The sequence below is a fragment of the Arachis hypogaea genome, chromosome 7 (assembly GCF_003086295.3).
Source record: "Arachis hypogaea cultivar Tifrunner chromosome 7, arahy.Tifrunner.gnm2.J5K5, whole genome shotgun sequence".
NCBI lineage: Eukaryota > Viridiplantae > Streptophyta > Magnoliopsida > Fabales > Fabaceae > Arachis > Arachis hypogaea.
The window spans coordinates 76,023,277-76,095,365 of record NC_092042.1 but is presented as its reverse complement, the minus strand read 5'-3'; the positions used below and the strand labels follow the sequence as shown (position 1 = coordinate 76,095,365).

The following is a 72,089-nucleotide window of genomic DNA, read 5'->3' as shown; positions in this document are numbered from 1 at the left end:
TTAATATTTTTTTATAAAAAATAACTACAATATCCTTGTTATAAAAAATGATAAAATACTCTTATATATATAAATTTTGAAAATCATAAATTCTAACCCTTCTCTTTTCTCTAAGTCGTCGTGGGGTTAAGATTTAGGCTTTTGTGTATATATATATATATATATATGAGTATTTTAATCATTTTTTATAATAAGAATATTGTAGTATTTTTTAAAAAAATATTAATTTACATGGATTTAAAATTTAGTTCATCGATTTTTTGGTAAAATCTTTGTCCGATTTAATTATGACAGAAATAATACAATTTAATCGATTACATATATTAAATTTTAATTGTTAAAAAACATCTTTAAAAAAATGTTTTAAACGTCTTTATGTAAATGACTTCTTTTTTATAATTATCTTGGTTCCTTTTTATCTTTCATTATAATAAAAAAAGCTTTATTAAATGTAACTCGTTTACCGTTTGAAGTGAATAAAATTCACCATCCAATATTTAACTTAATGAAATTCACATTAGTGAGTTTTTTCCCCCTAAAAAAAGGTAGTATTTATAAAATATAATCATGCTATATATACATACACTAAATCAATTAATTATCAATATAAAATATATATTAAAATATATACAAATTAAAAATGAGTATATATATATATATATATATATATATATATATATATATATATATATATATATATATATATATAAAATGATTGATTTAATATCTTATTTTTTGGGTACATAATATTAAGCAGTAAAATTAAACAATTAGCCTTTAGAACATGCACTTTTAATTTGAGTTTCTTAGTACCCACATGTTTAGTGAAAGTAATAGACAAAAATCAATGCAGACAACTTATACAAAAGTGGTATATGAAAATTGGTCTTAGAATGGTTTTGTTTCTACACATGGTTATTTAACATTTTTTAAGCAATGCAACCAACCTAACAACCCAATTAGAAAGAAAAAGACATCAATTATTATTGTTCACTTGACTAATTCAATGTATTGTTAACACTAGATCTTTGTTATTATATGAATAGCAGCTAGTGGTGATTGCAGGACTTGTCTGGAACCGCCCAACATCTTGTGCGTATGTTCCAACTCTTTTTCTATTGCCACTTCAATGATAGAAGTTAAATGGGGGTTGTATTACAAGGTTAAATTTTGAATCTTTAATTCATTAAATTAGACCATTATAAAAGTTTTTAAGGTTTTTTTCCCCCTATTTTCTTATAAATGACAAGTATTGTATTATAAACATTAGATTAAATATATTGAATTAATAAATTTTTTCCAATTAGAGTGACTCATGTTATGAATAATGATTAGGGTTTAACTAACATGTAGCTTTAGGATATATAATAAAATTTTTATTAGTAGAATATTTTAATTTTTTTAATAACTACAAAATAAATATATTAAAAATTTAAATATTTTGTATTTTTTTATTTGTATTTTTTTTAGATATTCAAATTTAGATTTAGTATTGTGTTTGATAGCCAACTAATGAAACTAAAATTTCAATTTTAAAATATAAAATTTCAATTCTTAATTCCTAAAAAAATGTTAACATTTTAATAATATTTATTTTTAAGAATATTTTCATCTAACTTTTTAAATTTTTATTTTACTCTTTTCACCATCATCACTTCTTCAACTTACCTCTATTCTACTCTTAATCTTTCACCTCACTGTTGCACCTACTCTCCCTAAATCAAATAAAATACTAAGATATAATTTAATTCTATATACTTTTTACAAAATATAATACAGACAATTTAATTTTTAAGTTTTAATTTTTATCTCTTAATAATTTCTGCCTCTCAGTTATCCTTTTTTTTTTAAATATTATAAAATACAAAAGAACTAAATCCTAATAATTATTAAGATTTAGCTAATCCGTGTCTTTTTTATGTAAATTTTCGTAATTAATAACATACATTAATATGTATTCTGAAGGCACAGAGCTAAATCTCAAATATATTATTATTTCATGAAAAGTGGAGAAGGTAAATAGGGTGTTGCTTCAAAGTAACGAATGTTGTGGTAGTTTCACAATCAGAATTGGATTGGCTTGGCTTGATGTTCTTGATAAGCATAGAGCCTACAGCAATAGTGGGATAAGAAATGTTAATTTCTGATTTTTCTTTATTAGATTCTTAGCTTTTAAATTTACAAACTGTCAGATAGATCAATTTTTGTTTCTAACCTGTAAAAGTATGAAATAATAAGGACTAACATATGCTCTTTGTAAATTTAGAAAATAATCTAGATCATTTATAAATTTTGGAACTAATTAAGGGACAAAAAAAAAAAAGTCTGAAGACCAATTTGAAAATTTTCTACAAAAGTTATTCTCAATTTATAAATTGAAGTACCGAAAAATTTAACTACATAAGCATAATTGATGATTGATTTTGGAATACGTGTAGCACATACTACATATGATTTAGGAAAAATATTTTAAATTAACACTTTTTTCGAAAATTTTCGTAATGTAAGTAAATTTTTGAAAAACGATTTAAGTTGAGTTTGGATAAATAATTTAATTAAATTTTTTTGAAAAAATAACTTAAATAATAAATATATATTAAAAGTAGTTTATAAATAAGTTATTTTATATTTAAATTTTTAGTTTTAAAAGTGCTTATTTTATAAAAATGTGATAGAAAGTAGTAGTATTATAAGAGAAGTTATTTTTTTAACTTTTTATAAGATCTTAAATAATTTTTTAGAAAGCTGCCGTTTGATTTTTAAAAATTGCTCAAGACATTAATACTACTATTTTTCATAAATCAAAAATTTAAAAAAATTATTTTTAAAACTTTTCAAATGGACCCTTAATTATACTAGACATCTTATTAATTTTTTAAAAAATATAGAGAACTAGTTTTTAATTAGTTAATATTAGTCTATTTTAATATTTATATTTATAATTTAGAATTTAGAATTTATAATTTAGGATATAAAATTTAAAATAAATAAAATAATTAAAAAAATTGACTGATATTAGTTAAAAAAAAGATAGTTACTTAGCATTATTTATTGTTTTATTATTCAATTTTACTATCTAATGAATTATGATTGTATTTGTTTGAGAATAATTAATTAGGTTTAGTTATAGTAACATACATAGCAGTAATTTTCATTTTCTTTTTCTTTTTTTTTACCTTAACAGATGGGCCACGAGGGTGTACGTGAACAGTAATGATGCTTGTTATCATGGACGAAAGGTAACAGACTAACAGAGGACAAGTATAAAATAGTTGTAAAAATTAATCTTGATATTTTTGGTCAGGATTTGTGCTTGAAATTTTTTTTCCTCATCTTGGATTTGTGCTTGATTATAGTATATCTACTGTGCATTCTCTTACAGGAAGTGGGTCTTCCAAGTCAGATTGCTAAGTTTTCCAAGGTAGAATTTTTTTCTCTTTTTTTTTTGGTAAGAGAAATTTTTTATATTCTAAGAAGTGCTTACCTTTTTTTTTTGTGTGTTTTGCCCATTTATTAGGCCCAAAATAAAATCTAGTTTGTTAATCTTATAAATTACAATTAAAAAAGAAAAATAAAGAGTAATAAGTAATAACAAGTAAATCTGAAAAAACTTGCGAGTAGATTTTAAGGGAAAAAACTATCCAGTTTATGAGAAAATTTTATTCATAAACTTATAAGTCTTCGAAATAAAAAAATATCAAATAGGTTTTTGAAAAAATTGAATACTGGATTTATGGGTTTTAAAAAATTACAATTAAAATACTTGATAACTCTTTTTTTCCTTAGATAGCTATAAGTGCTTCACAAAATTTTTAAAAATCTAATTGTTTTACTTGAGTACTTATAAACCAAATTGAGCCAAGGATATATGATTTTGTTTATTGTTGAAACAGACAATTAGAGCAATATCAGGAGAACCTAGTGACAGAAGCAGTGGATTCTTGAACATGATTGGAATTGGTTCTATCTCATGCAATAATCAGAGGGATCAAGGTCTAAATGTTGAAGTAATCAAAATCAAATGTCTCGAGGCAGCAGATGCTTGTAATATTAGTCTCACAAGTGCTGATGGTGAGTGGATTTGGTTGCTCATTTGGTTCCGGGCTTCCTACATTATGTTATATATGTGGGAGGTACATTTTTTCATAATTTATGCACTTATAAGTTTTAAATTGGTCTCTGAATTTGGGTCCGTGCATTAAAATAGTTTTTGAGATCTCAATTGCACCAACTATTTCTCTAAGATTGGCGACAGTGCACCACGTTAGTCCCTAACCACGTGATGGTTCAGTTGATAGAAAAGGACTTAGAGACTAATATAATACACTTTTGCCAATCTTAGACACGTAAGTTGTGCAATTGAGATATCGAAAAATATTTTTGTGCACGTGGCTTTGGAATTTAACTCCTTCATTTTCATTCTAAAATAATTGATGCTGTGATTAAGATGCTTCTCACGATGTTGTTTGGTTTTATTTGATCATCATTATCTTTAAACGAGTTTCTGATAAATAGTACACCCCATTATCATAAATGCGGTCTCAACTATAAAGAAATGTGGCTTAGGGTAGCGTTTGTTATGCAGTAATGGAACAGAGACTGAGAGACTGAAACACAGTATTATGTTTGTTGGCTCAGAGACTGGTACTAAAATTTCTGTTTCTGTTCCCAAAATTTCAGTATTTCAGTGCCTCCAAAATGTAGGGACACAAGGGACTGATATTTTTAGAAACAGAGACTGAAATTTTAATAATATTTTATACTTAAAATACTCTCATTTTAATTAATTAATTCTAATTTTATCCTTTGTGCAAATTAAATTAGAGTTTTATTCTTGTTTTAATTTTTGTCTCTCACTTGGCACCAAACAGAATACTAAAACTTATTTCAGTCTCTGTCTCTTAGTCTTTGTCTCTCAGTCTCAGTCTTTCAGTATCTGTCTCTTCACCAAACGCTACTTAAATTCCCCCTTAATTTGTGATTAGTTTATGAATAAAGATATTGATTGATGTACAAAATATTTTAAATTGCGGTGGCTTTCATAGGCACCAATAGCGGGATGGGGCCTCCAATCAAAATGTCGCTTCCAAGTTTCAGGTAAGCAAGCTTGAAATACATAGATTTGAGTTTGTCAGAAGTCAGAAGCAATGATAATCACTTTTTGTTCTAAAATTGCAGTGGTGGTACAGAGTATAATCCTAATCTCCTTAAGTACTCTTGCCGGATTGAATGCAGGTTTTCTCTCAAACCTCAAAAGTTCATTAATATTTATTCACTTGAATTCTTTGGATCTTCTCCTTTGACCCCATATTTCTAAGTGAATGCTCTATCAATCTTCTTCCTATTTGTCTAAATCACTTGAGATAAGATTCCATCATATTTTTCACATTCGGTCATACTGAAATTATGTTCATATCCATTGTCACAACATAGTTAGTCACTTAATCTCAATGATACTAGGAACAATTTAAACAAAATTACACTACCTGTAACTTTTTATAAGATGTAAAATTTATAGATCCAACCATTGAATCACCATAACATGTAATGAAGATTATTTAGAATTATTAATTCATGAAAATAAACTCATAAATTACGTGTGTTCATTTGACATAGGGTGCAAGCAGTGCAGCCATTGAAGGTTTCAGGGGCAATCCCTTCAACTTCAACAAATGATGAGAGAGAACAACATAATAGTGACGTAGCTGAAAATCATGAGAGTTTCAGCACTTATGTGATGTTATCAAAACCCATTTTAGCACTTAAGTTTAATCAAATGAAGATGCATGTAGAAGCTCCTGTTGTGCTCTCCCAATTCTCAAGTTCCATAGAAACTACTGCCAGTTCTCTTCCATAATGACTTTCTTTTCTTTTCTTTTCTTTATTCCCTCAAGTTCAGGTTTTGTATTAAGTGGAGAGAAGCCTAATAGAATCACCAATCACCAAGTCCTCTATCACTGTTGAGCACTGTTTTAACCATATACAATCACCCCGATCTAGGTGTTAGATTCAGAAAGAATACTTCAATTTGTATTCCAATTTTGTATGCAACTCGAAAAGATGTATTTAGGTAAATAAAGTTGAATTTGTCGAGAAGTGTAACTCTTTGGTTATAAAGAGTTAAAGATAATCAAGAATCAGGGTAATTAATTATGACAATTATAGAGAACTAGTCTTGGTTTACGTGTGCTATATAAGTAGAGAAGTCTTGGTTTACGTGTGCTATATAAGTAGAGAAGTAAAATTCTATTTAGATTTTTTAGTGACTTATTGTTTTTCTGAACTCAATTCAATGTTGCTATTTTTTAGTTTTCTATTTCCCTTTCTTCTTTTTACTTTTCTGCTATGAAAGCTACTGCTATAAGAATCCTTTCATGGTATCACGAGCTTCAAGTGTTTGATCCATGTCCCAATGAAAATTATGCTAATTCCAATTCCAACACTCCTCCCTTCTCTCCTGTTATCAACAATTTTTTTCTAAATTTTTTCAATCAGAAACCTTTTTATCCAATCAGTGCAAACTTGGTGATAATAATCACAAGACTTGGCAACAATAAGCTCTCTTTGTAATTTGAAGACAATATCTTGAAGATCATCTCCATCCAACACGAATTCCTCCTCAATTTGATTCTATGGCAAATCAGCAAGTTGGGATTGAATCTCAACAATTCAAATAATGGAGGCAGGACGACTATTACCTCAGCTCATGGATGCTCGCCTTTATGGATTCTGGTTTCAAGAGTAAAATGGTTGGGTGCATCTTTACTCATGAAATTGGGGGAATGATTGAAGAATATTTCGAGAAATCCATCAAGTATAGGTCAAATAACTCAAAGCACAACTCAAATTGGTCAAGAAACGTGGTATGTCTGCTCAAGATTATATCTCAAAAATTAAAAATCTTTCTGGTTCTTTGGCAGCCTTAGGTTACCCTCTTTCTATAGAAGAATATGTAGAAGTTATTCTTGAGGGTTTAAATGAAGACTATCAAAATTTTTTAATCACAAGCAATACAAAACCTAAAATGTATAATCTGTGTGAAGTGAAAACTCTGGTATTGACTCATGATGACATGATGAATAAGTTCAAAAAGCTAGATAATGTTCTTATACAAGCTAATTTTACTCAAAGTTCTTTTTCTTCTATGTCAAATACTATGAGAGGTAGTCAGATGAGAGGAAGGGGGAGAGGTGGAGGTCGACCTTTTAGAGGTGGCAAGTCTTTTTATCAACAACCAAGACCTCAATGCCAAGTTTGTGGGAGATTTGGACATATTGCTTAGTATTGTTTTCATAGATTTGACCAACAAATTCTTCCACCATCACAAAATCAAGACGAATGAACAACTATAACTCTCTTTCATCGACTGCTTCCACTTCATCACAAGTGAATTCTATTGCATCCACTCTTCCTCCACCTACAAATACCTTTCACAACCCTGCTGCATTTCTTACTGCACCATCTACTGTTTCTAATCCAGCTTGATATCCAGATACAGGTGCATCTCATTATGTAACCTCGTCTCCATCTAACTTGATTGCATCATCTGAATAAACAGGGCCAAAACAAGTGCAGATTGGTAATGGAACAGGTATTTCTATATCTAATGTTGGACACTCTTTTTTATATTTTTTATCTTCTAAAAGATGGTTCTCTCTATAAAAGTTAATTCACTGTCCTAATATAACCAAGAATCTGATCTCGGTATCTAAATTTGCTGAGGATAACTTTGTTTATTTTGAATTTCATGCTTTTTATTGTCTTGTTAAATTCCAGTTCACCCATAAGATTCTATTGCAAGGTTTTAGGTAATGAGGCTTATATCAATTTTCTAACATTGTTGTCCCTTATCATTCACAAACAGATTCATGTCCTAAAGTTTTCTCTATCTCTCTTTCTTCTTTTGATTTGTACATCTAAGATTAGGACACACTGCCACTAAAACTGTACATCTTATTCTATCACAATGTAACATTTCTTTTGATAATAGTGTTAATAATAAGAAGTCTAGTTTTTGTGAAAATTGTGTTCAGGCCAAAATGTATTTTATTCCATATAGTGATTCTTTAACTGTTTACAATTCACAATTGCAATTAGTTTATAGAGATGTTTGGGGACCTCTCCCATTATTTCTCATCTTGGTTACAAGTATTATGTCACATTTATTGATGCATTCTCAAGATATATATGTACTTTCTTACTTTCTCACAAATTTCAAGTTTTTACAACTTTCATTCAATATAAAAATTTTATAGAGAACCTAACTGATTGCAAATTAAAAGCTTTACAGTCAGATAATGGCGGCGAGTACACTTCCAAATCTTTCTCTATATATCTTGCACAAGAAGATATTCAACATCGTTTTTAATATCCATACATCACCTAATAAAATGAAAGAGTTGAGAGAAAACATGAGCACTTGATAGAAATGAGCTTAGCCATATTATCCACTGCTCAAATGCCAAAGATTTTTTGGGATGAAGCTGTTATTACAGCTACTTATTTGATAAATAAGTTACCAACTCTTAATTTGTCACAAAAATCATTTTTTGAGGTCTTATTTAAACAGAAATCTGATTATCAATCTCTCAAAATCTTTGACAGTGTATGTTTTCCTCTTCTTATACCTTATAATCAGAATAAATTAGACTATAGATCACATAAGTGTGTGTTTCTTGGATATGCCCCTAATTACAAAGGTTATAAATGTCTATCATCCAATGGATGAATATATATCACTAGAAATGTTAAATTTGATGAATCTCAATTTTCTTATTCTGATTTATTTCTCTCTAAATCTATTACTAACTAGCTTGACTTAACTAAATCTATTTCGACAATTCTAGTTTCTAACATCAAACTCACATAAGATTCTGAGTTGATGCCGCCATTATCTGATCCTTACAATTTCAGAAGCACATGGCACCACTGCCTGCACCCCTTGCCAAGCATCTGTAACATTAATATTAAGCTTATACTCTTTTTTTGAAACAAAATGCTCAACACATTAAGGTAGAGAATCAATAAAAATGTACTAGACAGATAAAATAAATTAATTTCTAATCATCTTTGCTAATGTCATCAACAACTCAAAAAATCAAATATAACTCCCCTCTTTATAACTCCTAATCAATCTATTGACTACTTCCACAACACCTCTTTCTCTCATTCTCTAAATCTGGATCATGCACTACATCATCCCTCATCAAATCCAAACTATCGTGAATCTCATTAACTGCACTTAATGAAATATTTTTTTCTTCTGTGCTGTTTAGACAATTGTACCTGTCTAATGATGCGACAATTCATGTGCTACTAATAGAGAAAAAAATTAAGAATGATATTTTTCTGATCTCTAGGATATTTCCAATTCGAAAGGCCAATAATTATTTCCTCATGGACCTAAACTCAATTAAAGGGTTTGAATGAGTTATTGCATGTATAAGGTAGAATTTAAATTTTCGACACTTATTTAAATAGACGAATCAGCTAATCACTAAACCTACTAAATTAATTATTAAAAATGATATTTTATTTAGTATATTGTATTGAAGTTATATGTTTGTTTAAGTGTTTGATCAAACATCATATTTAAAAAGGATAAATATGTGAAAACAATAAAAAAAATTAGTCAATAATTATGAATTTTGAATGTGTAACTTGATTTTTTTCTAATGTGAAAATTTGTCGAAATTACAATTATGATGACAATTTTTAAAATGCCATGAGAAATTTAGGGTTATTAGGATATTAAGTTCCTTAAATTAAATTTATTGTAAAATTAAAATTTATAAATAAAGTTATTTTATATTGATATTAAATATTTTGCGTCACTAAAACTAACATTAGTTAAAATGATAATTTTTGAATTAATAATTTTTAAGAATACTTCTTGTAATTTTAATTATATAAGTATTGTAAAAATTTAACGAATATAAATATTATCACCATAACTGCAGTTATCTTATATTTACTCATATATCATCATCATAAGTACCCTAAAAACTAAAATCCTCTTATTATTTACTTCATATGTTTCTGTACGGTACGATTTTTTTTTTATCGATTATTTGTTTAAATTTCCTAGACATATGGCTCTTAAAAATATGAGCCAAACTTGTTTGGACAGACGGACAATTTATTTATCTGAGTTAAACGGACATGTTCTTATATCTAAAATTAGTGTTTGTGATAAAATAGTCTAGGTGGACGTTCATTTTTTTACGAGGCTCAGGTTTTCAAGGAGAATATTATTTAATAAAGTTTGAAAATCTACTACCATATATACTTATAAATAGAGGCTTTTGTTTCTAAGAAAACACGAGTAATAAAGTAATAATATTTCTCTCTCTCTCTCTCTCCTTACATTATAATATAAGTTCTTTCTCTTCGTATAGTCTTAAGTTACAATAATAATATTAGTAAACATATTAATCATTCTTATTATATTGAGATAGTAATTGTAGTGGATATTAATACTATAGTCTTCTTTATTTATTTATTTAGTCTACAATATGTTATCAGCACGAGACTCTTATAAAATTTTTAGGAAGACTCAGGTAACAAATTTTCATTATGTCGAAGCTCTCTCATCTTGAATTCAATGCTCTTGATATATCTGGAAACAATTATTTATCATGGATATTAGATGCTGAAATTCATCTTGATTCAATGGATCTTGGAGATACCATTAAGGTTGAAAATAATGCATCCTAGAAGAATAAAGCCAAATCCATGATTTTTCTTCGTCGTCATCTTGACAAAGGATTGAAAAATGAAAATCTCACATTAAAAGATCATGCAGATCTTTGGAAAGACCTTGAAGAAAGGTATAATCATAAAAAAACGGTGATACTTCCTCAAGTCCGATATGATTGGACGCACTTGCGTTTGCAGGATTTTAAATCCATAAATGAATATAATTCGGCAATGTTTCGAATCACCTCACGAATGAAATTATGTGGGGAAAAGATAACTGATCATGATATGTTGGAGAAAATTTTCTCAACCTTCTATGCCTCGAATGTGCTCCTGCAGCAGCAGTATTGAGAAAAAGGATTTAAAAAATATTCTGAGTTAATTTCTTGCCTTCTTGTTGATGAACGCAACAATGAGTTGCTCTTGAAAAATCATGAAGCGCGCCCAGCTGGCGCCGCCCCATTTCCTGAAGTAAATGCGGCAAATTACCCCGGAAGAGGTAAATGGCAAGGTTTTAATAACAAGAAAAATTATGGAAGGAAAAGGAATTATATTCAAAAGAGAGGATCTCACCAGAAGTGGGATAAAGAAAGAAATATCAGGCAAAATAAATCAACAGAGGATAAGTATTTCCGTTGTGGTGGAAAGGGTCATTGGTCACGTACTTGTCGTACCCTAAGGCACCTAGTCGATCTTTACCAGGCATCTTTGAAAAAGGACGACAAGGGAAAAGAATCGAATTTCGTTTCAAATGATGCTGAAAATTCCACCACTCATTATGATGTATCTGATTTCTTTGAGGATCTTGAAGGAAATATTGGTCATTTGATCAATGATGAAATAGTTTAATGTGTGAGATTGTTAAGTATCCATGTAAATAAATAATGTAAAGAACTTATTATTAAGTCTTATTTTCTATGTATTTAAGTTTCAAATATAATGTATATAAATAATGAAATATTAATGTTTATGAATTTTGAAATCATTAAATATGTCATGTTTTAAAATAAAATTTTAGTATATGACATTATTTTTATGTGCAGTATTTCTTAGAAAAATAATTCCGATCAAGTATTCAATTCAACTGTGCATACTACTCATTTTGTTATTATTTGTCTTTGAAGAAAATGGCAAGAATATGTAATGAAGATGTATGCCTTGCGGATAGTGCAAGTTCACGCATTATTCTCAAAAGTGATATATATTTTACCCATCTGGTGCCAAAAGAAGAATGTGTTAATACTATTATTGGCTCAGGCAATGTGATAGAAGGCTCCGGAAGAGCTATAATTTTGTTTTTCGGAGGAACAAAATTCATAATAAATAATACACTGTTGTCTACCAAGTCTCGAAGAAACTTGTTGAGCTTTAAAGATATTCGCCGAAATGGATATCATATTGAGACTATGAATGAGAGAAGTCATGAGTACTTATGTATCATAACTCATGATTCAAATAAAAAGGTTATATTAGAAAAGTTGCCCTCACTTTCATCTGGGTTATATTATACCAAGATTAGTGCAATTGAATCACATGCCACTGTAAACCAGAAGTTTACTAGCTCAAATGAATTCATAACTTGGCACGACCGAATGGGTCATCCGGGAACAACCATGATGAGGAGAATTATTGAAAACTCCCATGGATATTCACTAAAGAACCAGAAGATTCTTAAAACTATTGAATTTTGTTGTGCTGCATGTTCTTAGGGAAAGTTAATTTTAAGGCCATCACCAGTAAAGGTTGATTTTGATTCCCCTGAATTCCTGAAAAGGATTCAAGGTGATATATGAGGACCTATTCATCCACCATGTGGATCTTTTAGATATTTTATGGTCCTGATAGACGCATCTTCGAGATGGTCACATGTGTGCTTATTGTCCTCTCGCAACCTGGCGTTTGCGAGATTATTGGCTCAAATTATTCGATTAAAAGCACAATTTCTAGAAAATCTAATCAAAGCAATTCGTCTTGATAATGCTGGTGAATTTACTTCCCAAGCTTTTGATGCTTATTGTATGGCTAATGGAATAAGTGTTGAACATCCAGTAGCTTATGTTCACACACAAAATGGGTTAGCAGAATCACTTATTAAACGCCTCCAATTAATTGCTAGACCCTTACTTATGAGAACAAATCTCCCAACCTCGGTTTGGGGCATGCTATTTTACATGCCGCAGCACTTACTCGTTTGAGGCCAACGAGTTACCATCAGCTCTCTCCTATGCAATTAGCTTTTGGCTAGCAGCCAAATGTTTCTCATTTAAGAATATTTGGGTGTGTGATATATGTTCCCATTGCACCACCTAATCGCACTAAAATGAGACCCCAAAGAAAACTGGGATATATGTTGGATATGATTCTCCCTCTATAGTGAGGTACCTTGAGATACAAACCGGAGATGTATTTAAAACCCGGTTTGCGGATTGTCATTTTGATGAATCAAAATTTCCAACATTAGGGGGAGAGAATAAGCTTCCTGAAAAGGAACTTAATTGGAATGCATCATCCTTGATGCATTTAGATCCTTGATCAAGGCAATGTGAACTAGAAGTTCAAAAGATTATACATTTGTAAAGAATAGCAAATGAATTGCCTGATGCATTTTTCGATACAAAGAGGATAACCAAGTCGTATATACCAGTGAAAAATGTCCCAATTCGAATTGATGTCCCAGTTGGACAAATTGCCACTGAAGCAAATACACGCCAGAAGCGCGGCAGGCATGTCGGTTCCAAAGACAAAAATCCTCGAAAAAGAAAAGAGGTAAATACGATTCCTGTTGAAAAAGACATAGTAGAGACACCTGCAGTTGTCCAAAATTCTGATATAGTTTTAACGCCAGAAGACGTTCAGGTACCTGAAAATTGTGAAAATGACGAGATCTCGATAAATTATGTCTTTACAAGAAAGAAATGGGACCGAAATAAGACAATTGTCAATGAAATATTTGCATCTAATGTAGCATTAAATATCATGCATGAAAGTAAGGATCTTGAGCCAAGATCAATCGAAGAATGTCGACAAAGAAATGATTGGCCAAAATGGGAAGTGGCCATGAAGGTTGAATTAGACTCACTTGCAAAACGTGAAGTTTTTGGACCTGTAGTCTGTACACCTGAAGATGTAAAACCTGTTGGATACCAATGGGTATTTGTGAGAAAACGAAATGAGAAAAATGAAGTTGTGCACTACAAAGCCCGACTTGTGGCACAAGGTTTTTCACAAAAGCCCGGTATAGATTATGAAGAAACGTATTCACCTGTAGTGGATGTGATAACATTGTGTTATTTGGTCAGTTTATCTGTATATCATAAACTGCATATGCATTTAATGGATGTGGTAATAGCCTATTTATACGGCTCATTAGATCGGGATATCTATATGAAAGTCCCTGAAGGACTAAAGATATCTAAACCATCCAATGAATATTCACAAGGGTTATACTCAATCAAATTGCAAAGATCTTTGTACGGTCTAAAGCAATTTGGACGAATGTGGTATAATCGTCTTACTGAGTATCTGGCCAAAAATGGATTCAAGAATGATGATATCTGTCCATGTGTTTTCATAAAGAAAACTGTATTTGGATTCATTATAATTGCTGTGTACGTTGATGATTTAAATATCATTGGGACTCCTGAAGAGATTCCAACAATTATAAAAACTCTAAAAAAAGAGTTTGAGATGAAAGGTCTTGGAAAGACTAAATTTTGTCTCGACCTGCAGATCGAGCATACAAAAAATGGGATCTTTATTCATCAAGCGACATACACAGAAAAGATCTTGAAAGATTTTATATGGATAAGTCGCATCCATTAAGTACCCCAATGATCGTAAGATATTTGGATGTGAAAAATGATCAATTCCGTCCTAAAGAAGAAAATGAAGATATCTTTGGTCCAGAAGTACCATATCTTAGTGCCATTGGAGTGCTAATGTATCTTGCTAATAATACACGACCCGATATATCATTTACCGTGAACTTACTAGAAAGATATAGTTCCTCTCCAACCAGAAGACATTGGAGCGGAACCAAAAACATCTTTCGATATCTTCATGGAACGGTTGATATGGGATTGCTTTATCCCTATGAATCCAAATCACAACTAGTTGGCTATGCAGATGCTGGCTACTTGTCTGCTCCACATAAAGGAAGATCTCAAACAGGATATCTGTTCACATATGGTGGAATAGCTGTATCATGGAGGTCCACGAAACAGACGATAGCAGCAACCTCTTCTAATCATGCTGAAATACTAGCAATACATGAAGCGAGTCGCGAGTGTTTTTAGCTCAGAAATCTGATCCAATATATTCTGTCATCATGTGGACTGATTAATCATAAGATAGCTCCATCTGTCCTGTTTGAAAATAATACAGCATGTATTGCTCAACTTAAAGGCAGATACATCAAAGGTGATAGAACAAAGCATACATCTCCCAAATTCTTCTTCACTCATGATCTTCAAAATCAAGGAACAATTGATGTCCAACAGATCCGCTCAAGTGACAATCTGGCAGATTTATTCACAAAGTCACTCTCAAAATCCTCTTTTAAAAGATTGGTACATGAGATTGTGATGCGCCGATTTCGAGACATCAACTGATGTCGACAAGAGGGGGAGACTGTACTCTTTTTTTCTTTGGTCAGGTTTTTTCCCATTGAGTTTTTCTTAACAAGGTTTTTTTAATGAGGCAGTTCCCGTCACAATGGATATTGTACTATTTTTCCTTCACTAAAGTTTTTTCCACTGGATTTTTCTTTAGTAAGGTTTTAATGAGGCATAATCCTAAATGGTCATCCAAAGGGGAGTGTTGTGATAAGATAGTCTAGGTGGATGCCTATTGTTTCACAAAGCTTAGGTTTTCAAAGAAAATATTATTTAATGAAGTTTGAAAATCTACTACCATATATACTTATAAATAGAAGCTTTTACCTTTGAGAAAACACAAGTAATAAAGTAATAATATTTCTCTTTCTCTCTCCTTACATTATAATATAAATTTCTCATAAGTTTCTCATGTAGTCTTAAGTTACAATAATAATATTAGTAAATATATTAATCATTCTTATTATATTAAGATATTAATACTATAGTCTTCTTTATTTATTTATTTATTCTACAACAATTAGATCCGTAAAAAGAAAAAATTAAATGAGATAAATCCGATTAGTTCACAAAATATCAAATTAAATGGGCCAGTCCATGGCTAAATAGCTAAATAGATAGTCTGTTTAAATTTTTTTTCCCTTTGCAATTCAATACAAATTTAACACATGATTCTGATTTTTTCTCCAAATCAACCTAAAGATTTGACCCACCACTAAAAGAAAATATTTAAGATTTTTTTTTTGGATGTATATATAAGTGATTTATTTTTGTCGTAAAACTTTTCTTTTCTATCGAGAAAACTGTTTTTGTTTTTGCCTAAAACATGTTTTTTTAAATAAATTCTTTTGTTTTTCAAAAAATAATAAATAAATAAATCAACCTATATAATTCATCAAACTAATAGTAAATGATTATTTTTTATTATTTGATTAAAAAGAAAAAAAAGAAATAAAAAAATTGATAAAATTCACTAATTTTTTTTCTTTTTATTTTTAATATTATTCTTTTATTTTTTAATATATTTTATAATATAAAAATAAGATTATCTTTTTATAATATTTTTTTATTTTTTTTCATCCAAACACATCTAAAAAATAAAAAATTTATTCAATTTCTTTCTTTTTTATTTTTTTCCTTCCAACTAAATTAAAAATTACGAATTCGAATTTCACTCCTAATTCAAAAAAAAAAACGAACTTATGTAAGTTAAATATTTAGGTAGACCAATCTTAAATAGGTCTAATTAGTCTATTTGATAGGCCTAATGCCGTTCAATTTTTTTCTTTATTTTATTTTTATTTTAATAACTATTTATATAAAAAATATTATTTGTATATTAAAATTAATTATTAAAATATTGTTTGTATATATATATATATGTTATTTAATTTAATTTTAATATATATCTATATATTATATTTTAATATATAATTTATATTAGTACCTGTAGTTATTACATTGTGGGGCCGCAGTTGTTCAATGATTCATTCTTTCCTGCTTCTAGAATACAGGAGAAAGATTTTGATTACAAAAATCAAATATCGTGGTGAAAGTTGAATACTTGAATAGGTCCAAAAAAAAAAAAAAGAAATGACATGTTGAATCATTGATGTCTTGACTCCTGATGACTGCCCTCTTCTTTGTAGACTGTTGAGTAAACATGTTAAAAACTTAAAATAGAAAGGATCTAGGTGCTATTATTACTACATTTTTATTTTAACCGGGAGTTTTAATTGTTTATTTATATTACCTATTTTTTAATATGTGAAATAATGATAAATATGAGATTAATCAAGATGATAAATTATTTAATTTAATAAAAATAGTTTTGGATTAATATTTTAGAAATAAAATTTATTTTTAAAGAAAAGAGAACAAAATAACAAAGCACATTATAAAAAAATGGTTGGTAATAACCACTCCTTTATTTTTATTTTTAGACAATGAGTAGGTGTTTTAAAATCTTAACTTTATGCATTTTATATCGAAAAATTTCACCACGTTGTTAAACCACTTTTGGGTGTGGCTTTAATTTGGAGTGTAATTTCTATGATGGCAACGAATATCTTTGAAACTGAAAAATTGAAAAATAAATTGAAGAGTCTAATTTACACTTTTTAAAAATTTTTAATATTAAAATATAAATTTAATGGTCAAATTTGTATATTTAAAAAAATTTAAATAAAAAAATAAATTTAACCTTTAAATTTGTATGTTCAAAATAAAATAAATAATAAAGGTCACAAAGCTGACCTTTAAATATGTGCTCTTCACATGAAAAAAAATCCATTAAGTCTCTATATTATTTGAAATAGTTAAGTATTTTTTTATTTCTAAGACCTTAGGTCAAAATCAAAATTATTTTAGACTTTTTTTTTATTAATATCATTCTCAACGTTACAAAATGTTATAAAATTATTATTTTTTTAATTCTTGAACCAAAATATCTTTTATCATCATCATTCTCCTCTTCACCTTTTTCACCCACATCATATCCACTGCCACCTATGTTTTCACATCTATTGGTGGGTCGCCACTACTGCTGGCGATGTCCTTTTTTTGTTGCGGAAGCTTTTTTTTCCTCTTCTTTTTTCTCGCTGGCAATATAGGTGACAGTGGGTGTGGTGGAAGTTGTGTGGGTGAGGAAGGCGGAAAGAGGAGGATACTGACGATGAAAGGTATTTTGGTCTAAGAATTAAAAAATGATGATTTTACAACGTTTTGTAATGTTGAGGATGACATTAATAAAAAAATAGTCGAAAACAATTTTTGTTTTGTTTTACCCAAACGATATCCCCCAACCTGACAGGTTAAGGACTAATCCGTCGCGGATCTGAGCTCCATTTAAGGGTCTGCCGCTGAGTCGAAAACAATTTTAATTTTGACTCAAGGCATTATGAACGAAAAAAAAAAGTACTTAACCCTATTAGAAATCAGCATTCTAAGCCCATCGCAAAAAATAAAAAGCAATTTTTTTAAACTTGAGCATTATCAATCTTTTTTCTAGCTTTTAGGGGTGACAACACTATTCAAATTTGTGGGTATCCACTCTATCTGCCCTTATTCGTTCGAAGCGGATTTTTAATGGGCGGGTTCTTAGACAAAGTGGAGAAGGGTCGGATTTAAGTTAAACCCATTCCTACTCTCTTTGGTATATATAATATAGAAAATATTTCAAGTACACCGAGAAGCACCAGTGTACCAATTATTTTAACCGTTGATTTTAATTAATATATATTATATATATTTTTTATAACTCAGATCAATAATTAAAACAACTGGTGTATCAGTACTCTAGGTGCACTTGAAATGTTTCCATTAATATATATACTTTTAATATATATATATATATATAAAATAATTAGTAAAATAATTAATAATATTATATTATATTTAAAATTTTACATTAATTTATATTATATATATAATGATAGTTGTATTAATTTTAAAATTTAATTTTATTTGTTAAATTTTAATAATTATAAGAACGAATAAGAGTGAAATAAATATTCACAAAAATAAATACTCTCAAAAATATATTAAAATTTAATTTTTTACTAGCCATAAATATAAAAGCAGAACAAATTTAATACAAATTTTTGTAAGATGGAATGGAGTCAAATAAAACAAAAGCCCTTCTCTATCCATCCCATTACTATCTCTACTTGCTCCCATTTTCTAGCTCTACTTATAATAATAACTACCTTTTGGTAACATTGTGATAGATGGACAAATAATATATATTTATACAATTTTCTTTCTAGAATAACCGATGAATTCAGTAATGATACTGATTTAACTCATTTAAGACTAGGCACTCACCTAGTGCTCCATGCCACTAGTATTATTTAAGCCTTTTATCGCACTAATGTGAAATCTAAATTCAAATAAAATAATATTATACATCTAAAATTTTTTATTAATTAAATTTATTTAAATTAGTCTAATATAATAAAAATTAATTATGATTAATATTATTCTAATTTTTATTATTTAATTTGATTCGACTTGATTTATAAAAAAATTTAAATACGTAGCATTACTCATCTAAATATAATTGAAAAGTTATAGAACACAATATTTTCATAAAAAACAGAAAATCTTTCCAAATGCAAATCTATCATTGAATAAATATCATTAATTTAAAAATTTATGAATGATCGGATTGAATGCAACTTTCTAAAACTTTATAGATGTGAGTAGTACATAACATACGTATTCACAGGTAATATTCCCAGGTACTCATTTCGATGGGTTTCTTTTGCCTTCCTTATAATGATACAAAGAAATCTAAACACCAAGTTGAAAAAAGAAAAAGAATATTAAATAAAAAGACAAAATAAGTTAACATCTATGGTGCAATGGTTCCGTAGCATGCAGTAAAGCTTGACTGTTTGTCATCCAGGAAAAATAAATTTTCCGATTAGGTTCCTATCATTGTACAAAAATTTTTCTTCAAATGGAATTTTTTATTTAAATTAAATAAATATATTATTTATCAAAATTCGTAAAACACACAATATTTATTGATGTACGCAGTTTTGATATTGTGATCCGAATTTAACAAAAGACATATTCCAATGATTGAATATCAGAAATATGATAGAACAAGATTTAAATGTATTTTGGGTGCATCTGGAATATGGCATAAAAAAAATTAAATACTTAATATCCGAGATACGTGCACATAAAAAATGGAATCACTCAGTATTAAAATACGTGTGTAGTAAAAAAATGAGATCATAGTACTTGTCATACTTACGAAAAGTATCCGGATCTATCTCAAATGAAATGTATGAATCCCTGATCTTAGCCAGGTTATTCTCAAACCAAAACCATACATCCTATCCTCTGATTGTGGTGGCGGCTTGCTGCAGAGCAAATCCTCAACTTACTATCATGTGGGATAACTACAAAAAAAATAATGAGTACCATCGGATTTAGCGTCGGACATTAACTGCGAGTTTTCTGTCGGATTTGGCTATAAATTCGTAACCCTAACATATTATCGTCGGAATTGATATTCCGATGGTAATATTTGGAGGAAAAAAAAGAAAGAAATTATGGCTATCGTCGGATTTACTGGCAGGTAAAATCGACAGTAACCTTGTTTAGTGAAACGTTGTGTTTTCGGCACACGAAAAACATTACTGTCAAATTTTTTTGACGGTAAATTTGACGGTAAACGTGCACTAAATGAAAGCGCAAACCGTTGTCTCCCCAATTTCGAATTTTTCCTTCTCTCTCTTCATCACCACCCTCTCTCTCATCACTGCCTCCACCTCCATTCTCTGCCCCTTCCCGTCGCTGCCGCCACTGCTCCACTGATCTCGACGAGCCAGAACCTCCGCCACCGGCCGCGCTCAACGCTCCACATATATTTGGGAAAGCAGAACCTCCACCGCGAGCCACGCCTCCACCACCGCGGCGTCCGTTGCTCCATCGAGGCGCACTTCGGCCAGTCACCTCTATTGCCACAACCTCCACCTCCACCGTTGCTCCACTCTTCTTGCTCTGTGGTTGATTTTAGGATTTTGTCAATTTTACTATTAATCTTTTCTGTTTTAAATTCATTATGATTTAATTACATTTTAATTTTTCTTTAGTAATTCGATTTAGTTAAACTATTTGCTGTTAGGTCGATTTAGAGTAAAATAATTAAATTTTTTTATTAGGATTTCTCTTGGTTCATAGGTCATTAAGCATGCCATTGTGATTCTTGAATTTGTAATTTGAATTTGTTTAGGGTTCATTGACTGATCTTTTGCTGAACACTGTAATATACTGCTGAATTTTGTGAGATCCACAATAGATCAATTAACTCATTATTTCGAACCATCATTTTGTAATTTTGAATATTAGTTTTACCATTTAATTAAATTTTTAACACCATTTTTTATTCAATACCATATAATTTAATCACACATGGATTGCATTTTTTACCCAAATTCCACTAGTATTTTAATGGTTTATTCTCATTTTTCTTACATATGCTTTATACCACTTTATACTGCTCCATATGTCAAAGATATACCTTATTTAATTTACAGAAATAGTTTATTGTTCATTTGTTGTTTTGAATCTCTGTTAATTGGTATGCTATTTGCAAACATGATAACCGATAAAGGTGTTTTGGATCAGGCTGTTAGTCGTGGTCGGGATAGATGGAGGGTTTCTTTCATACCCCAAGGACTTCTGGATCCTCTTCCTCTATTCCGACCACCCCGGTGACGTCACATGTTACGGGTTTAGCGGACCAGCCGTTCATCATGATCCCTAACCCCAACTACGTGCCTCTGTCTATGGTGCCGCCGCTGCCTCCTACCGCTTAGCAGCCTGCTGCCACGGCGATGACACCTCCAGCGACGGAAGCCGCGGCCCTGGAGTCCTCTCATAGAAGTGAGGCAGCTGATGTCCCTCCACCACCTCCAATCGTACGGTTGACCATTTGGCCTGATGGCAGCATTGGGTAAGTATCACTTTGAGTCTTATATATTTTTTATTATTGTTATTACTGAAAATGCTTGAAAATTGATTCTAGTTTAGTGGATTTAGGTTTATTTGGTTGCCTATTTAGTGTTTTCTGTTTACTAGTTATGGTATTGCTGAAAGTTCTTGAAAATTAATTCCTGTTTAGTGGATTTAGGTTTATTTGGTTGCCTGGTTATGGTTTCCTGTTTACTGATTATGGTTATTGCTGAAAGTTCCTGAAAATTGATTTCTGTTTAGTGGATTTAGGTTTATTCGGTTGCCTGATTATAGTTTCTTGTTTACTGATTATGGTTATTGCTGAAAGTTTATATAAATTGATTCCTCTTTAGTGGATTTAGCTTTATTTAGTTGCCTGGTTATGGAATTCCTATTTACTGATAATGATTATTGCTAAAAGTTTATGAAAATTGATTCATATTTAGTGGATTTAGGTTTATTTGATTGCCTAGTTATTGAATTGCCATATTGTTACATTTGTGGGTTGTTGTTAGGTTTGCGCCAAATAACAATGCGTGTACTCAGGAGATGACCAATGTCATCAAACTTATGTACAACCATCCCTGACCTAGCTACAAGAAAATCCCCGCTGAGATCAGGGAGCGATGGTTTCAGAAATGGGCGGTAATATATTTTTTTTTAGTTTCAAACATTGTTAGTTAGTTTATATCTTCTATCTTGCTTAACTAATTTTAATGTTTATTTGTTACATCTTCACTTTAGATGGGACACTGAGCACGATCTAATCATCAGGAAGATATTCGACCATAGAATGGTTCGGCGGCTCTAGCAAATGTTGAATGATGTTCGTCAAGGGCCGGATCACCTGACGACCTGGCACCGACCAGATATAAAGAAGGTTGTGTTAGTTCATTGGGAGACTGAAAAGGGGTTCAGGCATCGATGTCTCACCAACAAAGCTAACAGGGTATCAGCCAGGTCGTCCAAGTATATTGGCAGCTTAGCGACCTTCATGAAAACTAAGGATAGGCTAGTACGTAGTGACTTTAATTTTGTTGATAACCTAGTTATATTCTTAGGCATATCATTACTAGGCATCCTAATCATATTGTTTCAATGCAACATGTGTAGTCGAAGTCGTTGGATCGCGAAGCGACATTGGTGGAGATGTTGAAGTACACCTACACGCTAAAGGAGAACAAAGACAGATTTGCTGATTATCGGTCTTAGGACCATTATATGAGTAAACATACATCTAATTATCTTCTTCTATAAAATTACTAGAGATTAATTGTATATCTATTGTACTAGTCACAATAACTTGTGTTGATTACCCAGGAGTCCTACACATAGAGACTAGAGGCTGCAACTCAACAGTCTCAGCAAAGTGGGGAGGACACCGCCAATGGCTCTGCAACTTCAGTCGTCGATCTCGATGTGGTTTGGCGCGAGATTGCCTCAGTGTCGTATAAGAAACGCGTATACGGGCTGGGGTCGTTCTTCGCCACCAGCATCTGCACCTCCACGTTGAGGTCGTCGTCAGGCTCTATCACCAGTTAAGCCATCAAGCTCGAGAAAGGTATGGATTAGAGGCTGCAGGTGCAGGAGCTCCAACGTAGCCTTCACCAGCAGGCTCAAGAGTAGCTGAATGATTATCGGGAGAGTTATAAGAAGATCCTAACCCGTGTGATGTCTATGGATGAGCTCATACTAGAGTGAAGGGAGTCACTGGAGCAATTTTAGCGTATGGAGGCTCAGATAGAGGTGTACTAGGACCAGATGTCCGCCGCTGATCGACCCTGCTGGTGGCAACGCCACTGCTGGTGGCAGCGGTCCTGCTGGTAACACATGGACATCACTGCCTTCTGCGCCACCAACTCAGGAGCACGGGACTGACGACAACAACGATGACGAGGACTACCTGGATCTGTAGTTATTTCTGTTTCATTTTATTGTTTCATTATATTTATTTGATGTACTTAACTTTTAATTTTTTTTGAACATTGTATTATTTATTTTAAATAATAGGTTTTCAATATTTATGAATTGAACATTAATTGTGTGAAAAATAAATTTAAATTAAAATTGACCATTTATTTTAAATTTTAAAAAATTGACATTACAGTGAAATTTACCATAGGAATAATCTGACGGTAATAGTGCGCGAAACAACATTTTTTGGTGCCAACAATACCGTCGAAAAAATTTACCGGTAACCAATTGATTTTTTGAGGTGGTAATTCGTCGCAGAATCCGACGGTAATTACCATCGGATGAAAAAATTCTGACAGTAAATATTTATTGGCGAGATTTATACTTCTAATTATTTCTGATAGTAATTAATTTACCATAGAATTTTTTCATTTTCTTGACAGTAAATCTGATGATACTCAACATTTTTCTTGTTGTGGGTATCCATGGTACTGCTAGAAGTCTCTGGTACAATTCTCAATTGGCTCACCATCAATGTGCAAACTAAGATGGTAAGTAACATCTTAGAGCGTAATGGTAACTCACCCCACGGAAGGTGAAAACTGTGGATCTTAAGACTCCACCACTCCACAAATGTAGAGAGGAAGACATTGTCAAATATAAAATTTCTTAGCTCTACTGTAACACTTTATCACCTAGGCCTTACCTCATGCTGTAAAACAAAGGATAACAAAGCGTCACGACAGTTCTAAAGCTCGTACAATAATATGTATGAAAAAAAGTAATAATATTAGAAGCCTGATGAAGAAATAAAGCTCAAAGACGTAGAAAACAGAGATAAAGAAGCGCGAAGCGTTACACACGATAACTAAAGAATAAAGATGAGAAAAGGTTTATAGATACAAGATAAACAAGAGTATATATATACTAGACACAGCCTGTGGAGTTTAGGCCAGCTAACTCAAACATATTACAACAGAGTTTTTGAAATAAAATAGAACCATCCTGTCTCTCAAAGTAAGCCTCTAAGGCAACAAGTATCAAATGCAAAAGTAAGAGAATGGTACATCAAAATAGAAAAAAGATAAGGATAAAAGCGATCCTCCATTCTATCACCATCCTATAAACTCACCGAGGTGCGTTGCGACTTGCATTTGGAAAACAACAACAACATATGATATGAGAATTGGAGGTTTTTAATATAGTAACAGTCCCCAATAAATAAGATATAAGGTTTCAAGATGCCAAAGACAATCCTAGAACTTCCCACATGCATAAGATTCAAACTTAAAGTAACCTAAACCATAAAAAGGTTATCTATCTTGAGGGATTTCTAATTAACATAAACACCGCTGTCCCACAGCCTTCGCCACCCTAACCTCCATGCGATCCCATCGCCACCGCCTACCAAACCTCCTCAATCCAAACAGAAAACACAGATAAATGCAAGCTAGTAAAACACAGGTAATATACATTTACAGCAAGTAATTTAGGAAGCAATTAAGCATGTTATATATTTAGGCATTGAATGCAAGTAAACAAAGCAAGCAAACACAAAGAAGATGCACATGATGAATGCTTGTCCTATTGGTTGTGATATCATTTGTCGGTTCAACTGCCAACCCAACACATCGCCTTAGGATGTCGCCTTTCAGTCATGAATAATTGGTACCTCAGGGGATATAGTACCCGACCCACTCTTGCGACTCAAAAGGATGTGAGTGGGATACTCACCCTCAGACCTCACATCTCAACGTAAGCGGGATTAACCACCGTCCTTACGCTGATGTTGTAACCTCGACAAGCGGGATTAACTACTGTCCTTGCCAAGCGCATAGCGACTCATCAATCTCAGAATATCAGTAGTATACAATCAATCTCAGTAATCACTGCTCATATAGCACAACTCCATTAATACTTATCTCATCAACCATAACAATTTGTTTGTCTCAATACATTAACATCTCAACACTCCACCAATCCACTCAAGTCATTCCATCCATAGTTCATCCTAAGCCTAGGTCACCGTCTTTAACTCATAAAAAAAAATACCTATTTAAATTCACTTATTGTGTTCTCCCTTATTTTAAAGCCTAAATACAAGCTAGGGAATCTTAAACATGCGTTACAGAAATTTACAAGTTTGTTGGGAAGGTAAAATAATTAAAAACTGAGTTTTTATTGAAAAATAGGGCTTGTGCGTACGCATGGTGTTGTGCATACGCACACAACATAAAATTTTCATCTTGTGCGTACGCATGGTAGTGTGCATAAGCATACAATAGAAGGTCTTTTCCGGCCTGTGCGTACGCACAACTTGTAATTTTTCCAGGGTGTACGTTGTGCGTACACACGATTTATGACACCCTCTTTGTTCTGTGCATGCGCACAGACTGTGTGCGTGGGCACACACCAGAGTTCTAGAAATTCTACATCACAGAATTCAGATTTTTTATCCTAACTTCCAACGTCCATAACTTTCTCTATAAAATTCTAATTTCACTCATCCTTGTACTGTTTTAAAGATCTCTTGATTATCTTTAATTTCAACTAAAGTTCACTTGAATCTAAACTTCGATGGCCAAGTTATAGCTCGTCGAAATTGGTTTAAAACATGGTTTTATCAAATTTTACAAATCTCCAAATTTTCCAAACTCACAAGTCTCATTTCATTCTAGCCATACCCAATTCCAATTCTATGCATTCATACACATTACCATTTACACTTCAATCATTGCCCAACCATACAACAACCAACCAATTTGTTTCAAATCACCAACTCTTACCACAATTTCCACTCAAATCACCATCCTCATCATTGTTAACCCAAACACAATTTACATCACATTTGCACCATTCTACACCATCATAATCATTAATCATCAATTTATCACTATCAATTCTCATCATTTCTCCTCAACATCAATAACCATCATCAATCATCAACATCATCATAAATCATCAATTTTCAACAACATCATAAATCATCAATCATCAATAACCATCATCATCATCAATTCAATCATATCTTAAGGTCCACTAGCCTATGTTTCACCAAACATTACATATTGACTAAAGAAAACCGAAACCATACTTTGGCCGATTTTCAACACGCAAAAAATACCAAAACTTGATTCCAAACAAGCTTCAACCTCCAAATCCAATCCAAATGCCAACATCAATTTTAATAATCACCAAATTCAAGCTATACACATTTAATTTACCATAAATTAATCCTAGGATTCACCAAATTACTAATCCATAAGGATTTTTGAAGTGACTTACCTTATTCGACAGTATTAGGAACAAAAACTAACAATAGCCCAATCTTAGATACCACATAATCAACAAAAAATACAAAATCTATTCAATACTCAAACCTAAATTTTGAAATCTGTTGGGACTAAAGAAAAGAATATGAATTTTGTGTTCTTATCAGCAATACTTACCTAGAAATGACGGGCTCGGCAATAGTTTTGCGTAGCCGCAAATGATACACGAATCGAAACACTAAAGCTCAAGTTATGGACAATTGAAAAGAAGAGTAAATAGTGTTCTCTTCTCCCCTTTCACTCTCAATCTCAGCTGCAACTCTCACTCTTTGTTATGAATGTGACTGAAATGACCACTTACAAGCTCATATATATGTTGGACTTGGGCCCGATCTAATCGCTTAGCGTTTCGGTTCTTTTGGCCCAACTTTGGGCCAAAACCTTTAGAATTAGCGTCCGATTTTTCAATTTTAAATGTTTTCCTAAGTTTTTCTACAGCTTTCATCATCGGTACTGTCGACTAATTTATCGATATGCAATTTTACGCATTTTTTCGTAGTTACATTTTTCTACTCGAAAAAATTCACTGAATCTAAATCTCACCTTTAAATTTTTAAATTAAGATTTTTAAATTTTTGAAAATATTTTGGGCAATCAAATTATTATTTTATTTTAATTAAACAGTTAACAATCTCCGATTCTTACATCTACTGCATGTTCAAATTCAATCTCCCTAATATATGGCAATAGAATGTCAAACAGAAGATGAACAAGGTCTCAGTTAAAAATAGCAACTAAGGCCTTTAAAAAAGTAGTAACATTTAGTCTTATAAATTAATCTTATCTAACTCGTAGATATTTCTAATATTTATTGTGATTAAATATTCTAAACTTAGTGCATAAATAATTTTATTAATAAAATATTTTATTTTATGAATAACATATTCATATAACTACATTAATATTAATTAGTAATATCTAAGTATTAAATAAAAAATAACTTTATGCAAATTTTAAAAAATTAATTTTTCATATTCAATTATTCTAACATAACTAACGGTCTTCTAGATACTCTAAATCCAACAATACTAATTAATTAAAGAAAAAAAAAATCAAACCTAACATGTCAATATTTAATAAGTACTCTAACTACTTATATCTAATTATCCTGATATGAACAAAATTATATAAATATTTTAATAAAATTTCTAACTAATTAACTCAAAATACCTAACATGTTAACTAACTTAATAAAGTTTAAATATGTAAACTAATTAATTACTCAAAAAAAAACTAATTTCAAAATCTAATGTTCTGACTACGTGAAACATCGCATTTAGTCGGTTGATATCTCCATCGCATACATATTGTTGGAGATCATTTATATTTCAAGTATTAGAACTAAAGACGTTAAAAAGTTAATAAAATTTTAAAAATTTCACAAATAATTAAGTGAGTATCACGACTACAACCATTATATATAACGTTTCAGTAGAATAATGTGACCTTGTTTTTTCCTATGCACATTTTAAGTACTGATCCTATTTCTTCTGCGCACGTATCTCAAGTACGGAATACTCTTTTTTGTTTTTGTGTCATATCTCAAGTACACTTGAGATATATGCAAATCTTGTTAGGTCATATCTCGGGTGTTCAATTGTCAAAATATGTTTTTAATTAAATTTGGGTAGTCATAATATCCAAGATGTGACTAACTACACTGATAAATTGGTATTTTATAGTTTATTTTATGTTAATTTCAGTAGATTTTACTCATTATTCTCACACTTATTCATATAAATTACATGTTTTACATTTTTTTTTGATTTTGTGCTATGATTGAAAACATGCTTTTTTGGTCTTAATTCAGCTAATTTTGATTCTCTCTTATTACCATTCGATGCCGTGATATGTGTGTTCAGTGTCTTCAGAGATTACAAGACAGGAATGACGTAGAGGATGGAAAAGAAGCATGTTAAAGAGGGAGGAAGACAAGGAATTAAAGATTTTATGGACGAGCAACGACGCGCACGCGCGAAGCATGCGTACGCGTGGTTAGGAGAAAAAGCAGAGACGTGCACGCGTATAACACGCATTGATGCGCATGCATGAACGACGCGTACGCGTGGAAAGCCGTCACGTGCTACATATCAGTATTCGCCGGGGCAATTTCTGGGCTGTTTTTAACCCAGTTTCAAGCCCGAAAATGAAGATTAGAGGCTGCAGAGTGGGGGAATCAGACATACACTTTTCATTATACACACAATTTTAGGTTTTAGATGTAGTTTCTAAAGAGAAAGGCTCTCTCCTATCTCTAAGTTTTAGGGTTCTTAGTCTTATTTCTTCTTAATTTCAGATTTCTACTTTACTTTAATTTATGTTTCTTCTACTATTATTTGTTCTAACACTTTTGTTATCTATTTCTCATTGTGATTTTCTTGTTTTGCTAATTTAGTTTATGAGCTCTTCATGTTCCATTTAATTTCTTATTAATGCAATTTGAGGTATTTTATGTTTATTGCTTCTTCCTTCATTTGTCCTCATTTATATTTGCAATTGGTTGTTTAGATTCAATATTCTCCTATTACTTTTCTATGCTTTTATTCTATACCTTCCAAGTGTTTGATAAAATGCTTGGAAGGATGTTAGAGTAGATTTTTCTCCTCTTGGCTTAGGTTGAGTAATTAGTGACTCTTAAGTTATCTGATGCTTTTGTTGGTTGATAATTAGAAGTTGCTAGTTGATTTGAATTCCACTAAAACTAGTCTTTCCTTAGGAGTTGAATAGGACTTGAGGAATCAAATCGATTTATCCACTTGACTTTCCTTCATAGGTAGAGGTTGACTAAATAAGAGCAATGGACATTTGTCATCACAATTGATGAGGATAATGAGGATATGATTTCTAGTTCTCATACCTTGCAAAGAGCTTTATTAGTTATCAGTTTAATTCTTGCAATTTACATTTCTTGTTTCTTATTTAAAAACCCCAAAATATACGTGTCCATAACCAATAATAAGAACAATTTCCTATAATTTCTTTGAGAGACGACCCGAGGTTTGAATACTTCGGTTTATTTTTATAGGGGTTTGTTACTTGTGACAACCAAATATTTGTACGACAGGATTCTTTGTTGGTTTAGAAACTATACTTACAACGAGAATTCATTTGTGAAATTCTTTACTCACACAAAAATCCGATCATCATGCACATATCAAATATTGTGTGTTTTATAGATTTTCGTAAATAATATATTTATTTATTGAGTAAAATTTTGTTTTTATTTCTAATATTTGGGATAAATTTTAATGTTGTCTCTAACGTTTAAATCGTCCTGTTTAAATCCCTAACGTTTTAAAATTGATTCAATGTTGTCATACCGTTAGGGATCGGATCTGTTAACAGAATTGACGGTGGGATAAAATTGAGATAATTTTAAAACGTTAGGGACTTAAATAGGATGAAAACATTGTAAGACCCAAAATTTTTGAAAAGTATTTTTATGAGTAAGTCTCAAATCATATAGTTATTTATAGCCTTAATTTCAGAAATTATTTTATTAAAGATAATTAAGGCAATTTTTGATTTATTGGATTTGAGACGAGTTATGATTATTATCCAATTTTATAATTATTGGATTATTTTTCTATATTTGAATTATAAAGTTGATAGTTATGAAATAATAAGGATTTTGTATGATTTGGATTAGATAAGTAATATTTTAAATATTAATACTGTTATTTTAGAAAAATAGAGAAATTAATTATATTATTTCTAATTTTTAGTTCTGGGTTTTCTATTGAAAATGATTTGTAAAATTAATGAGCAAATAGCATTTTTCTATATACAATTAGTGTTGGATTTAATTTGAGTTTTCAATTACTTTATTACCCCTACATTTATTTGAAATTACAAAATTACCATTGAACCCAATTTTACCCTAACTCTAAAAACCTACCCGGTTCCCCTGACCCGGTTTCCCCAAACTGCTGCAGCCCCTCCTTTCTAACAGCAGCGGCAATACACAGTTTCCTTTGATTTCCATGAAAGAAAGAAAACCAAGGGGGCATAGGGGAAGAGAGGGAAGAGTGAATCCGGAGGGGGGGACTTGGCACCGCCGCCGTTGCCTTCGCAGAGGAAGACTCGAACCGAGAGAGATTTGAGATCTGAGGAGACATGGAGACCGTGACCAGCGCCGCCGCCGCCACGGCCAACTGCCGTGCTTCTCGTAGTCGCCGTCGAAGGGAAGAGAGAGAGAGAGTGTGTGCCATCGCGAATCAGAGCTGAGCCAAGAAAAGAGACAGTGCGGAGCATCGTTGTCGTGCACCGTCGTCGAGCTCGTAACCGCATCGCCGTCGCCAACAAGCCCTGCCGCCGCTCAGTTGCATCGCAGCCTTTCGAACAGAGAGCGAGAGAAAGAGATCTCACGGTGGAGGGAAGCGGGGAGGCGCCGCCGTGCATCGCGAAGCTACTGTCGCAGTCGCGCACTCCGTCACCACTGCTGCTGGGAGCTGCGCCGCCGTAACCGAGCTTCTGTCGCCGGAAAACTTCACCGTGGTCACCATAAAACTCTGCCGGTAAGGGTTTTGAATTCGGTTTTCGTTCGTTAAGATTCCGGAAGCCTTACCGTTTCTGTATGTGGGTTTCAGTCTTCATTGCCGGAGTCCGATTGCCGCTGCTGCTTGAGGTGGCTGCCGAGCTGCCGCCGAATCGGTTCAGAGACCACCGCTATTTCGGTTCAGCCGCTCTTTCTTCGGTTCGGTAAGCGTTTCAATTTGAAAGCCCTTTCGTCACTATTCTTTTATATCACGCTGAGGTTTGTGGCATTAATTGCTGTACGATTGAGTTTCAGTTGTTGTATGTTGCGATTAGAGTTGTTGAGACTGTTGCAAAAGTGGCTTGGAACCGAGGTTTTGGTTGTCGGGATTTCGACTGTTGATTTCGGGTCGAGGTGGAAAGAACTTATGAGGCGTTTGGGTTATGGAATTTGCGTTTTGAGGTAGGGGCACTTTCCAAAAACTATGTTTCATGTATTGGAATTATTACATATGGATACTGAATGTGAGATATTGTGTATTTAGTGATTGTATTTGCCTTATGTATTATTTGATTGACTCAAACGATTATGGATGTTGGTTTGACTGAATTGTTGTGCGGCTTTGTGAAATGTAACGTTTTGAAGTTGGTTCTTTAAAGATTTGAAATCTGAGTTTAATCTGTTGAGGATTGATTTGAATTGAGTTAATTATTGTGATGATGTGAAACGTCGAATGCACTTTTAAATTCAGCCTGGTTTACTTTAATCGACTTGGTTTTGGACAAATGATTTGTTATTGAGGCGTTTCTTTAAAACTTTGGAAATGAGTTAAATCGGTTGATATTGAGTTGATTTTGAAATGGTTTCCTTGAGATATTCCGCTGAGGCGACTGTTGGATTTAGCTTGCTTTTGAATTGATTTCTGGTTTTGAGCTGTTGAAAAGGAAGGAGAAACGGTTTAGTTGGGACCCGAACCGGGTGGCAAAAGTCCAAGTTTTAGGGGAGATACTGCCGAAATTTTTATAAACTCCGAGTCTTTATTGAAATATTGTCTGAAATAATGATGAGTTAAAGACTTCTACTATTCTATTTGAATTATCAAGAAAATGATGATTCATGCCTTTGAAATGAGTTATTAAAAAGGAAACTGTGATTTAGTCTTGTTTCTCAAGAAAGGTATTACATTTCGTTTGTGAACAAGTTATTTAAATGAAACTTATGCTTTAAGGCCGTTGGAATGTGAAAAAGGTTTATGCCTTCGAATTTGACTTGGGGTTTTCAATTAAAGAAGTTTCAATGGTTTTGAAAGGACCCGAGTGTCTATTGACAAGTCTCATTTTAAAGTGTTTTCGGAAAGGTTTTAAGTACTCCTCGAGTTTTGAATTTTTGCAAGACTAAAACAGTTTCTGAGCAGTTGAAACGCTTTAGAATCCCTCATGGGGTTGAAGCTGGTTTTTGTTTAAGTAAAGGGAAAAGCCTTTGAAAGAAGTGAATGATCACGTGACTCGGTTTGGCTTATATTCTATTTTATTACTCAAATCAGGAAGCCAAGGTTTTAATGAATTTAAATGAACTTGGCGAAATGAGTTATGTTATTCTCCCTTAAAGACTTGGGACTCTGCCGAGGACCCTTTGTTATAAAATTCCATTGTTGTATGGGTGATTTTGAATACTTTGAAATAAATCCTTAACTTGCCGTGGTTTTGGAAGTTTTGGAAAGAGAATGCCGAGAGTGGCTTTGTTTTAAAATGGGGAACTCACTTTGAGTAAATTTAACTTATGAGCCTGAGATGATTTGAGAAACGAGATTTCTAAAGCTAAGGCTGAAAAGAGTTGAAACTTGATTTCAAAGTGAAACGATTTGAGAAAAAGTGATTTATGGCTTAAATGCCGGTTTTATGAATTTGATGATGTTGGATGGTGGAAGTGTTGTTTTGTTATGGGCCAGAATGGCTGTGTATGATTATGAATATTGGCTGGTTCTGGATTGAACCGTGGGCCGGAATGGCTGTGTATGCTATGAATATTGGCTGGTTCTGGATTGAACCGTGAGCCGGAATGGCTATGTATGCTATGAATATTGGCTGGTTCTGGACTGAACCGTGAGCCAGATGGCTGAGATGGATGTTGATCTATGGATAAGAATGAATGCATGTATATGCTGAATTATTGATAATTGTGATTTGTACTTCCACTATCAGAGGCACGAGATCCCTGGGAGAAAGCAGTGGCTAGCCACCACGTGCTCCAGGTGGAGGCTCGGGACTCTTCTGACCCTATGTCGTAAGTGTGGCCGGGCACTGTGAAAATCCCGGATGAGCTTACCCCCGTAAATATTCACCAGTGAAGGTGATGGATATGGATCATGATTGTGATCAAGTTTATGATGAGTATAACTCGAGTTGGGGATGCGCGACAGAGGGACAGTCCAATGGTTATCTACCAGGACTTGTCGGGTTGGCTTTATAACCGACAGATGATATCATCAGCCACTAGGGACAGGCATGCATCATATGCATCTATGTGACATTGTTTGGGTGTGCATATTGTACTTGGTTTGCCTATGTGATTAACTGCTAATTGTTCTACTTGCAATAACTGTTTGTTAGTGTTTGCATCTTCCTACTTGTGTTTGCGTTCGGAACTCTGTTGGATTGTGGTGGATTGGTTGTGGTTGGATTGTTTGGGCCTAGGGCCGTGGTTGAATGAGATGGACCGATGGTTGATTTCGGTTTTGTGGTTCTGGTTTAGAATAAGATATAAAAGGCTATTTTGGTTCAGTATAGATAAATCTTTTTGAAAGGCTTTGATGTTTTGAAAATTTAACGGTACCTCTTTCAGAAAAGATTTTCGACTTTATTTTTATTGAAAACCGTTATTTTTGAAAAGAGGCATAAGACGGTTATTAATCACTGGTGCGGTTATCTTCACGTATCCTATTACAGTAATTCCAAAAACCCTCTACTGAGAATCCTTTCGAGGATGATGTTCTCACCCCCTACATTTTTCCCTTTTCAGGATTTGGGCGCAGAAGTCACGAAGAGTTTATTTAGTTGTGGTTGAAATGCTCTGTATGCTTTAGATTATTATTTATTGTACCCTCGCCTTTATCTTGATATATTTTGTAAGAGGGATAGGGATTGTATTGGTTAATGTTTGTAATATTATTTATATATATGTATGTATATACATGGATGTACTCTTTATGAGTTTTTTATAAGTTGTATGATATCTATGGATGTATGTTATCGAATGAAGTATCTTGAGAACGATATTGTGGTAAAAAGTTTTAAACAGGCTCATATTTTAGTAATAAATAGTATAAGTGTCGTCGTAATGTCTGATCTATCAGAGTTGCGCAGCCGGAAGCGTGAGCTTTGGTAGTTAGGGTGTTACATTATGGTATCAGAGCGGTCTTTCCTGTAGAGCCTGAGGAATGGACCGACTATGCTTCAGTTGCATACTCTGAGCATTTGTCATGTATTAGGTCTTGTCGAATGACGAGAATTAGAGCTTTATGCACATGACGGTCTATTGATTAACGCTGTTAGTCTCGCATTGCATGATTCTTGGTATTAAGTTTGGCCGGCTTAATACTAGTGAAATATGTATATGAAAGCACTAATGGGTTATCATAGATGATATACGAATTTTGAGTAAAGCGAAATCGCGGGTTTTGGGAATGTTGGAAACTATTTCTCGAGGTTATTCAGTTGTGTGTCTTGAATCTTGTTCGAGTCGACCTGTTCTTTCATATTCTAACTTGAAGTTCTTGTTTGCTAGTTCTTTTGAAAAGTAGCTTGATTTTTTCAACTTCATTCTTCTATTCATATGCATTATTGTTTGATCTTAAGTGCATATGCTTGGTTGAAATCCTTGTTGTATCTACCTTTCTCTATTTGAGTCCTTCTTGATTCATGTATTCCTTGCTATAGCTTTGAACTTGTCCTATTGCGTTGTGCATTTTAACTCTAGATTCTGAGTCCAATTTTGGGAAACTTGTCGATTTAGTTCTTCTCTTAATTGACAGCAATCACAGCCAATTTTGAGATTTTTATAAAAATTGCTGTTGAGTAGATATACACTTATCTATATGTGGAACTTTGAAGATTTCTTATACAGTTTAATAACTATTTATTTCTAATACCTCGCCTGTACTTTTACTGGTTTGTGGAACTGCATTTACTTTAAATTATAATTTGACTTTCTAGTAATTTTACTATAGTTCCAATGCACATCTTCATTTGATTATGTATTTGGATCTTTTTCAAAATTTTGAAGAGAAAGGATTTATCACTTTTGTCTCGGTTGAGTTTCGTTTGATGAACTACACTTGATTTATTTTTGTTTGATTTAGCATACCACATTGTTTATGCCATTGCTACTTCTTTTGAAAATGTTGGACTCATAGCTTTCTTTCTATGAACGGACTAAATTCTCTATTAAGCCTTCCATCCCTATGAATGTCATACTTGACTTTATTTTTAACTAATTTCTTACATTTTGTGAACATTACCATTGATCTTGGTTTTTCTTCTCTGGTGAATCTCATTCTTATATAAGTCAGTTTGATTTGTTTCAAATTAGTGCATCATTTATATATCCTCTCATTATCTTTACAAGAGTTTTTAGTCAAAGATTTATCCTTGAGAAATTACTAATGATTGAGTTATCTTTTCCTACGACTTTTCTTTTGGGTCAATTGGAAGCTTGTTGGATGTTTCACGACTAGTGGATCTTGTTTGAACTACTTTGATTTAAAACCCTTTCTTGCATGGCTTGACTCCTTTTTAGTACATCTTGAACTTCTTGCATGTTCTTCTGAGATGGTGATTTCAAGAACACTTTTGGAGTCTTGTTTTGAACTTTTAAAGAAGTTTTGAATTCTCTTTGAAGAAGTTCTAAATGGAATTTATTTTCTATTGCTTGATTGAGATTGAAACCATTGTTCGATTTTGACAAAGTTGATTTAAATTTGGCATGCGCTATTTTAAATGAAGTTTCGAATGGCTTCGTTGTTTAATGGAAATCTGTCCATTTGTAATGCACCGCTTATTGCCTTTACCAAATTGTAAGCAAATTTTATCTCGGAAATTCTTTTTTAAAAGGAGTTTAATTTTCTCTTTCGTCCTTGCTATGAATGTTGTACACTCTTGTTGGAGTATGGACTCTGGGAATTTTTGAACAAGCATTTGATTTCTCTTCCGTGTTTTATGATTGCCTTTGGTTAAGTTGTGCACCTGATTATCTTTCTAAAATATTTAAGGAGATATTTTAGCATTTAACCAAATTTGTGTCCACTTTGTTTTTTTTTTTAAATTCTACATGATCTGCTTCAACATAAAATTGTATTATAGCAAAGCCACGTTATTACTTTTGTTATCCTCTTGGAGAATGTTTGTTACTTAACTTTTCTTCTAAATTGCGAGGTGATTTTTTTTGCAAGTTTTCGATTCTTTTTTGAACATTGCATTCAGAATTATTTTAATCATGCTCTTGAGTTCTGTGAGTTTTATCTTGGGTTTGAGATATTCTTTTCTATAACCCCATACTTCTTTGACTCAGCTTGAATTTGTCCAAACTAATGCATTGATTTTCTCCCTATTGATCTTGTTGGATTCCTCTTATCGAAGTGTTATCTTTGAAGTTGTCAATCAATTTACTTCTAGCAAACTTCATTGCTCGAGCACCCTTGTTTATCTGGAATTGGATACATTCTCTCAAATCTATGAGTATTATCCTTGACATTTGTTTCTCCTTGCTAGGACCTTGTATCCTTCTGAGTAGACTCGAGAACTGTTTTGATATCACGTATGACTTGTAGACGTAGTAGCGTGATGCGTTAGTTCTTTAAGACGTGATATATGTATATGGAAGGTGAAACGGTAGGTGTACCATGTTATAAGTTGTGGGTGTTTTGTTCCTTGCGAACGGACTTGCGGTCGTTAGGCTTATGATCGATTATGGGGATTGAAAAGTGCCTGATGAGGTTGGAAAGTTGAAGCCTTGAGGCTGATATGAGATTAGCGTGCGGATGTTGAACACGTTGTTTTCACCCCATCATGTATTATACCCTTCGAAGCCTTGCTTTACTATCACATGATTGACCCATATCATCTTTTGTATTGAGCCTACCTTGTAATGTTCGCTTTGCAACCATACTCCTACCTTTGTATCTTTATGCATACGACCATCCAAGATATGTTTATATTTTGAGATATTTTTGCTTCTTCCTTAAATGTGTTCAAGAGTGAACTGTTATGAATTTTCTTTCGTTTTGTATCAATTTTCGAGGGCAAAAATTTTTATAACGTGGGAAGAATGTAAGACCCAAAATTTTTGAAAAGTATTTTTATGAGTAAGTCTCAAATCATATAGTTATTTATAGCCTTAATTTCAGAAATTATTTTATTAAAGATAATTAAGGCAATTTTTGATTTATTGGATTTGAGACGAGTTATGATTATTATCCAATTTTATAATTATTGGATTATTTTTCTATATTTGAATTATAAAGTTGATAGTTATGAAATAATAAGGATTTTGTATGATTTGGATTAGATAAGTAATATTTTAAATATTAATACTGTTATTTTGGAAAAATAGAGAAATTAATTATATTATTTCTAATTTTTAGTTCTGGGTTTTCTATTGAAAATGATTTGTAAAATTAACGAGCAAATAGCATTTTTCTATATACAATTAGTGTTGGATTTAATTTGGGTTTTCAATTACTTTATTACCCCTACATTTATTTGAAATTACAAAATTACCATTGAACCCAATTTTACCCTAACCCTAAAAACCTACCCGGTTCCCTTGACCCGGTTTCCCCAAACTGCTGCAGCCCCTCCTTTCTAACAGCAGCGGCAATACACAGTTTCCTTTTATTTCCATGAAAGAAAGAAAACCAAGGGGGCATAGGGGAAGAGAGGGAAGAGTGAATCCGGAGGGGGACTTGGCTCCGCCGCCGTTGCCTTCGCAGAGGAAGACCCGAACCGAGAGAGATTTGAGATCTGAGGGGAGATGGAGACCGTGACCAGCGCCGCGGCCGCCACGGCCAACTGCCGTGCTTCTCATAGTCGCCGTCGAAGGGAAGAGAGAGAGAGTGTGTGTGCCATCGCGAATCAGAGCTGGGCCAAGAAGAGAGACAGTGCGCGAAGGAGCCTGTCGCCGCCCAACCCGCGTCCAGCTCACCGCGGTCGTCGCAGCAACGTTGTCGTGCGCCGTCGTCGAGCTCGTAACTGCATCGCCGTCGCCAACAAGTCCTGCCGCCGCTCAGTTGCATCGCAGCCTTTCGAACAGAGAGCGAGAGAAAGAGATCTCACGGTGGAGGGAAGCGGGGAGGCGCCGCCGTGCATCGCGAAGCTACTGTCGCAGTCGCGCGCTCCGTCACCGCTGCTGCTGGGAGCTGCGCCGCCGTAACCGAGCTTCTGTCGCCGGAAAACTTCGCCGTAGTCACCATAAAACTTTGTCAGTAAGGGTTTTGAATTCGATTTTCGTTCGTTAAGATTCCGGAAGCCTTACCGTTTCTGTATGTGGGTTTCAGTCTTCATTGCCGGAGTTCGATTGCCGCTGCCGCTTGAGGTGGCTGCCGGGCTGCCACCGAACCAGTTCAGAGACCACCGCTATTTCGGTTCAGCCGCTCTTTCTTCGGTTTGGTAAGCGTTTCAATTTGAAAGCCCTTTCGTCACTATTCTGTTATATCACGCTGAGGTTTGTGGCATTAATTGCTGTACGATTGAGTTTCAGTTGTTGTATGTTGCGATTAGAGTTGTTGAGACTATTGCGAAAGTGGCTTGGAACCGAGGTTTTGGTTGTCGGGATTTTGACTGTTGATTTCGGGTCGAGGCGGAAAGAACTTATGAGGCGTTTGGGTTATGGAATTTGCGTTTTGAGGTAGGGGCACTTTCCAAAAACTATGTTTCATGTATTGGAATTATTACATATGGATACTGAATGTGAGATATTGTGTATTTAGTGATTGTATTTGCCTTATGTATTATTTGATTGACTCAAACGATTATGGATGTTGGTTTGACTGAATTGTTGTGCGGCTTTGTGAAATATAACGTTTTGAAGTTGGTTCTTTAAAGATTTGAAATCTGAGTTTAATCTGTTGAGGATTGATTTGAATTGAGTTAATTATTGTGATGATGTGAAACATCGAATGCACTTTTGAATTCAGCCTGGTTTACTTTAATCGACTTGGTTTTGGACAAATGATTTGTTATTGAGGCGTTTCTTTAAAACTTTGGAAATGAGTTAAATCGGTTGATATTGAGTTGATTTTGAAATGGTTTCCTTGAGATATGCCACTGAGGCGACTGTTGGATTTAGCTTGCTTTTGAATTGATTTCTGGTTTTGAGCTGTTGAAAAGGAAGGAGAAATGGTTTAGTTGGGACCCGAACCGGGTGGCAAAAGTCCAAGTTTTAGGGGAGATACTGCCGAAATTTTTATAAACTCCGAGTCTTTATTGAAATATTGTCTGAAATAATGATGAGTTAAAGACTTCTACTATTCTATTTGAATTATCAAGAAAATGATGATTCATGCCTTTGAAATGAGTTATTAAAAAGGAAACTGTGATTTAGTCTTGTTTCTCAAGAAATGTATTACATTTCGTTTGTGAACAAGTTATTTAAATGAAACTTATGCTTTAAGGCCGTTGGAATGTGAAAAAGATTTATGCCTTCGAATTTGACTTGGGGTTTTCAATTAAAGAAGTTTCAATGGTTTTGAAAGGACCCGAGTGTCTATTGACAAGTCTCATTTTAAAGTGTTTTCGGAAAGGTTTTAAGTACTCCTCGAGTTTTGAATTTTTGCAAGACTAAAACAGTTTCTGAGCAGTTGAAACGCATTAGAATCCCTCATGGGGTTGAAGCTGGTTTTTGTTTAAGTAAAGGGAAAAGCCTTTGAAAGAAGTGAATGATCACGTGACTCGGTTTGGCTTATATTCTATTTTATTACTCAAATCAGGAAGCCAAGGTTTTAATGAATTTAAATGAACTTGGCGAAATGAGTTATGTTATTCTCCCCTAAAGACTTGGGACTCTGCCGAGGACCCTTTGTTATAAAATCCCATTATTGTATGGGTGATTTTGAATACTTTGAAATAAATCCTTAACTTGCCGTGGTTTTGGAAGTTTTGGAAAGAGAATGCCGAGAGTGGCTTTGTTTTAAAAGGGGGAACTCACTTTGAGTAAATTTAACTTATGAGCCTGAGATGATTTGAGAAACGAGATTTCTAAAGCTAAGGCTGAAAAGAGTTGAAACTTGATTTCAAAGTGAAATGATTTGAGAAAAAGTGATTTATGGCTTAAATGCCGGTTTTATGAATTTGATGATGTTGGATGGTGGAAGTGTTGTTTTGTTATGGGCCAGAATGGCTGTGTATGATTATGAATATTGGCTGGTTCTGGATTGAACCGTGGGCCGGAATGGCTGTGTATGCTATGAATATTGGCTAGTTCTGGATTGAACCGTGGGCCGGAACGGCTGTGTTATGCTATGAATATTGGCTGGTTCTGGATTGAACCGTGAGCCAGAATGGCTGTGTATGCTATGAATATTGGCTGGTTCTAGACTGAACCGTGAGCCAGATGGCTGAGATGGATGTTGATCCATGGATAAGAATGAATGCATGTATATGCTGAATTATTGATAATTGTGATTTGCACTTCCACTATCAGAGGCACGAGATCCCTGGGAGAAAGCATTGGCTAGCCACCACGTACTCCAGGTGGAGGCTCGGGACTCTGCTGACCCTATGTCGTAAGTGTGGCCGGGCACTGTGAAAGTCCCGGATAAGCTCGCCCCCGTAAATATTCACCAATGAAGGTGATGGATATGGATCATGATTGTGATCAAGTTTATGATGAGTATAACTCGAGTTGGGGATGCGCGACAGAGGGACAGTCCAATGGTTAGCTACCAAGATTTGTTGGGTTGGCTCTATAACCGACAGATGATATCATCAGCCACTAGGGACAGGCATGCATCATATGCATCTATGTGACATTGTTTGGGTGTGCATATTATACTTGGTTTGCCTATGTGATTAACTGCTAATTGTTCTACTTACAATAACTGTTTGTTTGTGTTTGCATCTTCCTACTTGTGTTTGCGTTTGGAACTCTGTTGGATTGTGGTGGATTGGTTGTGGTTGGATTGTTTGGGCCTAGGGCCGTGGTTGAATGAGATGGACCGATGGTTGATTTCGGTTTTGTGGTTCTGGTTTGGAATAAGATATAAAAGGCTATTTTGGTTTAGTATAGATAAATCTTTTTGAAAGGCTTTGATGTTTTGAAAATTTAACGGTACCTCTTTCAGAAAAGATTTCCGACTTTATTTTTATTGAAAACCGTTGTTTTTGAAAAGAGGCATAAGACGGTTATTAATCACTGGTGCGGTTATCTTCACGTATCCTATTACAGTAATTCCCAAAAACCCTCTACTGAGAATCCTTTCGAGGATGATGTTCTCACCCCCTACATTTTTCCCCTTTCAGAATTTGGGCGCAGAAGTCACGAAGAGTTTATTTAGTTGTGGTTGAAATGCTCTGTATGCTTTAGATTATTATTTATTGTACCCTCGCCTTTATCTTGATATATTTTGTAAGAGGGATAGGGATTGTATTGGTTAATGTTTGTAATATTATTTATATATACGTATGTATATACATGGATGTACTCTTTATGAGTTTTTTATAAGTTGTATGATATCTATGGATGTATGTTATCGAATGAAGTATCTTGAGAACGATATTGTGGTAAAAAGTTTTAAACAGGCTCATATTTTAGTAATAAATAGTATAAGTGTCGTCGTAATGTCCGATCTATCAGAGTTGCACAGCCGGAAGCGTGAGCTTTGGTAGTTAGGGTGTTACAAACGTTGCATACAAAAACGATATATAGAAATAAATTTTAATTTTATCCTTTAATAATATCAATCTTTTACGATACATAGTTATTCAATTATTTTTTAATCACATCTAAATAAATTACACTTAATTATATTTCTTTCATTCTAAATAAATATTTTTTTTCTATAATTTTACTCTTAAAAATTTTTACCCATCATAAAATATTTATAAAATAACTAGAATCACATTACTTTTTTATTACTTTTTTATTATATATGTATAATAAATGTCACCATCTTTTACAGTAGTTTAACACACAATAATGATTCCTATCTATCTATCTATAAATTCCGCAAATCTAGCATCAAGTGCTTTCAGAATAAGGGAGATACGTATTATAATAATATTAGAGCCATGGAAGTGACCTTGAAGAAAAACAACCCATCTGGGACATCAATTCTGGTGCCAAGTGTTCAAGAATTGGCCAAACAAAAATTGTCTAGTGTTCCACCCAGATACATTCAGCCACAACAAGATCATGATCTGGTAATCTCTGAAGTTGATCATGCACTTGAGATTCCAGTTGTTGATTTGCAGAGATTGCTTTCTACTGAGTATGGAGATTCTGAATTAGCCAAACTTCACCATGCTTCCAAACATTGGGGATTCTTTCAGGTCTCTTTTCTCACGCCCTATCACTTCTTTAACTTCACTTCCTTCCAAAAATGCATGGTAGCACTTAATAATGTGCAGTTTAATGATTTTTTTTTTGTGTAACTTTTTTTAAAAAAAAAAATTGAATTAAAAGTTTATATGTTGTAGACATCTAAAAAATTAAAATTTCAATCCAAATAATTTATTATATCTATAAAAAATTATTTGTATATTAAAATCAGTCATTATATATTTATAAATTTATATATAAATATATATTATTTAGTTTATTTTTAATATGTATTTTATATTACTGACTAATTCTTATAACTAATTTAATTTTGATATACACAATTGATGTTCAAAATATACGAAAATAAGAGTTCATCAATTACATACATGCTTATTGATGTACAGTTTTATTTAGAGAAATTTAGTATAGATAATCTTCATTGTATATTAGTGTGATTCAATGTTAGATAATAAAATATATATTACATACTACAAAAAATTATAAACAATTAATTACTTAAATTAATATTGGTGTCCTTTAATCCCAAGTCTTTTCAAATAATCATTAAAAAAAAACTTATGCGCGTTTCTTTTTAATCCTGATTATATATACAAAATTTAACAACAATTTCTTCTCTTATGCTCTTATTTCTCTCAATACATACGTTTCAAATATAAGCCTCAATTCTTTAGGTGATTTTTCTTCTGGTTGATTTTAATTTTTAAGAAGGTTCCTATGTTTGTTTTACTGAATTTTCAGTGTTTTTGGTTTGTTAAATAGTTTTATCTTTTAACTAATAGTTAATTCAAGTCTTAATAATGGAAAACATATATTTCATTTTCATTATGAAAGAAATAAATAAAGAAATTGGGATATTTTGATTAAGAGAAAAAATTGGATACTAATTTTTTTTTTGTTTAATTATTCTGTCAATCTCTATAATTTTTTTTATCAATTTTTTAATTATATTCTTATATTTTTTTTTAATTAGGTCTCTATATTTTTTTTAATTTTATGATTAAGTTCTTTTCATGTCAAAAAATTAAAACTAATAGAATATTTTTCTCAAAATACATGCGGTTAAATATCTAAGTAAGTTTTTAATTATAAATAATTTCAAATTGCAAAAAAATATTCAATTAACTATAATAATTTTTACACTAAGAAAGACTTAATTATAAAATTAAAAGTAGTGTAGAATTCAATTGAAAGAAAAAAAATATAGAGATAAAATTACAAATTTAATAAAATTATATTAAACAACTTTCTTCTATGGATTATATTATGGTCGTTGAAATGACATGTGTGTGATCACTTAAAATAGTGATTTGAATTTTTGCTCAAACTAATAATTATTATATGGCTAGGTATTATACCAAATTTAACTCTCTCCCTTTCAATTCATATAAAATCAATCGTTTCATTCATTTATCTAGATATGTATGGTTAATAGTTAGAATGAACAATCAACTTAATTTTGTTATTATTATAGCTTGTAAACCATGGAGTTAGCACTTGTCTGATTAAGAAGGTAAAGTTGGAGATGCAAAATTTCTTCAACCTTCCAATGTCAGAGAAGAAAAAATATTGGCAAACTCCAGAACATATGGAGGGGTTTGGACAAGCATTTGTTCAGAGTGAAGATCAGAAACTTGATTGGGCTGATATATTCTATATGCTCACACTACCAAACCACATGAGAGTTCCCCACTTATTTCCACAACTTCCTCTTCCCTTCAGGTTTTATTTAATTTTCATCTTTGTTTGCATGTTTTGTGTGAATGTGTAGCTTGCAAGTTGTGATTATATATGGATGCAATTGCCATGATTGAAAATATATTATGAATTTTATGATAAGTAGCTCTAGCTGCGCATATATACTGAGATTGTGTTATATTTTTAATTTAAAAATTTTGATTTATATTTTTTTAGGCTCAGAAATAAGATTAAAGTTTTTCTACGGAAGTAATATTGTCTTCTCGATCACATATTTTTTTGAGATCGTTAATGTGAAATGTATGGTAGTTTTTATTATTATATAAATATTTTTTTTGTTTCTTCCCTTTTAATTAATTTTTGTTTTGATTATTGTCATGAAATTATTTATTTTAAAATTTAAACTGACAAAAAAACATGTAAAAGATTTTATTTGTAACATATTACTTTAGACAATGATTTCTTTTTTGGTTTGTATGCTTTTTTTAATGTTATTTTATTTTATTTTTGAATAACAAGAATAGAAATTTAGTTTTTTAATTCATAAAAAATTTAATATTATATTATAAAATTATTTATTTAAAAATTTAAACCGGTAAAAGGGTTGCATAATAAAATTTATAATAAATTATCACTTTTTTGTTTTAAACATTTGGGATAAATGTTAATGTTATCTTTAATTTTTTTTTCAAATTAATTTAATATTATTATTCCCACCCTTTAATATCATTGTACAATTGTAGTTGTGAACTTTTAGTATCATTAATTATATGTGTGTACTCGATGCTTTTGCCATGTAGAGAAACTATGGAACTTTACTCACAAGAATTGAAAAACTTAGCCATAATTATTATTACCCAAATGGCTAAGGCTTTGAAGATAGAAGAAGAGGAAATGAGAGAATTATTTGAAGATGGAATTCAAATGATGAGGATGAACTATTATCCTCCATGTCCTGAACCGGAAAAGGTTAATGGTCTCACACCACATTCGGATGCAGTTGGTCTAACTATACTCCTACAAGCCAATGAAGTTGAAGGATTGCAAATAAGAAAGGATAATGGCATTTGGGTTCCTGTTAAACCATTACCTAATGCGTTCGTCATCAACATTGGGGACATATTAGAGGTAATGGACCCGACCATATCAAATTTAAAACATATCAATTATCAAATTGATAGAAATGATAATACTCTTTAAATAACCTTTTACACTGGCCAGTCCAAAAAATAAATAAATAAATAAATAATTTTTTACGTTACAAAGAAGTAGAATACCGTTGGATTTAACAATAGAATAAATTTGACGGTATAAATTTTATTGGTGATTATTTATTGGTGGATTTTTTGTCCGCCATTAATTATCGACAGATATAAACTTTTAATTGTAAAATTTTAAAATTTGTTATCGTCGAATTTTTCTTCCAATAAATACGACGGCAATATATCTTTTATTATTAATAATTAAATTAATATTTACTGGAGAATTTAATCGATGGTAAACTTAAATTTTAATTTTTTAAAAAAATTATTTTAAAATTCAATATATATAATTTTAAATATTTAAATTTAATAATTTTTAAACTAACAAAATTTAAAATTTTATAATTTCTTATAATAATTTGTCTATAATTTTTAGTTAAAAGTTCGCGAATAAATTTAAATATCAAAGTTTATTATTAAAAAAAAAAGAGAATTCAATTAAGTAGAAAAATCAGATTTAAAATACACGAAATCCTCAATTATAAAAATTGAACAATATTAAATCAGAAATCGAATGAGCAAATCGATGAACATTAGAGATTAATCTATACTAATACTACTACATTACATAAAGAATCAACCATACCAAACTATTTATGATACTAACAATTAACTAATTTATCATCCACAATATCAACTATACATTATTATAAATTAGGCCAATACAATTGTCAAATCAAACACCAATTCATAACTAATAAAAAATTTATTGTCATCTGCCATTATTATTAAATGTATGAGACAATTTTAAAAGTTGAAAAATAAATAAGTTTCTTTAGTGATCTAAGGTTCAATCCTGATTCTTCAATTAAGTTTAATGGAGCTTGATCTGTTAAGTTATTATTTTATAGAAATCTGCAACCGTAAAAAAGAGTCCAAATAAAAAAAAAACAAAAAATAGAAAAGGTAAATGAATCACAGGACACTAAATTAAAAATCAATAATCAGCATTAAATAAAATAATATGCAACTTATATATGAATTATTTGGAAGAGAATGAATTACTATGTATACTTATTTTTATTATCAATTTCTAACTTCACATTATCTGGCTTTATAGATTCATTATAAATAATTTTAATTATGATAGAAAATAAGACGTACCAACAAGTCTATAATTACCATTTTGTATCAAACAATGCTTAATTTAATGCAACAATAAAATAATAATATATAATCTGTAATACATCTCGGATCAATTGCAATATAGGAATATGTTCCATGGACAAACCAAACAAGCAACGTAGTAAACCACAAGCATAATGTGAACTAACCACAACATAAAACTAACATTAAGATTCCTAAAACTTAAAATTCTAATAAATAACTTGCATCAAATATTCAAACAATAGTAATAGTACCATCATTTGTATAAATTTTAGAACAATTATTAAATAAATATACAAACTCTAAAATAGATAATCTTTCCAATCCAAAATCCTTTAACATTCTATAGTGAATGATATTCAAATATAAAAGATAGATTCAATTTGATTAAAAAAAATCACAAATTACAAAACAGTCATAGAATGATAAAAATTGTGGAAAGGACTATGAAGAATTTACCTATATTACAAGGAGATTTTTTGGTAGTGATGTTAAGAATCTTAGTGAGAATCCTCACGGTTTTCTTTACTTTGAGGCGCTTGTTCTTGACAAAAGTATAGACAAAAGAATCGAATAGGACAACTAGAAGCAACAGAAATAGAAGGAGATGCAGGCGGCAATTGAAGCTGCTGCGGGAAGAGGAATCAGAGGCAAAAGTGAACCTGAATGGTGGTTCAAAAAAGAGGTTAGAAAAAAAAAAGTTAGGTTTTTTATTAAAAAAATAAAAAAGAATGGAATAGGGAGAGGGATGAGGACAACCTACTTGGACGACGGATGAGAGATACAACTCCGGCGACAAAAGGAGCGGCATTGACAGCTCTTCTAACGGTGGCAGAGACAGAGAGAGCAACTTCATTTGAGACAATGAAACACGATACAGGCAACTTGACGTTGACTTTGGAGGAGAATGGAGGTGGGCAGCACTGACGGAAGATGGCCGGAGGGGCTGGCGGAGGTAGTTGCAGGGGATCGGAGAGAGAAGACAGAAGAGAATGGGGGAAAGAGAAGGGTATGTATTGCGTAATGCATTTTAAATTTAGATCAGATTTACTGTCAGATTTACCGGCAGATAAATCTGATAGTAATGCATTGCGTAAAACATAGCGTTCTGATAATTCTGACAGTAATGCTTGTACCAATTTTTCTTTTTTCCCCTCTAAATATTACTGGTGGATTTATCGGCAGAAAATCTAATCCGATGATAACTTTTTTACTCAATAAATTTATTATCAAAGATAAACCTGTCGCTAACTGACGCTAAATTCGATGATATTCAATATTTTTTTGTAATGTTAGTTTCTATTATATTTGGTATTTGGATTCAGTTTTTATTAAATTTATTAAGTTTTGTTTTGATCCCAATAATTTTCAAAAGTAAGTGATTTGGGTCCATTTAAATTTAGATTATTATATGATCATGATTTAAGGTGTTTCAAAAAATAATTATGTTGGATTGAAAATTTATTTATAGTTGTCTTTACATAAAATTAATAGTAAAAAATTGTTAGCAAATTTGATTAAATTATTATCTAATAATTATTAACTATCCATTAGGCAAATGAATTAAATAAACTCGGACAGATCTTGAAATAGCGAAAGGGGCACTATCACAATGCAACTAAGATCTTAAAACTATGGGTTATGATAAGTAACCAATGACTTTTTTGAACAATATAAACAACGAGCCTTAAAATTGGCCCAATTCAAGTAAAAACACACTACATCCTCAAATTACTCACCTAAATCTTAATATTAGAATAACCATCCGCTAGGGGTGTTCATGGCCGGATAAAACCAGATTTGATGTGATCCAGATCCGGCCCAAAATATATACCCCCATTTGTTAGACCCGAACCCGGATCTAAGACCCGACGAAACCTACATATTTTCGGGCCACGATTATACCGGATAAAAACCGGGTGAAAACCAGGCCGTTAACATTACATTACCTTGATACTTTCTTGTAAGCTAGCATGTGAAAATATCTAAATTTCCAAGACTCCAACTATTATTTGACATGGTAAAATTCACTTAGAAAAATATAACAAGAACCAACCCTAAAATTAAAGCATAACCACAATCAATACTAATATTGTCTAATAACACCAAATATTTAAATCAATACAAATAACACAATATTATGCATTAGTCTAAAGTCTTATACATTTTAAACATAAAACATCAATTTATAGTCTTGTAATGACTAATAACACAAAATATTAAGGTTTACAATACTTAAATTCCACATAAGAATAGTCATCATCTATTACTAATAACACAAAATATTAATTGTATATGATGACCGGGCCGAGTTCGGGTGACTCAAGCTATGAACCGAACCCGACCCGAAATAATGATCGGGTCTATTTTTGAGACCCTTATCCGACCCTAAACCCGGCGAAATCACACTAAATTAGCTCCTAAAATGTTCGGAGCCGGGCCGGGCAGAGCCATGTTCACCCCTATTATCCGCACACCTAGTGAATTAAACATCCTATATATCCATTGTTCACATTATTTAATATTTTCATTATCTACCTATACTTTTCCTAAAACTATTTGCAATTATATAGATGTATATATTTATCACTAATGTATTTGTTCCCATAATAAAATATAAAGGATTCTTTTAAGTTTTATATTAAAAGAAATTTAAGTTTATTAAAATTAAAATATAATAAGTTATCTTTTAAATTTTGATTTGTATCGAAACTAAAAATAAATAAATAAATATATCAAGTCAACAAAAAATGAATAAATTATGATGCCAAATTTTGAAATACTAGTTAGTTAATTAAATTAAAAAATTTTAAATTTAATTTCCTAAATATAATTGATTTTCTTTTAAAAGAAAGAATGATTCAAATAATAAAGTATTTCATCTATATATTAATATTATTATTTATTTTAATGTTATGCTTTATTTTTTTATTTTAACACGTTTAAATGGTCTTCTATCTTTAGCAGTTATTTTGCTTGAAATAATTTTTATACAATAAATATTATAATAAGTAGACTTCGTAATTGATGAATAGAAAATAATAATAATAAATAGTTGAATGATATTGTTTAAGAATAATATAGGTAAAAGAAATTATATTTTACATTGATTCTTTTTATGCGTTAATTAATTTATTAAAGATTTGATGACACTATATATTAAAAAAATTATCCCTATATTTTTTTGCCCCACCACTATATATGGTTTTGGATTTATCACTGCATACAATATATAAGAATAAGATCCCAGTAGAATTATGATATAAATTTTCTTTGTTTTTTCTTACTTTATCGAGCCAAAAAGTATCTCTAAAAATTGGGGCAGGGTCCAAATTAGAAAAAATTGTCTATAATACCAAAACCATGTGGTAAATGCACACAACTACCGTTCCAAAAGAGAAAAATAAATAAATAAATAAATAAATAAAAGAAAAAATGAATGCGTCTGCAATTAGAGGAATATCGAAGGAACACCACCTTTAGCTTTAATGTAAAAGAAAATGAATTATTAATATTAATTTAAATATTATTAAAACTATAACTATTTATATTATCTTTTTTATTAATTTAAACTAAAAAATTAATTTCATGATATAATATTAGTCAAGAATTCAATCTTTAGTTAACTAAAAAAATATATAAAGTAAATAAAAAAAATTTAAGCAAAAAATTAAACAAATATAAAAAAACTCTTGTTTAAAAAAAACGTATTATTAGAGATATAATTATTCATATTGCTTTTTTCTATCAAATATAATGCAAAAACAAAGAAAAATAATCACCTAAAACTTTTCACAAAACAATATTTATCTTCAATTATAAAGGGAACACATTTATTGTTGTTAAACCAATTAACCTTGTTACTTAAATTATTTATTGTGTTTTTTCACTTGCCAGATTATAACCAATGGAGTATACCAAAGTATCGAACATCGATCAATGGTGAACAATAAAAAAGAAAGACTTTCAATTGCTACATTTTATAGTCCTAAAGAAGATGCTATGCTAGGTCCTGCACAAAGCTTGATCACTGAACAAACACCAGCACGGTTCAAAAGTGTTGGAGTAATGGAATACTTTGAGGGTTTTTTTGCCCAAAAACTTATTGGAAAGTCTTACATAGATGTCATGAAAATAGAAAATCATCATGATTGAAATAAATCTAACTTTATTTTGTTTGATCTAAGGCACTCTAATAATATCCCATGCTATATATATACATTTGTAGCCCAATGAATGCATTCATGATGCATCGTTTCTTGGTACATCATAGTGGTTAATATTTTTCAATGTTGTTGTTCATGTACTTGTGCATTCCAATAAAGGATATATGGTGTTGTACCAATATTTGAGAAATTAAATTCCTATTTTATGTTAAATTTTTGTCCGAATTGTAATTTTTTTTTATTTTACTATCTTTGATACATAACGTTTGTTCTCCATAAGGTTCAATATATCTCTTATTTTTTTATATTATTAATATATCATGTTAAAATAACAAATAATTGTAATAAAAAGACCGATCAAATCTATAGAACATGTAATTTGAAAAATTAAAATATTATATCAAGGTATTATTATTTAATTTGTGAAATAAATAGTATATAACAAACATCTTGATCTTTTAAGATTTTTTTGAATAAATAAATTTCATATCTACTCGTTTAAACATTTTAAAAATATTTTTTATAGTTTTAAAACACTCTCTCACAATTTCACAGGTAATCTATAGCACATGCAGGGACTGTAAAATAGACTAATAAGAGCAATGCTAGGCCAGCAATATTTGTGATTAGTAGCTATTAACTAGCTATCAATGATGATTTGATAGTGTGAGATTGGTGTGAGATTTCATCCAATGGCTCACTTTTCTCTGCTGGTTACATGCTGACCAAAATACAATAAAATTGCTGGCCCCTAGACTTTTCCTTTTCATAAAGGATAGCGATGTATATCAGATCTTTCAAATAATTTTCACATTTTATCTATTCTTTCTTCTTACTCATAAAGACAAATTCACTAAATGACTAGTGAGCGTATAGTAGTTGTTCATCTGAATATAATAGTATCATGTGAAGATGATAGTGCATGTTTTAAATGCAATGATTCTATTATTATGCATATTTAGTGGTTGCATTCGTTGACAGAATTTAAAAGTTTGATTTTGGTCAATGTAAAAATGTTTAAAATTATGCACGTTCGAAAAATTGGGTATTAAACATTTCATTAGACACCATGCAGAATATTTAGTATAAAGTATTTTAACTAAAGGATGATAATCATGTGTGAACTATATTTGATTACTATAGAAAAATTGTGTGTGATCACTTAAAATAGTGATTTGAATTTTTATTCAAACTAATAATTATTATATAGGTATTATATTATACCAAATTTAATTCTCTCCCTTTCAAATTCATATAAAATCAATAGTTTCATTCATTTATCTAGCTATATGTATGGTTAATATATAGTTATAATGAACAATCAACTTAATTTTGTTATTATTATAGCTTGTAAACCATGGTGTTTGCACTTGTCTGATTGAGAAGGTAAAGTTGGAGATGCAAGATTTCTTCAACCTTCCAATGTCAGAGAAGAAAACATTTTGGCAAAGTCCAGAACATATATATGGAGGGGTTTGGAGAAGCATTTGTTCAGAGTGAAGATCAGAAACTTGATTGGGCTGATATATTCTATATGCTCACACTACCAAACCACATGAGAATTCCCCACTTATTTCCACAACTTCCTCTTCCCTTCAGGTTTTATTTAATTTGCATGTGCTCCCACATTGCTATTTAACAATATTTAATTTTAAATTGAAGTTGTGATTATATATGGATGCAATTGTCATGATTGAAAATATATTATGAATTTTATGATAAGTAGCTCTAGCTGCGTATAGTGAGATTGTTATATTTTTAATTTAAAAAAATTTTATTTATAAATTTTTAGGCTCAGACGACATAAGATTAAAGTTTTTCTAACGGAAGTAATATTGTCTTCTCCATCACATAATTATTTACTATAATTAAAATATTTTTTCCTCCTAATTTGTGTAATTTATTTTTTTGAGATCGTTAGTGTGAAATGTACGGTGATTTTTATTATTATATAAATGTGTTTTTGTTACTTCCCTTCTAACTAATTTTTTCTTTTTACTATTGTCATGAAATTATTTATTTTAAAATATTTACTGATAAAAAAAATAACATGTAAAAGATTTTATTTGTAACATATTACTTTAGACAATATATTTTTTTTGGTTTGCATGATTTTTTTTTATTATTTAATGTTATTTTATTTTTGAATAACAAGAATAGAAATTTAGATTTTTAATTAATACAAAATTTAATATTATATTATAAAGTTATTTATTTTAAAACTTTAAACCGGTAAAAAAAGTGCATAAATAATTTTATTTGTAATAATTATTACCATCATCTTCTTTTTCTATTTTATCCATGCTATCCATATTCTTTTTTTGCTGTCTGCAATTATTATGTTTCTACTAGTGTTATATATACTGACTATCATTAAATTCGATATTATTCATATAATAGTTGCACAATAAAATTTATAATAAATTATCACTTTTTTGTTTTAAACATTTGGGATAAATGTTAATGTTATCTTTAATTTTTTTTCCAAATTAATTTAATATTATTATTCCCACGCTTTAATATCTTTGTACAATTGTAGTTGTGAACTTTTAGTATCATTAATTATATGTGTGTACTCGATGCTTTTGCCATGTAGAGAAACTATGGAACTTTACTCACAAGAATTGAAAAACTTAGCCATAATTATTATTACCCAAATGGCTAAGGCTTTGAAGATAGAAGAAGAGGAAATGAGAGAATTATTTGAAGATGGAATTCAAATGATGAGGATGAACTATTATCCTCCATGTCCTGAACCGGAAAAGGTTATTGGTTTCACACCACATTCAGATGCAGTTGGTCTAACTATACTCCTACAAGCCAATGAAGTTGAAGGATTGCAGATAAGAAAGGATAATGGCATTTGGGTTCCTGTTAAACCATTATCTAATGCCTTTGTCATCAACATTGGGACATATTAGAGGTAATAGACCCAACCATATCAAATTTATAACATCAATTATCAACTTGATAGAAATGACAATACTCATTAAATAACTTTTAACGTTACAAAAAATCGTCGAATACTGTTAAATTTATTGGTGAATTTATTAAAAAAATTTGTCGATAATCTATTTACCATCGAATTTAGTGACAGAATAAATTTGACGATATAAATCTCGTTAGTAATTATTCATCGGCGCATTTTTTTATCAGTTGCTAATTATCAGCAGATATAAACTTTTAATTGTGAAATTTTAGAGTTTGTTACTATCAAATTTTTCTTCTGATAAATATGATGGTAATATATTTTTTATTATCAATAATTAAATTAATATTTACTGATGGATTTAATCGACGGTAAATTCGATGGTAAACTTAAACTTTAAGTTATGATTACCATTTTATACCATTTAATCGACAGTAAATTCGATGAAAAATAAGATGTGCCAACAAATCTATAATTGTCATTTTATACCAAACAATACTTAATTAATGCAATAACAAAATGCTAGTCTAAATTAAGAAAGATGTATCACATACATATATAATTTATAATGCATCTCGGATCAATTGTAATACTGGAATATGTTCCATAGACTAACCAAAGAAGCAACACAGCAAACCACAAATATAGAATATAGTGTAAACTAACCACAATATAAAACTAATATTAAGATCACTGAAACTTAAAATTCTAATAAATAACTTGCATAAAAAACTCAAGCAATAGTAACAGTACCATTATTTGTATAAATTTTAGAACAATTATTATCTAAATACCCAAGTACTAAAATAGATAACTTTTTCAATCCAAAATTCTTTATTATTCCATAATGAATGATATCCAAATATGAGAGAGAGAGATTCAATTTGAAAAAAAAACCACAAATTACAAAGTAGTCGCAGAACGATAAAAATTGTGGAAAGAGCAATGAAGAATTTACCTTCACCACAAGAAAATTTTTTGGTAGTGACGTGAAGAACCTTAGTGAAAATCCTCATGGTTCCTTTCATCCTGAGGTATTTTTCTTTGGTAAAAACACAGATAGAAGAGTTGAGCAGGACAACCAGAAGTAACAGAAATAGAAGGAGATGCAGGCGGTAATTGAAGCAGTCACGAGTAGAGGAATTAGAGGCAGAAGTGAACCTGAATGATGGTTAAAAAAAGAGGTCAGGAAAAGAAGAGGTTAGGTTTCTTATTAAACAAATAAAAAAAATGGAATAGGGAGAGAGATGAGGGCAACCTACCTAGACGACAGAGAAGAAACACAACTCCAACAACAAAGAGAGTGATAGTGGCAGCTTTTCCAACAATGGCGGAGATAGAGGGAACAATTCCGTTTGAGACAATGAAACACGATACAAGAAACTTTATGCTAACTTTGAAGGAAAATGGAGGTGAGCAGCACTGATGAAGGGTGGCCAGAGGGATTGCCGGTGGTAGCTGTAGGGGAGAGAGAAGAGAGAGGAGAATGGGAGAGAGAGAGAATGGTGTGCTTGAAAGTGAGAGGAGAAGGACACACATTTTGAATTAGACCAGATTTATCGTCGGATAAATTTGATGGTAATGCATTCCGTATGGCCAAAACGTAACATTTTGATAATTCCAATAATAATGCTTATACCAATTTTTTTCCTTCAAATATTACTAGTAGATTTATCGTGAGAAAATCTAATTCTACAATAATCTTTTTACTTGACGAATTTATTGTTAAAGATAAACCTACCACTAACGTCTGATGCTAAATTCGATAATATTCAATATTTTTTTTAATGTTAATCTCTATTATATTTGGTATTTGAATTCGGTTCTTATCAAATTTATTAAATTTTATTTTGATCCCAATAATTTTTAAAAGTAAGTGATTTGAGTCTATTTAAATTTAGATTATTATATGATCATGATTTAAGGTGTTTCAAAAAACAATTAATTATGTTAAATTAAAAATTTATTTATAATTATCTTTATATAAAATTAATACTAAAAAATTATTAGATAATTTAATAAATTTAATAAAATTATTATCCAACAAATATCAATTATTAAATTTACATAAAAACAACTCCACCTAAATCATCCTTTTATGCTCGATGTAGTGCCTGCTAAGCGGCTCTCAAGGACATAAATGAATATTAGGTAAATGAATTAAATAAAAGGGGACGGATCGAGAAATAGCGAAGGAGGCACTAGTTAAGATCTTAAAATTCTTAGCAATTATATAGATGTATATATTTATCGCTAATGTATTTGTTCCCATAATAAAATATAAATGATTTTTTAAGTTTTATATTAAAAGAAATTTAAGTTTATTAAAATTAAATATAATAAGTTATTTTTTAAAATTTGATTTGCATCGAAACTAAAAATAAATAAATAAATAAATATATCAAATCAATAAAAAAGAATAAATTATGATGTCAAATTTGAAATACTAGTTAGTTAATTAAATTAACTTTCCTAAATATAATTGATTTTCGTTTAACAGAAAGAATTATTCAAATAATAAAGTATTTCATCTATATATTAATATTATTATTTATTTTATTGTTATGCTTTATTTGTTTATTTTAACACGTTTAAATAGTCTTCTATTTTTAGCAGCTAATTTGCTTAAGATAATTTTTATACAATGAATATTATAATAAGTAGACTTCGTAATTGATGAATAGAAAATAATAATAATAAATAGTTGAATGATATTGTTTAAGAATAATATAGGTAAAAGAAATTATATTTTAAATTAATTCTTTTTATGCGTTACTTAATTTATTAAAGATTTGATGACACTATATATTAAAAAACATTATCCCTATATATTTTTGCCCCACCACTATATATTGTTTTGGATTTATCACTGCATACAATATATAAGAATAAGATCCCAGTAGAATTATGATATAAATTTTCTTTGTTTTTTCTTACTTTATCGAGCCAAAAAGTATCTCTAAAAATTGGGGCAGGGTCCAAATTAGAAAAAATTGTCTATAATACCAAAACCATGTGTTAAATGCACACTACTACCGTTCTAAAAGAGAAAAATAACTAATGAATGCGTCTGCAAAAGAAAAATATAGGATACTAATATATCATCTGTCAATTTATTACTAATAATAATTAATTATTATATTTTAAATATATGTATAAAGAGATACATCTAAAAAATACATATATAAAGACACTTTCATTAGACATAATTATAAAAAAAATATTTTTATTAGACACATCCACAAAAACACTCTTATTAAACACAACTATAAACAAAAATTGGTAGAAATTGATAAAAATACTGTTAATAATGTAGTGAAATTGGTCTGCAAATTAAAGGAATATTGAAGGAAACACCATCTTTAGTGTAAAAAAATGAATTATTAATATTAATTTAAATATTATTAAAAATATAATTATTTATATTATTTTTTTATTAATTTAAATTAAAAAATAATTTTATGATATAATATTAGTCAATAATTCAATTTTAGTGAACTAAAAAAATATATAAAGTAAATAAAAAAAAAAGTTTATGCAAAAAATTAAACAAATATAAAAAAAATTCTTGTTTAAAAGACGTGTTATTAGAGATATAATTATCTATATTGCTTTTTCCTATCAAATATAATGCAAAAACAAAGAAAAATAATCACCTAACACCTCTCGTAAAACAATATTTGTCTTCAATTGTAAAGGGAACCATTTATTGTTATTAAACTGATGGGAAAATATGAGGAGTCAATTAAATATTTATACAATGTGTACAATTGAGGTTTATGAAATATTAGAGATATAATCGTTAGTGTTATCTTTTTCCATCAGTTGAAACTTTTGGGATGAGTGCTATCATGACATAGTATTAGAGCGCTAGATCTAAAAAGTTAAGAGTTCGATTCTTGGTAAACCCCAAAATTAGTTTAATTTTTCGAGAAGATGTTTATTATCCCTAGTACTCGGATGGTTATTCTAGATAGTATAACAGATGTTCATTTTGTAATTTAATAGGCCAATGTAATTAACCTGTTGCTTAAATTATTTATTGTGTTTTTTCACTTGCCAGATTGTAACCAATGGAGTATACCAAGGTATCGAACATCGATCAACGGTGAACAATAAAAAAGAAAGACTTTCAATTGCTACATTTTATAGTCCTAAAGAAGATGCTATGGTAGGTCCTGCACAAAGCTTAATCACTGAACAAACACCAGCACGGTTCAAAAGTGTTGGAGTAATGGAATACTATGAGGGTTTTTTTGCCCAAAAACTTACTGGAAAGTCTTACATAGATGTCATGAAAATAGAGAATCATCATGATTGAAATAAATCTAAGTTTATTTTGTTTGATCTAAGGCACTCTAATAATATCTCATGCTATATATATTTGTAGCCCAATAAATGCATTCATGATGCATCGTTTCTTGGTACATCATAGTGGTTAATTTTTTTCAATGTTGTTGTTCATGTACTTGTGCATTCCAATAAAGGATATATGGTGTTGTACCAATATTTGAGAAATTAAATTCCTATTTTATGTTAACTTTTTGTCCGAATTGTAATTTTTTTAATTTTACTATCTTTGATACATAACGTTTGTTCTCCATAAGATTCAATATATCTCTTAATTTTTTATATTATTAATATATCATGTTAAAATAACAAATAATTGTAATAAAAGACCGATCAAATCTACAGAACATGTAATTTGAAAATCATTAAAATATTATACCATGGAATTATTATTTAATTTGTGAAATAAATAGTATATAACAAACATCTTGATCTTTTAGGGTTTTTTTTTAATAAAAAAAATTCATATTTACTCATTTAAACGTTTTTTGAAATTTTTTTATAGCTTTAAACACACTCACATTTTCGCAGGCAGTCTATAGCACATGTAAGGACTGTGGAATAGACTAATAAGGCCATTGTGCACATGCTGCCTGGGCAATAGCGGTGGACATTTAAATTGCGGAGTTGATAGCAGCAAAATCGTGAGAAAAAACTATAATGCACGTGTTACATGCAAAATTATATATGAAATTTTCACGAAGGATAGCTATATATATCAGATTCTCCAAATAACTTTCACCTTTCTCTTTTTTATAAAGACAAATTCACACTACAAAAAAAAGTCTATGATCGCGGTAAAAATAATGACCATAGATCTATGGTTACGGTTTTGGACCTATGGTCACAGTTTTTTTCCGTGACCTATTTCGCCGTGGCCATAGGTCTATGATCACGATTTTTTTATCTATGGTCACGATTTTTATGGTCACAGTTACAATTTTCAAATTCTGATACTTTAGGCCACGGTTTTTAACCGTGACCATAGGACAATCTATCGTCACGCATAAAAACCGTGACCATAGCCATATCTATGGTCACAGTTTTGGCTGTGACCATAGTCTCTATGGTCACCCTTCCTTAAAACCGTGACCATACCTTTATCTATGGTCACCCTTCTTCAAAACTGTGACTATAGCCTTATCTATGGTCACGATTTTGGCCGTGGCCATATCTATGGTCACCCTTTCTCAAAACCGTGACCATAGCCTTATCTATGATCACAGTTTTGGCCGTGACCATAGCCTCTATGGTCACCCTTCCTTAAAACCGTGACCATAGTCTCTACGGTCACCCCTCCTCAAAACCGTGACCATAGCCTTATCTATGGTCACCCCTCCGCAAAACCGTGACCATAGCCATATCTATGGTCACGATTTTGGCTGTGACCATAGCCTCTATGGTCACCCTTCCTCAAAACCGTGACCATAGCCATATCTATGGTCACGGTTTTAGCCGTGACCATAGCCTCTATGGTCACCCCTCCTCAAAACCGTAACCATAGCCTCTATGATCACCCGTCTTTAAAACCGTGACCATAGAGCATATGATCACGGTTTTTGCTGTGACCATAGGTTATCTATGGTCACCCTATTTTAAAATGGTGACCATAGCCTGTTTTGTTTTATGAGCTTTAATTTTTTTTTTGAAGCATAATCACATCTCAAATTAATGATAATCACAAAATAAATCTAAGAACAAGAAATGTAAATCATAAAAGTTTCATTATAAACTAGATATGTTTAATTTTTAGTCTAAACAACAGAAATCAAAATAGAGTGTAATGTATCCAATTACATGTAATTAATACGGAGTAAAGTCTCTTTTCAAAAAGTACAGAACACATCAAAAAATTACATTTAAATAACTAAAGTGTAAGACCCATCCCATGTCATATTTGTATGGAACATATTTTTTTTACATCATGTCTTCCTGCTAGCAAAAGAAATAAACATGTTAAAACAGAATAAAATTACTTTTGAATATGCAGTATGTATGCAGCAAAGTTTAATAAGTCATTTAACTTAAAAATTTCAACCACTAAACAACAAGGAGTATTTGCTAGTGTTTTGATGAGCCACATAAAAAAAAAATCTTAGCCGAAACTTATACATACATGTCCCTCTTTATGTGAACAACAAAGTCCAATTGATATAGACCTACCTATAACACAAGTGACAAACCTAAATAATAATTATTAAAAAAAAATTCTAAATTTTATGTGGTACCAAACTTGTTAGCCTTCAACTTGTTAAAAAAAAATGCTTATTTGCTTCACTGTAGCCCATCATTTAACGGTTAAATGTTGCATGCACTTAGTGAAAGTATCTTAAGTTTTTTTCTTTGTGAGTGGTGAGGGATCAATAAAGAGGAATTAAATTAATAAAGATGAGCACAAGATATAGAAAGTAAAACAACTAAAGTTTAGAACAAAAAATATAAGGGTTTAGCCAATCAGCTTAGTAAGTACCAAAAATATAAATGAAAGCAGCATAGCCATTTATTTCCAGCAATAGAAGTAAACCACCACTAAAGCGCTAATAAATGCAACAATAATTTGCTGTCCGAACATAAATTCAAGTATAATAACAGAACAGTTTACATTCATGAATTGCAGTATATCTTGGCCTTATGTGAATGCTAGAGTAGAATATTTTAGACTAAATTAAAACAAAATTCATTCAAGTGAAGGCATGATATTATTAGTGAAACATCTCAAATGATAAAGCTTATGACTTGCTGTCATAAAACTCTTTTCAATTAAGGGATGAGAAATATAGAAGAAATAGCCATATAAAAAATAATTAGTTTTTTTCTGTATTTGGGCCTTGGCACAATATTTCTGGTGAACAACCAATATCACATTACATAGCTTCAAAATCTTGTATAAAATTAAATACATAATCAAATGGCACTGCAAAAGAACATTGGCAACTTTTGCAAGGAGAAATTAAATGCACATCTAAACAAAGACAAGCAACAATTCAATATCACATTGCAGTATTTGGGCCTTGCCACAAGATTTGGAGTAAAAAAATCAATATCACATTGCAGAGTTTCCAAATCTTGTACAAAATAAATAACAAAATGCCACTGTGAAAGAACATTGGCAACTGCATGGAGAAATTATATGTACATTCATATTTCTAGCATTTTTACATTGCATTTGCTGTACAAGATCACATTTTAATTCATATATTTATTTATTGTTCAGCATGCCTTCTTTTTGTTTTAGTAGTTGTTATAATTATAATAGCAACACAGGGATCACAATAATGCTCTATTCCTAAATAAATGCTAAAAATGTGCAGTATATAATTTTTTAGTAGTAATTATAAATGAAATTGTTAAAGGGAAAATTCATCATACCAATTAAACAAAAAAGGTAACAAACTTCTAGTACTATCTTCATATGGGATTACTTTTATAGAGAACTAAGTCATCATCTTACTTAGCTTGATGCATATCTCAATATTTTAGATATTTTTCAATCTATTCTACACTCATCTTACTTATATTCTTACTTATTTAGACATCAGAATTTTTTGCAAGTATCTTTAATTCATTTATTTACTCAAAAACTGACGTGAACCCACTTCAAAGTTTTTACCACTGTCTATGACCTCTTTATAAAGCCCATTTACACATATACTATCTGTTTTAGTTGTAGGTACATATCAAAACATTTTAATCAAATTGAAAATAAATAAACCCAAAAGACAAAGCTGTTACTTTCTATTTCCCTTGAACATGTTCTTTTTACTCTCTTATTTTTTTAAGTTCTTATTGCATACCCCACATATATAATATATGCTACTTGTTCTGATATAGTATAACCTAATATTGTTAATTTATACCCTAATAACCATTACCTAATTATTGTCATGTGGCAAATCCAGAGAAATACTAAACTGAGAGCATAAACTTAAACTAAGGTATGTTGAATATATTTTACCAAGCCGTGGCTGAGAGCTGTGATATATAACTTCTCCCACTTCAATATCAGTCTCCTCCCATGTTCTCTTCTCACATGCAGCTTCCTCTAAACTTTCTCCACCTTAAATACAACAAGTGGATACATGCAAATTAAACTTCTAAATACAACTGATTAAAACTATAAAAACTAGGAAATGAATATGTGCAAACTTAGGCCAATGAAACTTGGTTTCGTTTCTGCCATTCCAATATGCTTACCCCTTAATAGCATCAAAGGTATTAAAACCCTATTGCTGAACTTGAAAATATTTACACGAGCACTCAAACCCTGTTGCTTCTGCTGAACTTGAAAAGAGTACACGGGGTGAGCTCACGGTGACAGGGAGCTCGCGGTGAGGCAGAGACATGACGTGAAGCAGTGATGGCGACATACGACGCGAAATATGGAAGCAATAGCAAGCCTCGCGAGGAGGAAAAGAAGCAATGACGACCCTTGGCTCACGCTGTGAAGAGAGACAGAGTTCAGGTCTGCGATGGTGGGGTTTTTTCCTTCAGCGATGGTTGTAGCTGGGAGAAAGGGAAACGGCACAGTGGAGAGAGACTGAGTTGAGCTCCGAAGGAGGTTGAAGAAGAAGAAGAACGAAACGGCCACCACCACACACAGGGGTTTCGATGGCTAGCTAGGGATTTTTTCTTTTTCTTTTTTTCCTAAGTTACCAGCTGGGACTAATGGGGATTTTGGGAGGGAAGGGGGGATTTTGGGAGGGAGGAAAAACGGCCACGTTTTGGTTTTGGGGAGGGATGATAAAAATAAATGAAAAAAATGGGATTTTAACTAAAGAGAAGAAATGACACAGTTTTGGGGATATCTTTAAAAATAAAATTAAAAAAATCGTGGCCACAGGGTACTTTAGGCCACCTTCAATAACCGTGACTATAAATACTATATAGTCACTCTTTTTTAGAAAATCGTGACCATAGATTCTTTTAGGTCACCCCCAAAACCGTGATCATAGATACCTTTAGGTCACTCACCAAAACCGTGACCATAGATCCTTTTAGGTCATCCTTTTGAAAAACCGTGACCATAGACCTTTTTAGGCCACTCCCCAAAACCGTGACCATAGACCCTTTTAGGCCACCCCCAAAAACCATGACCATAGACCTTTTTAGGTCACCTTTTTTTGAAACACCGTGATTATAGACCCTTTTTGGTCATTGTAAAAAACCGTGACCATAGATCCCTTTAGGTCACCCCCAAAACCGTGACCATAGACCTCTTTAGGTCACTCCAAAAAGTCGTGACCATAGACCTCTTTAGGTCACCACAAAAAATCGTGACCATAGACCCTTTTATGTTTCCCTTTTTTGAAAAACCGTGACCATAGGCCCTTTTTTGTCACTGTATAAAACCGTGACCATAGACCCCTTTAGGTCACCCCCCAAAACCGTGACCATAGACCCTTTTAGGCCACATTTTTTTAAAAAACCGTGATCATAGGTACTCTATGGTCACCCTTTTTCTAAAAACCGTGACCATAGCTTTTTTTTATCACGGTAAAAAAACAAATTAAGGGTGTGGCGACATTATTATTTCGGGGAAGGGACAGCATTAGCACGACAAGTGTGTACAAGTTTTCGAAGATGGAAAACCTAACAAAACATACAAGGTGTTGTATGAAAAAATTGCGATGTGGAATAGTGAGGATATTCTTTGTAGTCATATCTTCTGTGTGATAAAGTATGAGGGATTGAAATCAATACTGCAGGGTCTTATTTTGAGCAGATGGTGCAAGGATGCAAAGGATTGCATATCAAAACCCCTTAAAAGTAAATAGGGTCATCAAGGACGTTTGCTTAGATATGGCGCCCTTTATGGGGCAATGAGTTTGGTTGCCAAACCTGGGTCGGAAGAGGCTGCAGAGTTTGTTCTGGCTAGGGACGGCATTGCGAGTCTCACTGAAGCGCTTTAGCGGAGAGTGTATAAGAGGATCGGAAGCCAGACTGTCGTCGTTGTCCGGGATCAAGGACCCATTAGTATCGAAAACAAAAGGGACTCCCAAGAAGGGCAAGCATTCTGAACCGAGCATCCAAGGTGAGACTAGGATAAAAAGACGACATTGCACCAACTGTGAGGTTTCTGGTCATACCAAGAGGACCTGCACATGGCACTGAGGACAGGGTGTTGCTGGGATTGACAGTGGAGCAGTTCCAAGGTTCGGAGATTCTTCGTCGCATGACCCAAGTGGCCCATCTATAATGCTCCCGGCGGATTATCGTGAAAAAGATGAGGTTAGTTAGCCAAGTTAGCTAAATATAAAATGTATATCAGGGTAAGTTTTAAAAATTGACAGCATATGAAGTCCAAAAACAAAAAGATTAAATGCATGTTAAAAAGAGAAGTGAAATAGAAAAAGGATATGTCAATTGTTAAATTATAAATGTATGATATAAATAGTTCAATATTCTTTAACCTAATCAATAATATTGGATATAGAAAAAAATTAGGAACTTACTAGAGAGTTTTGGTAGTTTCTTGCTTTTTATTCTACAAGTATTGTATATATCTTTTTGAAAGTACCATAGTCTTAATAAGTGAAAAACCAGCTCTCTTAGTTATAGATTATTTAAGGCCTTTTGTCTTACAATATTTTTGTTGTTGTTGTGATGTGTCCAAAAATAGCTATTACATTAACTATCTATGTATCTCTATGTAAATACATGAAGTGTTTAATTTATCTTTAATGTGCATTTTATACTCAATATATATTCCATACAAATTAGGTAGGCAATTTTTTCATGTATACATAACAGAAATAATCTAGTTGAATAGTGATAAGGTATGTGAATATGGTATGCTGAATTCGTTAGGGCATTCGATCGGAGAACGACGTCTCTAGTCATACCATCTCAACTCGTGCGGAGAAGACTACACCATCCATCATTCATGGGTGTAGTAATCCATTTTGTCGCCCCCTCATGGGTGTTGGAGGTGGTGGGAGAAATTTCTTTCTCGGGGAGCAACATATCGATCAATTTTATGCTTCTCAAACTTGCTCGAGGCACATAGGGGAATCTCCTACACATGCTGCCACCCCTAGTGTATCTAATCCCACAAGGTGCACAAATGAAAAATTGTTTGACCAGTAGCTAACATAGGTATGGTTGGAAGATGATAAATATTTGTTGTATTTTGATTATGTCCTTTTTTTCTCGTGACTTGCAACAATTATTGTTTGACCATCTGATTTATGTCGCCTTAAACAGAATGTCGTGGGTAAGCCTTCGTCCAGAAGAAGACATGGTCACATCCCTAAGAAATGAGAAAGACTATGTTGAGAGTTAAGCATGTGGTTGACTGTGATTTTGAACCGGTGTTTTGTTGCAGCGCATGCTAAGTATTAGGGCTTCATAAAAATCTCTAATTAACATATTGAAGTGGTTGGTTTTCTGACCTTGATTTTCTCATCCAAAATTAGGGTGATTTATCCATCTCAGATTGTAGGTCTTAGAATAGAGATCATTGTTGGATGCGTAGTCTTAAAGAATTTTCGATATAATTAACCTGGTCCAAAAAAAAATTGGTCATAATCAAAATTCTCACCTTAAGGGATTCCACCACTCATGTCATAAGAAATTTCTTGAGTGTTCACAATTGATACTTGCATGCCTCCTAAGTGCTGAGTGATGGCACTAATTTGTTGGGACATGACTCTGTTCTGTTGCTACTTTCCAAATGAAGGGTCAGTTTGGATAGGGGTGGCAATGGGTAGGGTAAGGTAGGATTTGAATCCAACCCTAACCCTAGTCGCGGGTTGAAATTTTTATATAAAATCAACCTTAACTCTACCCGTTCTTAACCCGCGGGTACCTAATCCTACTCCAGGGTTACCAAAAAATGCAACGTTATTATATAACTTGATGATAATTTAAAATAGAATTGACTTTTATGTTAAAAAAGCGTATTAAATTATTAATTAATGATCTTTTCTTGGTGGCTAAGGATTTTTTGCATTTAGTGAGAGGTCTTTAGTTCAACATCTACTTTAAAATATTTTTATATAAGTATATAATATGTACATATATAGGGTGCGAATTGGTCGGGTAGGGTTGAGACTCAACCCGCACCCTACCCGACTCGCACGAGAACCATACCTGTACCCTACCCACTATGGATCGGGTCGGCAACCCTACCCGACCGGGTTGGATCGGGTTGGGTACCCGCAGTTAGGGTACATATTACCACTCCTAAGTACTGAATATTGGTCACCATCTCTATCAAATCTAAAGCCTCATTAGTGGTCTTCATGTGCAAAGAATCTTCTACAGTATTATCTAATGAAAGTCTCGAAGCTGGAGTGATCCCATCATAAAAAATCTGCAGTTGTACCTAATCTGCGAACATGTCTAGATGGCACTTTCTCACCATGGCCTTGTACTTCTCCCAAGCTTCAAAGAGAGACTCGCCATCAACCTGTCTGATGTCTAAATATATGTCCTTAGCTTAGTCAACCTCTGAGGCGGAAAAAATTTGGTTAAGAACTTACAAACCAAATCTGCCCAGGTTGCTATACTTTCCTTGGGTTGTGTCTCGAGCCACTGACTAACTCGATCCCTCACAGTAAAGGGGAATAACAACAACAGGTAAACATCAGCGGGAATCCCATTAGTCTTGACTGTATCACAAATCCTCAAAAAATTAGAGATGAATAAGTTAGGGTCCTCCTGAGGGCTTCCACTAAGCTGATGATTCTGCTGGATCAAAGTGATGAGCTGAGGCTTCAACTCGAAATTGTTGGCATGCACAACCAGTGGTACAATGCTTCCCACACAATTTCTAGGATTGGGGTTAGTACATGACCCTATAGTTCTCCTAACATGTGGGGCATTGTTGGGGTTGTTGATAACATCATGCTCATTGTTATCTGTCATACTGACTTCAATTTTCTCTTCCGATTCGTCCCTGAGATTTCCTGTAGCTCTCCTAGCTCTGACTTGTGCTCTGTTTCTTCTATAAGTCCTTTCAATTTCAGGATCGTACAAAAGAGGTTCTTTGTCCCTGTTTTTCTGCATAAACAATCAAAAAACAAGGAAAATTGATATTCTCAACGCCATAGTGAAAAGATCCCCAATAAAACTCACGAAAGTAAAAGAAAAATAAAGAAGAAAAAATGGCAAAAATTAAAGGGAAAATAAAAAAATGAAATTAAAACAAAGAAAAAGTATAATCTAGGTAATCAATCAAGTGGTAGTTGTTAATCACAGTTAATTCCCGACAGCGGCGCCAAAAACTTGATGCAGATTTTACAAACCACAACTACTGGCAAGTGCACCGGATCGTACCAAGTAATAAACTCACGGTGAATGAGTGTCAATCCCACGAGGATTAATGGACTAATAAAGTAATAATTGATTAATTATTCTAGTTAGAGAAATTGAAATAAGAGTTTTAAATATCAAATAGCATAAAAGACAATGAATTAAGAAAGGCAAGCAGTAAATGTGTGAGAAAATACTATGAGAAAAGAGTTACAGCTTCAGAGATGTTTAGATTTCCATTTTAATATTCAATGTCAACTACTTTGATCATGCAAAAATTGAGTTTATGGAAAATCCTAGGTTATTGAATTTCTATTCCTAGGCAATTCAATCTCCTCTAATCCAACAACTGTCAATTTCTTGATCAATCAATTGTGTTAGAAGGTTAAGTTCAAAATTCGATTTATAAGCTACACAATCCCTAAAAACCCAAAAATAATCCAATTATATGTCATGTATCACATTAAATAAAGACAATCAAGGAGTTGTAAGAAAAGGGTTTCAAGCTTTAATTCTAGTGTTATAACTTTTTCAAGATTCAAAAGAATTTAATTTAGATTAGGGTTATTTTTCAATACACACTAATCCATAAGATGAAAAACGAAACCACTTCTTAAACATAAATCAATACATTAATCAAGAGTAGAAGAACAAATAATTATTAATCCATCAAAGTAAACAAAGCTCCTAACCATAACAATGGAGGTTTAGTGGCTCATAGTGTAGAGAAAATTATAGGAGAGTAAAAGTGTGTGTAATTGAAAGTGCAGAAGTGGAATAGGAGAAGAAGAGATCCCCGCGAAGGCGAATCTCTATCCTCTTTATAATCTTAATCCTAATTGATTTAAAACTTAAATTAAAAACCTAACAAATCTTTTTATTTTGTTATTTGATTTCAAATAAAATCAAAAGCCTTCCGTGTGATTTGTTGCACGCGTGGTCCCATTCCATTCAGCGCTATCAGCGCTAAACGCAGAGCTGGTGGCATTTAGCGCCACCCATCCAATAAGCTTGCATGCGATACGAAGTCCTCGGCGCTAAACGTCGGGTCGTGGTATTTAGCGTCACCTGTCTCGAGAAGAATTGGCTTGTTGAGCTCGTGCAGTCGTGCGTACACGCAATAGATGCCTACGCATGAAGTTCCTTGTTGCACCAGTGATGCGTACACATGACGCATGCATACACGTGGGTCCTCCTTTGCTTCTTCATGAAATTTTCACTAAATCTTCGTTCGAATGCTACCTGAAATCAACAAAAGGCCACAAAACTCAAAATAGCATTCATTAGAGTATAATTCACTAAAGTCCTCTAACAAATTAACAAAATACCATATAAATCATATAAAAAAAGATACTAATGATCACGCATTAATTATCTCTCTCAACCCAAACATTGAAAAAACAACAATTTCAGGCGAGTTCCAGACCCAAAAAAGAGGACAAGATTTAGTATGTAATTTTTGTTTTTGGGCTATTTAGTGTTTGGCTTATTAGTCTCTTTAAGTAAGTGTTGAATGTTCAATTCTCGTCTTGTGCATGCAGTAATTCATTGGTCAGCAACAAACTATTAAGTAAAGCTCAACTTAGCGATGAATTAGTCATTGACCTACCGAATTAAAAGATACAGTAAAAAATTAAAAAAAAAAATAAATTTAAAAAAATAATAAAAATTTACTAATCAATAACATGAAGTTTAAGATGTGCAGTTTATATAGATTTTGGCTTTGTAATTATTTTAGTATGCAAAATATTTGTTAACTAATTATTATCTAACTTTTTTACTTCCCAATTAAACCGATGAATGTAATTATAACCGAACACTAATTAAAATGGAAGTTGATTTAATCTAATTATATAGCTACTCAATAAGAGAAGAGCCTCATAGTGAGAAAGAGGGTAATGGCCTCCTTAAATGATATTTTTTCTTTTACATTATAATAAATTTTAGTTTAGCTTCCTAAATTTTTATTTTAATCTTGTTTTATTGTGAAATTAATTGTTAACCCTTCCTTAGTATTTCACGAGCTCCGTCCTGTACTCAATGTTGTTTGTGTGATCTTATTGCAGAAACACTCTAGAGCTTTACTCACAGGAACGGAAAAAACTAGGCTTTTGCATAATTGAAGAAAGGGAAATAGCTTTGAACATGGAAAAATGAAATGAGAGAGTTATTTTGACGATGGAATGCAAACAATGAGGATGAACTATTACCCTCCATGCCCTCAACCAGAGCAGGTTATTGGGCTCACACCCCATTCAGATGGCGGCGGTGTAACCATCCTCCTACAAGTTAGTGAAGTTGAAGGGCCACAAATTAAAAAAGACGGTATTTGAGTTCCTGTTAAACCTTTGCCTAATACCTTCATTATCAACCTTGGGGACATCTTGGAGCTACATGCTACTTCTAAGTTCTAACTACATTTTGGTGACTTGCATGCATTTAGTATCAATGAATTTACAATTTAGGCACGGATCCAGAAGCTTTTAACTCTGGGAGCGAACATTATACATATATTATGAAAAAAGATTTAAGTATCTGAAAAAATAATCAATTTTTAAATCAATTTCATTTTACTTACACCTTTTATAGTAGACACCACTTTAGCACTAAAACTTTTTTAAAATCAGCATATATTCTCTTTTAACCATAATATATTTACACATGTGGCTAATGTGACATTGATTATTCTATGACTCGGAATAAATTAAATGGGATTTTCTAAAGATTTAGTGAAATTTATGTGCTGACTCTCTCAAGAAGATAACTCTTAGTAAAGGTTTATATTTTTTTTCAGAAAAAAAGAGTCAAAAGATTTCATCAAGTTTCCCAAGAGATTAATTAGTATAATTTGTCCTAAAATAAAACTATATATTTACTTTTTGGTTACATATGGCAAATTATATCAAATGGGATATACCAAAGCATAGAACACAGAGTAATGGTAAACTCTGAAAAAGAAAGGTTTTCAATTGCTACATTCTATGGTCCAAAGTATGATGCCATAATCGGATCTGCACCAAACTTGATCACGGAACAAACACCTGTAAAATTTAAAACAATTGGAATAGAGGAGTACCTAAAGGGCTTATTTGCTCGTAAACGAGGAAAATCTTATAGAGAATAGACCATACTACTTCAATGTTCCAATGCTCAGGTGTGCCTGATTGCATGCATTATTGTTACTCAGCTAGAATAAGACTGAATAAGACTCGTGCGGACAAATAATATGTGGAAATATATATTACTAATATTTAAATTTGTCCATTAAATTTGCTTCCTAGTAGCTCTCATATGTCCCGTTGAATATCTGCCATGGAACTTCTTGCTTTTATTGCTTGACATAGCTTTTGATTATCATAGTTCTTGTAAATAATTTTAGGGTAATTTTTATAATTGTTGATTGTCACCTTAGTATTTAAGGATAATATTATCTAACTTAGTTGATATTGATCACTTTTGTTAAAATTAATAACTTTTTAAGAATTATTTTGTTAATAATATTTTTAGAGTATTATTTAACCTCTCTAATATCAAATTGGTATTTATCTCATGAGGAAGTATTAATTTTTAGATACGCTATTGTGATCGCATCTGTTGTCGTTGAAGTGAGAAGATGGGAAAAAGAGAAGCGAGGAAGAGACAATATTAATCCCCAACAGTCTATAATTCGAAAAAAGATTATCGCTAACTTAATATCAAAAATAAAAAGTGTAGTCTTTTAATTTTTTTTCCCTTGAAATGGGATTGGGTTTGGGTTTATTGTGTTGGACTCTTGGGGTAAAAAAAGCCTGATAAACACGTAGGCCAGTTTGAATAAATAACTTAAATAAGTTCTTTTGGAAAAAGAGTTTAAAGTATAAGGACTTTTATTAATAGTAGCTTATAAATAAGTTATTTTGTGTTTAGATTTTTAACTATAGAAGTACTTATTTTAAAGTTGTAGCGTTTGGATAAATAACTCAAAAAATACAATTTTTTTGACATAAGAGAATGGATATTAAATTTTTTTAAATTGTTTAGACTCATAATTTAAACCAGTCTCTTTCAAAAATTTTATTTTTAAATTTGCCCAACCAACTTTGTTAAAATGTGTTCTAGGTCTATTTCGAACCACCATCTCTTCTTTACATATTTTCATGAATATAACAGTATTTCGTTCATTCCAATCAGCTTTAAATTTTCTTCCGGACTTGCCACTTTCATGAATTTGTTGGGGAAGAACATAAAAAAAAAAGAAAATTATAAAACTAATTATAAAAATAATAGC

General features: G+C 31.7%; 2 protein-coding genes, 1 long non-coding RNA gene and 2 pseudogenes across 6 annotated transcripts in view; 4 read left to right on the top strand and 1 right to left on the bottom strand.

Moving 5' to 3' along the window:
• Positions 1-6,159, top strand: part of LOC112703511 (protein NEOXANTHIN-DEFICIENT 1) — a 7,363-nt gene extending 1,204 nt beyond the window's left edge. The window contains exons 5-11 of one of the 4 annotated variants that reach the window (XM_025754986.3): positions 1,050-1,096; positions 3,185-3,239; positions 3,383-3,421; positions 3,894-4,071; positions 5,046-5,097; positions 5,179-5,235; positions 5,617-6,159. In XM_025754986.3, coding sequence (XP_025610771.1) covers positions 1,050-1,096; positions 3,185-3,239; positions 3,383-3,421; positions 3,894-4,071; positions 5,046-5,097; positions 5,179-5,235; positions 5,617-5,857 — 669 coding nt within the window. In that variant the 3' untranslated portion in view covers positions 5,858-6,159. Of the gene's footprint in view, positions 1-1,046; positions 1,097-3,184; positions 3,240-3,382; positions 3,422-3,893; positions 4,134-5,045; positions 5,098-5,178; positions 5,236-5,616 lie in introns of all 4 variants that reach the window. The other 3 variants (XM_072199653.1, XM_025754985.3, XM_025754987.3) reach the window with 3 other exon arrangements.
• A 36,585-nt stretch (positions 6,160-42,744) lies between these two features.
• LOC112703510 (protein SRG1) lies at positions 42,745-51,501 on the top strand. The gene is made up of 4 exons (XM_025754984.3): positions 42,745-43,045; positions 44,530-44,777; positions 45,554-45,881; positions 51,020-51,501. The coding sequence occupies exons 1-4, from the start codon at positions 42,785-42,787 to the stop codon at positions 51,275-51,277; spliced, it is 1,095 nt and encodes a 364-aa protein (XP_025610769.1). The 5' UTR covers positions 42,745-42,784; the 3' UTR covers positions 51,278-51,501.
• Positions 51,355-58,595, top strand: LOC112704145 (protein SRG1-like; annotated as a pseudogene).
• Positions 58,596-60,272: 1,677 nt separating this feature from the next.
• Positions 60,273-63,430, bottom strand: LOC112703509 (uncharacterized). Its single transcript, XR_003154623.3, has 3 exons — positions 62,762-63,430; positions 62,523-62,624; positions 60,273-60,499 (listed from the first exon to the last, which is right to left on the bottom strand). It is a non-coding gene; the product is annotated as an uncharacterized lncRNA (long non-coding RNA).
• Positions 63,431-64,386: 956 nt separating this feature from the next.
• LOC140174411 (oxoglutarate-dependent flavonoid 7-O-demethylase 1-like) lies at positions 64,387-70,946 on the top strand (annotated as a pseudogene).
• The last annotated feature ends 1,143 nt before the right edge of the window (positions 70,947-72,089 follow it).

Excerpts from the sequence above, each read along its gene's own strand:
- LOC112703510 (XM_025754984.3), top strand. The coding sequence starts at position 42,785 with ATGGAAGTGACCTTGAAGAAAAACAACCCATCTGGGACATCAATTCTG. Across the intron at positions 44,778-45,553 it reads CAACTTCCTCTTCCCTTCAG|AGAAACTATGGAACTTTACT; the intron begins GTTTTATTTAAT and ends TTTGCCATGTAG. Across the intron at positions 45,882-51,019 it reads ACATTGGGGACATATTAGAG|ATTATAACCAATGGAGTATA; the intron begins GTAATGGACCCG and ends TTCACTTGCCAG.